Genomic DNA, 72,089 nt, shown 5'->3' on the forward strand with positions numbered 1-72,089 from the left:
GCTCTCCACAGTGCGGCACCCCCTACATCTCCTCTCTCATTTCTGTCTATCGGCCTAACTGACCGCTGCGCTCTGCAAAAGACTTTCGACTAACCTCTGCACTAATCCGCACCTCCCACTCCCGTCTCCAAGACTTCTCCCGTGCTGCTCCTATCCTCTAGAATGCTCTACCCCAAGAAATTAGGACTATCCACAATTTGCATAGTTTTAGGCGCTCCCTCAAAATACATTTGTTCAGAGCGGCCTATCACGTTCACTAATCAAAGTCATTCTATGTGTAAGTGTGCGTGTGTAGCCCATTCACTATCTCCATCCATCCCTCACTCCCTCAAGATGGCTGGACCTTCATTGTAAATACACCCCTGTACTCTGTATCTCCCCCACCTCAATGTAGATTGTAAGCTCTCACCAGCAGGGGCGGCTTATTTCGTCTTATTTCGCTTTAATTATTGTATTGTTAACGTTGTTACTTATGACTTGTGTTTTGAAACTGTTAAACTGTAAAGCGCTGCGGAATATGTTGGCGCTATATAAATAAAGATTATTATTATTATTATGCTCCCCAAAAAAAAGTAAACTTTATCCATCTAAAATCAACTTCTGGCTCAGATTATAAATCACTTATAATAAAGTTTTTTTTAAAGTATTTTAATTGTGCAAAACTAGAAAACATAGAACAGCCAATCTAAATCTGGCATCTGCACTCTGAGTTATCGCCTCACTTGTGCCCATAAAGTGGCAGAATTTGCTGTAATATTCTCCTCCCTCACACAATAAAAAATACAACTTTGTAACAGTTTTTCAATACTTTGTCCTCCAGAAAGGTTCCACTAAAAAACTAGGATTAGAACTATGTAAAGTCATTAGTTTCCTGAAGGTGGTGACATTGCCTGATACATTTCTGATTCTGGCGAGTCGGGAGCCACCTGGTCGTGGGCTCAGGAATCAGGGAAAGTTGGGTATTTAAGGCGCAATTTGTGGTTAAAGACTGGGACTGCACATAATCCATCCTCTTGTTGACAAACTTCTGGTCTCTTGGCCCTTTGTAACCTCCGCTGTCATAATATATTATTGCGAAATGTATTGTTTATAACTGATTAGTGGCAATTAACGCTTTAGCTGCTGTCTATACCAGCATTTGCACAATCACCAGTGATAGTTATCCCGCGTGACATCCTCAGGTCATATAGACCAGGAGGGTAATGATGAATTTTACATTTGCAATGATTGCAAGTGAGATGTCCTTATTTTTACCTTTTAACCAGTGAAACTCTGGCAGTATCATCAATACATAGCTGGAGAGGCGGGATGTGCTGCCACATAGTGGCCAAATATCAAACTGCACTTTTGAATCAGACTTGATCACTGGAAGAGGGATACCTTTGTCTTCTCTCCAATTTAAAACTGGCGGCATCATCACATGGCTGGAGAATTAAAGGGGTTGTCTTGTGACAACCTGCTGATCATTGGGTGCCCGACTGCTCAGTCCCTCAGTCCTGTTCCTACATATCTGCTCCTGGGAAAGCTGAGTGTCTACAGATTATCACTTAGTGGTGACACCGCCCAACCCAACGGTGCGGCCATTCAGCTGCTGACAACCTTTGTGAGGTATGACCATGTGGTTGTCACTCAGCTTTCCATAGTATAGATATGGCGGCAGATCACAGAGGCTGGAATTATTTATGATTATTTGTTTCTCTGCGACCCTGATAACCAAGACGTTAATTTGTTAATGATTAATCTGATAATATTAATTAAAAAGAACTTTGTCCGCTGCTAAGGAAGTCAATCAATGCATACTGCACGAAAGATGTAAATATGTTTACTCCTCTAGTAAAGTCTGACGTAAACACAGCAAGATAGGAAAATGTACAGCTGGTATAACCTGGGTATATCCTGTATATAATTATATATGTACAGATGGTATAACCTGGACATCTCCTGTATATAACTATGTGTATACAGCTGGCATAACCTGGGCATCTCCTGTATATAATTATATATATACAGCTGGTATAACCTGGGCATCTCCTGTATATAATTATATATGTACAGATGGGATAACCTGGGCATCTCCTGTATATAATTATATATGTACAGATGGTATAACCTGGACTTCTCCTGTATATAATTATATATGTACAGCTGGTATAACCTGGGCATCTCCTGTATATAATTATATATGTACAGCTGGTATAACCTGGACATCTCCTGTATATAATTATGTATGTACAGCTGGTATAACCTGGGCATCTCCTGTATATAATTATATATGTACAGCCGGTATAACCTGGACATCTCCTGTATATAATTATATATGTACAGCTGGTATAACCTGGGCATCCCCTGTATATAATTATATATGTGCAGCTGGTATAACCTGGGCACCTCCTGTATATAATTATATATGTACAGCTGGTGTAACCTGGGCTTCTCCTGTATATAATTATATATGTACAGCCGGTATAACCTGGGCATCTCGTGTATATAATTATATATGTACAGCTGGTATAACCTGGGTATCACCTGTATATAATTATATATGTACAGCTGGTATAACCTGGGCATCTCCTGTGTATAATTGTATATGTACAGCTGGTATAACCTGGGCATCTCCTGTATATAATAATAATAATTGTTATTTATATAGCACCATTGATTCCATGGTGCTGTACATGAGAAGGGGTTACATACAAATTACAGATATCACTTACAGTAAACAAACTAACAATCACAGACTGATACAGAGGGGAGAGAGGACCCTGTCCTTTCGGGCTTACATGCTACAGGATGGTGGGGAAGGAGACAGTAGGTTGGGGGGTTGCAGCTGCTCCGGTGTTGGTTGAGGTGATATCTCCAGTAGTGGTGAGGAGGTAGCGGGGTCATTGCAGGCTGTAGACTTTCTTGAAGAGGTCGGCTTTCAGGTTCCGTCTGAAGGATCCGAGTGTGGTTGATAGCCGAACGTGTTGGGCAAACAATTCTAGAGAATATGGGCTATTCGGGAGAAGTCTTGGAGGTGGTTGGGTGAGGAGCGAACAAATGTGGAGGAGAGAAGGAGGTCTTGGGAGGACCGGAGATTACGTGAGGGAAGGTATCGGGAGATTAGGTCAGAGACATATGGGGGAGACAGGTTATAGATGGCCTTGTGGGTCAGTATTAGTAATTTGTATTAGATACGCTGAGGGAATGGGAGCCAGTGAAGAGATCTGCAGAGGGGAGTAGCGAGGAGAGAGATGAATTAGTCGGGCAGCAGAGTTAAGGATAGACTGGAGAGGTGCGAGGGTGTTAGCAGGGAGACCACAGAAAAGGATGTTGCAGTAGTCGAGGCGGGAGATGATGAGGGCATGCACAAGCATTTTAGTAGATTGAGGGTTGAGGAAAGGACGGATTCTTGAAATATTTTTGAGCTGGAGGCAACAGGAGGTGGAAAGAATTTGGATGTGCGGTTTGAAGGACAGGGCAGAGTCAAGGGTTACTCCGAGGCAGCGGACTTCCGGTACTGGGGAAAGCGTGATGTCATTAATTGTTATAGCTAGGTCGGGTAAAGAAGATCTGTGATATGGAGGAAAGATGATGAGTTCAGATTTGTCCACATTGAGCTTGAGGAAGCGAGAGGAGAAGGAGGATATGGCTGATAGACACTCATATATGTACAGCCGGTATAAGCTGGGCATCTCCTGTATATAATTATATATGTACAGCCGGTATAACCTGGGCATCTCCTGTATATAATTATATATCTACAGCTGGTATAACCTGGGCATCTCCTGTATATAATTATGTATGTACAGCTGGTATAACCTGGGCATCTCCTGTATATAATTATATATGTACAGCTGGTATAACCTGGGCATCTCCTGTATATAATTATATATGTACGGCCGGTATAACCTGGGCATCTCCTGTATATAATTATATATGTACAGCTGGTATAACCTGGGCATCTCCTGTATATAATTATATATCTACAGCTGGTATAACCTGGGCATCTCCTGTATATAATTATGTATGTACAGCTGGTATAACCTGGGCATCTCCTGTATATAATTATATATGTACAGCTGGTATAACCTGGGCATCTCCTGTATATAATTATATATGTACAGCTGGTATAACCTGGGCATCTCCTGTATATAATTATATACGTACAGCTGGTATAACCTGGGCATCTCCTGTATATAATTATATATGTACAGCTGGTATAACCTGGGCAACTCCTGTATATAATTATATACGTACAGCTGGTATAACCTGGGCATCTCCTGTATATAATTATGTATGTACAGCTGGTATAACCTGGGCATCTCCTGTATATAATTATATATGTACAGCCGGTATAACCTGGGTATCTCCTGTATATAATATTATATATATATATATGTACAGCTGGTATAAGTTATATCTTGTATGAAGTGCTATGGACCACGTTGCTATAACCTGGGCATTTCCTCTACATAACTGTAAGTAGGTAAAGCGGTAAATAGATTTGTTCTTACAGTAAATTATTATATAATGAGCCATAAATGTAATCAGGACCCATAAGTAAAACAAGTGAGATATGATATCAGAGGAACATGACAATAACCAGACTAATGACAAAAGGATAATATTAGGTGACAAATTGTTACAACCTTGAACCGTGTGATATAAATCTGGTGACGGCGCTGTCATGCGAGGAACTGAACATACGTTATATCTCGTGGAAAGTGGCTTGTCATCCTTACTGTGGTGGAATCATGGACTGATATCCGGTAGATGAGAGGGGATGAATGATCTGTAGGTTTGGAAGAAGATGCGGCTCTGGGAGCTTCACCCAGATAGGAGACACAAAATCACAGCAGAGACATTAGCAGGTGTGAACTGAGCCCATAGAGACTAATTGGAATTGCTGCAGGGGGCTGTGATGGTTAATAAGTGGCATTATATGGTAGTAAGTAGTGTATATGTTGATTGAGATAGAAAGCAGAACAACAGGGATGCCAGCGAGTACTAGTGACATCAGCTAAAAGGTACATGGAGCTTTATGGATTATACCAGGGTTTGTTATATTACTTGTAAATATCGTCATGTTGCATTATCACTTGGTTTGTTCTAAAATATGTTTTTCTCCGCAGTATGAGGTTATGATGTATACACCTTTTTATCGGCTGTTCGTAGTTTCCTTTGTCTAACCATATATAAGAAGCCCTTATACTGTTGTCTGGGGCCAGAAAATCGCCAGATCGTCCACCGTTGTGTTACTTGCCTAGACACCTGCACGTGTCTGTGTGCATGATGCTTCCCACAGATGCAGTGTACCCTGAGGGTGAACAGAATGATCAGTGGGGTGCATGTTGGGGTGCACAGGATGATCAGTGGGGTGTATGTTGAGTTTGGACAGGATGATCAGTGGGGTGTATGCTGGGGTGCATAGGATGATCAGTGGGGTGTATGTTGAGTTTGGACAGGATGATCAGTGGGGTGTATGTTGAGTTTGGACAGGATGATCGGTGGGGTGTATGCTGGGGTGCACAGGATGATCAGTGGGGTGTATGTTGGGGTGCACAGGATGATCAGTGGGGTGTATGTTGGGGTGCACAGGATGATCAGTGGGGTGTATGCTTGGGTGCACAGGATGATCAGTGGGGTGTATGTTGGGGTGCACAGGATGATCAGTGGGGTGTATGTTGGGGTGCACAGGATGATCAGTGGGGTGTATGTTGGGGTGCACAGGATGATCAGTGGGGTGTATGTTGGGGTGCACAGGATGATCAGTGGGGTGTATGTTGAGTTTGGACAGGATGATCAGTGGGGTGTATGTTGAGTTTGGACAGGATGATCAGTGGGGTGTATGCTTGGGTGCACAGGATGATCAGTGGGGTGTATGTTGGGGTGCACAGGATGATCAGTGGGGTGTATGTTGGGGTGCACAGGATGATCAGTGGGGTGTATGTTTGGGTTCACAGGATGATCAGTGGGGTGTATGTTGGGGTGCATGATCAGTGGGGTGTATGTTGGGGTGCATAGGATGATCAGTGGGGTGTATGTTGGGGTACATAGGATGATCAGTGGGGTGTATGTTGGGAGTACACAGCATGACCAGTGGGGTGTATGTTGCAGTGCACAGGATGATCAGTGGGGGGTGTTTGTTGGGGTTTGTACTGGATTGAAGTAGAAGATCCCTTTAATGCCACATCCCCTTTAAGGAGTTCTTATATTAATATCTTGTAAATGTTGTGTAGATATGATTATGTTCAGTACTGCGACACTATTGTGTATTACCGCCGTTTTCATTGGTACTGCCACATTATATGTGTTACCATTTTGTACATATTGTATTGTATTAGGTTTGCATATTGATGTATAAGTTTAGGGTAAGTCAGTGCATCCTTCGGGTTCAATAGTGGAAGGCACTATTAGTATAGAGTTCATAGATATGGGTAAGCGTAGTTCTGTTGCGGGCCACTAGATGGAGGTATATTAGTGGGCCTTGTTTGGTATAGCTGATAGGATTTTCACATAGGGGTTAATGGTAGGAGGAGCTACTATGGGGTAAGTGAGTATAGGCTATAGGAATAAGGCAGAAGGGCAAGCACGCCCAACAAGTCCACAAGGGCTCTAAGTCCCGGATGCCATAGCAGCTATGCAACGTTGTAGAAAAGAAACAGAGCACGGGCACAGTCAGACGGGTGCTGGATAAGACCGGAGCACCCGGGGAAATTGCAGTTTATAACAGCAGCAGGAATGGAAAGGAAGAAGTGATCCAAAAGTTGTGTAGGGCGCAGAATATTCACCATGTGACTGATCTTAAATAGGGCTGAAGCCTGCAAGTCTGAGGCGAAGCGGATGAACGGGTTCCCCTATGTCCTGAGGTCCTACAGGAGTGATGCTGTGGTACCACCAAGGGCGCTACTACCCTGGAATGTGTGTGAGGGTACAGAAAGTAAGAAAGGGAAAGTGCAGGAGGAATGCTGTGTGGACTGTGATGTAACTGATGTGTTCAGGATTGTTGAAGAACAAAGAAAATTCGTTGAGTTGATTTCTGAACCTGTATCGGTGTCCGTTATTTCAACCTTAACCCCTTTCTGACATCAGACGTACTATCCCGTCCATGGGACCCGGGCCCCTATGCCCATGGACGGGATAGTACGTCTACCGCGATCAGCGGCGCCCACGTGGTGAGCGCCGCTGATCGCGGCCGGGTGTCAGCTGATTATCACAGCTGACACCCGGCACAATGTGTCAGGGGCGGTCACGGACCGCCCCCGACACGTTAACCCCTTGCACACCGCGATCAAACACGATCGCGGTGTACCGGGGGTTAAAGGGAAGCATCGGCAGGGAGGGGGCTCCCTCCGTGCTTCCCTGAGCCCCCCACGGCAGCGCAATGTGCAGTGCTGCTGCGGGAGGCTCCTTTCCTGCAGGCCCCCGAAACCAAGATGGCGACGGGGGCCTTCGGGGGCCTGCAGGAAGCTGGCTTCCTCAGTGCCTGCAAAGCGCAGGCATGAGGAAGCCTTCGGCACTGCCTGTGACAGATCGCTGATCTGTCACAGGACAGTGATGTCCCACCTGGGACTATTTAATAAAGTTAAAAAAAAAAATAAAAAAAAGTGTTAAAATAATTAAAAAAAATCGCCAAATAAATTAAAAAAAAAAAAAATATTCCCCCAAATAATAAAAAAAAAACAATAAAAGTACACATATTAGGTATCACCGTGTCCGTAACGACCCACCCTATAAAACTGTCCCATTAGTTAACCCCTTTAGCGAACCCCTTAAAAAATAAAAATAAAAAACGAAGCAAAAAATAATGATTTATTATCATACCGCCAAACAAAAAGTGTAATAACGCGCGATCAAAAAGACGCATATAAATATCCATGGTATCACTGAAAACATCATCTTGTCCCGCAAAAAACGAGCAGTGACACAGCATCATCAGCGAAAAAATAAAAAAGTTATAGCTCGCAGAATAAAGCGATGCAAAAATAATTATTTTTTATATAAAATAGTTTTCATTGCATAAAACCGACAAAACATAAAAAAACGACCTAAATGAGGTATCGCTGTAACCGTACTGACGTGAAGAATAAAACCGCTTTATCAATTTTACCCCACGTGGAACGGTGTAAACGCACTCCCCCAAAAGAAATTCATGAAACGCTGGTTTTTGTTCATTCTGCGTCCCAAAAATCGGAATAAAAAGCGATCAAAAAATGTCACGTGCCCAAAAATGGTACCAATAAAAACGTCAACTCGTCCCGCAAAAAATAAGACCTCACATGACTCGGTGGGTCACAATACGGAAAAATTATAGCTCTCAATATGTGGTGATGCAAAAACTATTTTTACAATAAAAAGCGTCTTTTAGCGTGCGACAGCTGCCAAACATAAAAACCGCCATAAATAGTAAATCAAACCCCCGTTATCACCCCCTTAGTTAGGGAAAAATAATAAAATTAAAAGAAAATGTATTTATTTCCATTTTTCCATTAGGGTTAGGGCTAGGGTTAGGGCTGAGATTAGGGTTAGGGGTGTGTTGGGGGTTAGGGTTGGAGTTAGAATTGGGGGTTTCCACTGTTTGGGCACATCAGGGGCTCTCCAAATGCAACATTGCGTCTGATCTCAATTCCAGCCAATTCTGAGTTGAAAAAGTCAAATGGTGCTCCTTCCCTTCCAAGCTCTGCCATGCGCCCAAACAGTGTTTTACCCCCACATGTAGGGTATCAGCCTACTCAGGACAAATTGCAAAACAATTTTTGGGGTCCAATTTCTCCGGTTACCCTTAGGAAAATAAAAAATTGGGGGCAAAAATATCATTTTTGTGGAAAAAAATGTTTTTTTTATTTTCACGTCCGAGCGTTATAAACTTCTGTGAAGCACTTGGGGGTTCAAAGTGCTCACCACACATCTAGATAAGTTCCGTGGGGGGTCTAGTGTCCAAAATGGGGTCACTTGTGGGGAGTTTCAATAGTTTAGGTACATTAGGGGCTCTCCAAAGGCAACATGACACCCGCAGAACATTCCCTCAAAGTCTGCATTCCAAAACGTCACTGCTTCCCTTCCGAGCCCCGACGTGTGTCCATACAGTAGTTTTCTCCCACATATGGGGCGTCAGCGTACTCAGGACAAATTGGACAACAACTTTTGGGGTTCAATTTCTCCTGTTACCCTTGGGAAAATAAAAAATTGGGGACTAATTGATCATGTTTGTGGAAAAAATACGATTTTTTTATTTTCATGCCCGGGCATTATAAACTTATGTGAAGCCCTTGGGGGTTCAAAGTGCTCACCACACATCTAGATAAGTTCCTTATGGGGTCTAGTTTCCAAAATGGGGTCATTTGTGGGGGTTTCCACTGTTTAGGTACATTAGGGACTCTCCAAAGGCAACATGACACCCGCAGACCATTCCATCAATGTCTGCATTCCAAAACATCACTACTTCCCTTCCGAGCCCTGACGTGTGCCATACAGTAGTTTTCTCCCACATATGGGGTGTCAGCCTACTCAGGACAAATTGGACAACAACTTTTGGGGTTCAATTTCTCCTGTTACCCTTAGGAAAATAAAAAAATTGGGGACTAATTGATCATGTTTGTGGAAAAAATACGAATTTTTTATTTTCACGCCCGGACGTTATAAACTTCTGTGAAGCACTGGGGGGTTCAAAGTGCTCACCACACATCTAGATAAGTTCCTTGGGGGGTCTAGTTTCCAAAATGGTGTCATTTGTCGGGGGTTTCCACTGTTTAGGTACATCAGGGGTTTTCCAATCGCGACATGGTGTCCGATCTCAATTCCAGCCAAAAACGTCAAATGGCGCTGCTTCCCTTCCGAGCTCTGCCATGCTCCCAAATAGTGGTTTACCCCCACATGTGGGGTATCAGCGTACTCAGGACAAATTGCACAATAACTTTTAGGGTCCTGTTACCCTTGGAAAAATAAGAATTGAGGGTGAAAAGATCATTTTTGTGGAAAAAATATGATTTTTCAATTGTACGGCTGTACGTTATAAACTTCTGTAAAGCCCTTGTGGGTTCAAAGTTCTCACCACATATCTAGATAAGTTCCTTGGGGGGTCTAGTTTCCAAAATGGGGTCACTTGTGGGGTGGTGTCCACTGTTTAGGTACATCAGGGACTCTCCAAACGTGACATGGCGTCCGATCTGAATTCCAGCCAATTTTGCATTGAAAAAGTCAAACGGCGCTCCTTCCATTCTGAGCTCTGCCATGCGCCGAAACAGTCGTTCCCCCCCATAAATCAGGTATCAGCGTACTCAGGACAAATTGCACAATAACTTTTGCAGTCCAATTTCTCCTGTTACCCTTGGTAAAATAAAAAAAATTGAACCTGAAGTATTTTTTTTGTGAAAAAAAGTTAGATGTTCATTTATTTTTAAATATTCAAAAAAATTCCTGTGACGCACCTAAAGAGTTAATAAACTTCTTGAATGTGGTTTTGAGCACCTTAAGGGGTGCAGTTTTTAGAATGGTGTCACTTTGGGTATTTTCTATCATATAGACCCCTCAAAGTGGCTTCAAATGTGATGTGGTCCTAAAAATAAAATGGTGTTGTAAAAATGAGAAATCGCTGGTCAACTTTTAACCCTTATAACTTCCTAACAAAAAAAAAAATTTTGGTTCCAAAATTGTGCTGATGTAAAGTAAACATGTGGGAAATGTTAGTTATCAAGTTTTTTGTGTGCCGTATCTCTGTGATTTAAGGGCATAAAAATTCAAAGTTGGAAAATTGAGAAATTTTCAACATTTTTGCCAAATTTCCGTTTTTTTCACAAATAAACGCAAGTTATTTGAATGAAATTTTACCACTAACATGAAGTACAATATGTCACGAGAAAACAATGTCAGAATCACCAGGATCCATGGAAGCGTTCCAGAGTTATGACCTCATAAAGGTACAGTGGTCAGAATTGTAAAAATTGGCCCGGTCATGAACGTGCAAACCACCCTTGGGGTGAAGGGGTTAAACACTGAAACCAAGTGTACAGCAGCTGGTTCGCACCTCAGTGGAATCCCTGACCATGGACCAGCACCCCAAACAGGTATGCTGGTAGAAGTTGATAGTTTTCCTGTGGGAGGAGGCCAGGACACCAGAGCCATGGTGTCCTCAGCTACGACTACCGTCCTGGACCCCTCTTACAGGTGTACAGGATGATCAGTGGGGTGCATGTTGGGGTGCACAGGATGACCACCAGATGTGAGGACACAGAATTTAATCTTACCCAGACGTCTATTTTCAGTAGGCCAGGAGGCATAGATTATTAGCTATTTTTTTACTTTGAAATTTATATGTTTTGGTTTTGTTGGTTAAGAAAACACAGACAACAGTATTGTTGGTATGAACTTGTAATATTGACTTTTAAGTATATTTTAAGTCAATATTACCGAGGGGAAGCTGAGACCCCGGAGAACTTGAATTGGGTCGTTTTTTTACCGTCCTCGGTGTTGTGATTGCCATTACTTACCGAATAATTGCGACCACAAAAAAAAACCAGTCTGATTTCCCATTTATTACTCTCTCCACTGATATGATCTAGCACATCAGAGGAGAGAGAAATGGGGTCCCCCGATCCCCCCCCAGGTACCTCCGGTATCCCCCGATCCCTCCGGCTGTGTCCCGCGGCTCTCGGAGTCTTCTTCCGGGAAGAAAATGGCGGGCGCATGCGCAGTGCTGGCCGGCACCAGGCAACAATAGGAGAGGTTTCCTATTGGTTCATTTTGATCACTGTGATAGACCCTATCACAGTGATCAATATAAAAAAGTAGCTCAAACCCCCTTTATCACCCCATTAGTTAGATAAAAATAATAAATTAAAAAAAATATTTTTTTTTTACATTCTTCCATTAGTGTAAGGGTTGGGGCTAGGGTTAGAGGTAAGGTTATGGTTGGGCTAGGGTTAGGATTGGGGCGAGGGTTAGAGTTAGGGTTGGGCTAGGGTTAGAGTTAGGGTTGGGCTAGGGTTGCGGTTGGGGTTACCGTTGGGGTTATAGCTAGGGTTAGGGCTATGTTTAGAGAGAGGGTTGGGCTAGGGTTGAGCTGAAGTAAGGGTTGGGAAGGGTTGAGCTGGGGTTAGAGTTGTGTTCGGGTTAGGGTTGTGGTTTTCGGGTTAGGATGCTGTTAAGGTTAGGGTTATGGTTGGGATTAGGGTTAGGGGTGTGTTGGGGTTAGGGCTGTGTCAGGGTTGGAGTTAGAATTGGGGGGTTTCCACTGCTTAGGTACATCAGGGGGTCTCCAAACGCTACATGGCACCACCATTGATTCCAATTTTGCGGTCAAAAAGTCAAACGATGCTCCCTCCCTTCTGAGCCCTGCCATGTGCCCAAACAGTAGATATCCCCCACAGACGGGATATCGGCGTAACATAACATAGTAACATAGTTTTGAAGGCTGAAGGAAGACCTTATGTCCATCTAGTTCAGCCTATTTTTAGTGCAGCTGTTCTGCATTGTTGATCCTGGGGAAGGCAAAAAATCAATATTATGTTATTCGTAACCTTCTATACTGTTACTCACAAGAAAAGCCTCCATTCCTTTCTTACATTCATTCAGTGAGTTGGCCATCACCACTTCCTCAGGAAGAGAATTCCAGAGCCTCACTGCTCTTACCGTGAAGAACCCTCTTCTATGCTGGTGCAGAAATTGTCTTTCCTCCAAACGAAGAGAATGCCCCCTTGTTCTTGTCACAGTCCTTGGTACAAACAGTTCATTGAAGAGATCTCTGTATTGCCCTCTGATATACTTGCACATATATATTAGGTCTCCCCTAAGTCTTCTCTTTTCTAGAGTAAATAGACCTAATTTTGATAACCTTTCTGGGTATTGTAGTGAACCAACTCCATTTATCATTTTAGTAGAACTCAGGAGAAACTGCACAAAAAGTTTGGTTCCAAAGTAAATTTTTTGTGAAAAAAGTTAAATGTTAATTTTTTCCTTCCACATTGCTTTAGTTCTCGTGAAGCACCTGAAGAGTTAATAAACTTCTTGAATGTGGTTTTGAGCACCTTTAGGGGTGCAGTTTTTAGAATGGTGTCACTTTTGGGTAATTTCTGTCATATAGACCCTTCAAAGGGACTTCAAATGTGAGGTGGTCCCTAAAAAAATGGTTTCATAAATTTTGTTGGAAAAATGAGAACTTTTAACCCTTATAACGTCCCTAACAAAAAAAAAAGTATGCTTCCAAAATTGTGCTGATGTAAAGCAGACACGAGGGAAATGTCATTTATTACGGTAACTATTTTGTGTGATATGTGTCTGATTTAAGGGCACAAAGGTTAAACTACCCACTCACCGGTGGTTCCTGGGTTCCCGTAGTCCAGGTGCATTCCCCGGCCTTAGTTGTGCGGCATGCTCCAATGTCACCAAATCTGAAACCGTGACGCACCCATGGACTGGTAAGTCATACCCCAAAAAAGGCTTCTACACATGTGACTCCAATTTTGTGGGCTCCTATACATCGGTGAGGTGAGACCACCCAACATGTCAGAGATCGCATCGCTAGCCACAAATCCACTATTTGCTGTGGTAAAACCTTTCCGCCTCTACCGGACCATTTCGCTAGTGCCAGACACTCCGTGTCCCAGTTACGGTTCCACATTATTGAACAAGTCCCCCAGATCCCGGCACGGTGGCAATCGTGTCCAATTACTCAAAAGCAGAGAGACGATGGATACCCACCCTACAAACCTTCGCCCCTAAGGGCCTCAATAAAGAAATGGATTGGTTTGCCTAACTCTTGCCTTTGTTCCCCACAGACCCATTGTTTCGACACCATCCCCTCGGTAGTTGCACCCGGACATACTGATGATCCAGCCCCACGACTCATTCACAGGGGACACCTTACACGATCCATCCCGCCAGTAACCATCCCCACAAACTTACCCTAATTTTTATATAATTCTAAGTGACACCATCTTCTGTATATTCCCCCCTCCATCCCCTACTCCTGGGTCACCACACACACAATATCCGTGCGTCTTAGCACTGGACATTAATCTCGGTATGTCGCGCCTTTCCTCCTAGTGCTACTATTCTTTACATTTCTGCACAATGGGGATTTCACCTCCTCACTAATTATGACACCTTTATTATTCATTTATTGTCCATTTATTTTACCCAGCCCTTTGACATAGGAGTGCCCATGCTGCTTTCATTATAATCACTCTTCAATACATGATTAACCACGCTCATTGATCATAGCTGCACTTAAATCCAGCAAGCCCCTTCTTTACTCCTGCCGCAGTCACTAGGCAAACACACATGTGCAATCCTCATGGCCGCCAACCTAGGGGAGCGTCCTAGCACCCATGGCAATGACCGCACACATGCGGACCCAAGACCTGCTTGCCGCATCACCGCAGGTGATTTCACTTCCAATGGGCGTTACCACCTCGACGCACGTCTAGTCTGGCGGTACACCTAACCTCAGTAGAGCCACAGCCTGACAGCCATGCAGGTGCAGGAGCGCCGAATCCACAACATCGGTAACTGCACTGGTCCACCAATGTATCATCTGTAATGCTGAGTTTCCTTGCTATTAATGACATATTGTCCTTCCATTACAGCACCTTACCGCACATGTCCTGCACAGTATCCCACTACTGAGAAGCTTCTTTTGCTCCAACGACAGGTGCTTCTCACTAAATTAGAATATCATCAAAAAGTGAATTTACTTCAGTTCTTCATTGCAAAAAGTGCTTCTCCTCTATTCTATAGAGTCATTACACACAGAGTGATCTATTCCACGGGTTTATTTCTGTTCATGTTGATGATTATGGCTTACAGCCAATGAAAACCCAAAAGTCATTATCTCAGTAAATTAGAATAACTAACAAAAATCACCTGTAAAGGCTCCTAAGTGTTTATAAAGGTCTCTTAGTCTGTTTCAGTAGCTCCACAATCATGGGGAAGACTGCTGACCTGACAGATGTCCAGAAGGCCGTCACTGACACACTCCACAAGGGAAGTCACAAAAGGTCATTGCTACAGAAGCCGGCTGTTCACAGAGTGCTGTATCCAAGCAGATTAATGGAAAGTGGAGTGGAAGGAAAAAGTGTGGTAGAAAAAGGTGCACAAGCCACCGGGATAACCGCAGCCGCGAAAGGATTGTTAAGAAAAGGCCAATCAATAATTAGGGGAGATTCACAAGGAGTGGACTGCTGCTGGAGTCATTGCCTCAAGAGCCACCACACACAGACGTATCCAGGACATGAGCTACAAGTGTCACATTCTTTGTTTCAAGTCACTCATGACCAATAGACAACTCCAGAAGCGTCTTACCTGAGCCAAGGAGAAGAACCGGACTGCTGTCAGTGGTCCAAGGTGTTGTTTTCAGATGAAAGTAAATTTTGCATTTGATTTGGGAATCGCGGTCCCAGAGTCTGAAGGAAGAGTGGAGAGGCCACAATCCAAGCTGCTGGAGGTCTTGTGTGAAGTCTCCACCATCAGTGATGGTTTGGGGAGCCATATCATCTGCTGGTGTAGGTCCACTGTGTTTTATCAAGACCAAAGTCAGCGCAGTCATCTACCAGGACATATTAGAGCTCTTCATGTTTCCCTCTGCCGACAAGCTTTATGGAGATGGAAATGTCATTCTCCAGCAGGACTTGGCCCCTGTCCACACGGCCAAAAGTACCAATACCTGGTGTACACACAACAGTATCACTGCGCTTGATTGGCAGCAAACTCGCCTGACCTTAACCCCATAGAGAATCTATGGAGTATTGTCAAGAGGAAGATGAGAGACACCAGACCCAACAATGCAGACGAGCTGAAGACTGCTATCAAAGCAACCTGGGCTTCCATAACCCCTCAGCAGCGCCACAGGCTGATCGCCTCCATGCCACGCCGCATTGATGCAGTAATTTATGCAAAAGGAGCCCCGACCAAGTATTGAGCGCATTTACTGAACAGACATTTCAGGAGGACAACATTTCAGATTTTACAATCATTTTTCAAGCTGGTGTTATAAAGTATTCTAATTTACTGAGATAATGACTTTTGGGTTCTCATTGGCTGTAAGCCATAATCATCAACACTAACAGAAAGAAACCCGTGGAATAGATCCCTCTGTGTGTAATGACTATAGAATAGAGGACAGTCACTTTTTGTACTGAAGAACTGAAATAACTTTTTGATGATATTCTAATTTTGTGAGAAGCAGCTGTACATGCTATAAACCCACTGTTATGCAATCTCGGCTTTCTGCATCCTGTCCTGATGTGTTGCCTTTATATTGTTTTATTACGCTATTGTTATTATACAGGACCACAGCACAGCACCTTGTGCTTCCCTCTATTTCAACTATCAGGCTGGTGACCTGATTGCAATTTCCTTGTTTTTTTTTTTGCTTCGGTTTAGGTTTTATTTAATATACCGTATATACTCAAGTATAAGCCGAGATTTTCAGCCCATTTTTTTGGGCTGACAGTTCCCCTCTTGGCTTATACACGAGTCATATACGCCAGGGGGTCAGCGGGGGAGCAGGGGTGTGAGATCATACTGACCTCCCCCGGCGCGGTCTCTGCAGCCCCCCCCCCACTTCTCCCACAGTCTCCCTTCCTTCCTTCAGCGGTCACGTGGTGCCACTCATTAGTCATGAATATGCACATATTTATGACTTTAACGAGCTGCACTACGTGACCACTGTTGGAAGGAAGTGAGACCGTGGGAGAAGGGGGGGGGGGCTGCAGAGACGCGCCGGGGGGGTAAGTATATGCAATATTCACCTGTCCCCACTCCAGCGCTGTTCGCCGCGTCCTCTGTCAGTGTTCAGACAGCAGAGGTCGCGGTGACATAGTTAGTGTATGCTGCGCCCTCAGCTGCCTGAACAGTCACTGACAGAGGGACCCAGCGGGCAGACAGCGGCGAGCAGCAATGGACCCGGGACAGGCGAATATCTCAGGTGCTGGGTCCTGAGCCAGCGGTGACACCGGCACCTGGCCCCCAGCTACAGGTATGTCATTTTTTTTTTACTTGCAGCAGCATATGGAGCATCTTATGGGGCCATAACCTTTAAGGAGCATCATATGGGGCATATTATTCTATGGAGCATCTTATTGGGCCATTATTAACCTTTGTGCAGCATTATATGGGGTGTATTTTGTATGGAGCATTACATAGGGCTTATTTTGTGTGGAGCATCTTATGGGGCCATCATGAACTGAATGGAGCATTATATGAGGCTCCTGATTCAATATGGATATTCAAAAACATTTAACCTACTGATGTCTCAATTAATTTTACTTTTATTGGCATCTATATTTATCTTTGAAAATTACCAGTAGCTGCTGCATTTTCCACCCTAGGCTTATACGCGAGTCAATAAGTTTTCCTATTTTCTTGTTTCAAAATTAGGGGGGGTCGGCTTATACACGAGTATATACAGGTATATAGAATTTGTACAGCACGTGTCCTGAATATATATTGCATATACCATTTGGGTTATCATAACACATCGCTATATTCTGCTCATTATGTTTTACATTTACAATGTATATGTTAACTTACCGTATCGTGCGGATTATAAAATACTTTGGATTATAAGATGCACCCCAAATTTTGAGGAGAAAAATAGGAATTTTTTTTTTTAATAAAATGGTGGTGCTTCTTAAAATCCATGCATCTTATTGCTTACAGGGGGTAGTGGCTGCAGTGAAGCGGTGTCCCAGGGTTGCTGCTGGACGAAGCAGGAGTGATGTGATGCTGCAGGCCGCGATGAGGGGGTGTTCAATGTGCAGCTGTGGTGTGGTTGCTGTGGTGGGTGTCCGGCGGTGCTGCCCGTTGCTGCTGCTGCACTGAGATCTCATCTCCTGTGATCTTGATACCTGTCTCCATCTGTGCATCCCGGATTCCACCGCACATGAAACCATGGAACTGCGGGGGGATCTGGCCTTTCACAAAATGTCGCCAGAGCCACCCGCAGCACTGGACCCACCCGCAGCAGCATCGGACAGCAGCGCCGGACACCCCTGTAGCACCGCCGAGCACCAGCAGCACCACCAGACACCCCCTCATCCCAGCCTGCAGAAATGGTATCGGTAAGGTAAATACGCATTATAAGAAGCACCCCCATTTCCCCCAAAAAAAATTCTGGGGAAAAAAAGTGAGTCTTATAATCCAAAAAACACGGTATATTATCCTCTACTTTTTGCAGCGACTTAGTGAAAAAGACCCTGGTGGGGTCGAAACGTCTAACTTTGTCTCTCAACCCAGATCCATATTTTTGTCTTTATCTGTTCCCACAAATAAACTTTTTGCACCACTGAAAGTCCAAACCCACCATTCCTGCCTCGGGAAGAGGACCAGAGTAGATGTATAACCGCAACAAGAATCGCCAACTACACGAGCTTTGTTAGCTTTGACGGATTGAATACCAGGCCACGGACACTCGAGCGGATTTAATTGAGGAACCACGGGGCGTTGAGGAGTCCATGTGTGGACGGAATGGATACGAGTAGTGTTGAGCATTCCGATACCGCAAGTATCGGGTATCGGCCGATACTTGCTGTATCGGAATTCCGATACCGACTTCCGATATTTTTTCAATATCGGAATTCGGCATCGGAATCGGAAGTTCAGTTGATTGACGGCCTGACGTCATCATGATGCGCGGTGTGTGCGCATCATGATGCGCCGTCATTTCGGGCCTTCCGGGGGTCTCTGCCGGCCTGCCGGGGGGCTGTGCCGGCCTGCCGGGGGGCTGTGTGGACTGCCCGGGGTCTCTGCCGGCCTGCCGGGGGGCTGTGCCGGCCTGCCGGTGGTCTGTGCACCCTGTGGGGGTCTGTACCGGCCTGCCGGGGGGCTGTGCCGGCCTGCCGGGGGGCTGTGCCGGCCTGCCGGGGGGCTGTGCAAGCATCGTCCGATGGGACTACAAGTCCCATCGGGCGATGCCTGCTACCATGACAGTGATTGACACATTAGCCAATGATGGGACAGTAGTAGTCCCATCATCCGGCTAATGTGTTAAATGTTAAAAAAAAAAAAAAAAAAAAAAAAAAAAAATACTACATACATACTACATGCTACATATATACTACATACATACTACATACATGCTACATACATACTACATGCATGCTACATACATGCTACATGCTACATACATACTACATGCATACTACATGCATGCTACATACATGCTACATACATACTACATGCATGCTACTACATATATACTACATACATGCTACATACATACTGCATGCTACATACATACTACATACATACTACATACATACTACATGCATGCTGCATACATACTACATATATACTACATGCATGCTACATACATACTACATGCTACATACATACTACATGCTACATACATACTACATATATACTACATACATGCTACATACATACTGCATGCTACATACATACTACATACATGCTACATACATACTACATGCATGCTACATACATACTACATGCTACATACATACCACATACATACTACATACATACTACATACTACATATATACTACATGCATGCTACATACATACTACATGCTACATACATACCACATACATACTACATACATGCTACATATATACTACATGCATGCTACATACATACTACATATATACTACATACATGCTACATACATACTACATGCTACATACATACTACATACATACTACATACATACTACATGCATGCTACATACATACTACATACCACATATATACTACATACATACAATACATTCATACAATACATACATAGACATACAGTACATATAACATAGAGTAACATACTTACCAATACTTGTCACATTGTTCCCCGAAGCCATTGTCTTTCCGGAATAAATATTAACATAACAAACCACAAAAATACTCACCCACGATCCGAAGCAGTCCACGAGTGTGTCCCACGACGATCTTGGGTAGAGAACGGCAGCATCAGATGATGCTGCCGTTCTCTACGGGCTGCAGGAATCCAATGACGGAAGGTAGGTATCCTTCCGCACTGTATTCCTCCGCCACTTAAAAAAAAAAAAGTCCCTAGTCTCACTTTATGCCATTGCTGCGTGGGAATTTCCCACACAGCAATGGCATAAAGTGAGACTAGGGACTTTTTTTTTTTTTAAGTGGCGGAGGAATACAGTGCGGAAGGATACCTACCTTCCGTCATTGGATTCCTGCAGCCCGTAGAGAACGGCAGCATCATCTGATGCTGCCGTTCTCTACCCAAGATCGTCGTGGGACACACTCGTGGACTGCTTCGGATCGTGGGTGAGTATTTTTGTGGTTTGTTATGTTAATATTTATTCCGGAAAGACAATGGCTTCGGGGAACAATGTGACAAGTATTGGTAAGTATGTTACTCTATGTTATATGTACTGTATGTCTATGTATGTATTGTATGAATGTATTGTATGTATGTAGTATATATGTGGTATGTAGCATGCATGTAGCATGCATGTAGCATGCATGTAGCATGCATGTAGCATGCATGTAGCATGTAGTATGTATGTAGCATGCATGTAGTATATATGTAGTATGTATGTAGCATGCATGTAGTATATATGTGTTATGTATGTAGCATGCATGTAGCATGCATGTAGTATGTATGTAGTATATATGTGGTATGTATGTAGCATGCAGTATGTATGTAGCATGCATGTAGTATATATAGTATGTATGTTGCATGTAGTATGAATGTAGCATGTATGTAGTATGTAGTATGAATGTAGCATGTATGTAGTATGCATGTTGTATGTATGTAGCATGTAATTTTTTTTTTTTTTTTTTACATTTAACACATTAGCCGGATGATGGGACTACTACTGTCCCATCATTGGCTAATGTGTCAATCACTGTCATGGTAGCAGGCATCGCCCGATGGGACTTGTAGTCCCATCGGACGATGCCTGCACAGACCCCCGGAGCCTGCACAGCCCCCCGGCAGGCCGGCACAGCCCCCCGGCAGGCCGGCACAGCCCCCCGGCAGGCCGGCACAGCCCCCCGGAGCCTGCACAGCCCCCCGGCAGGCCGGCACAGCCCCCCGGAGCCTGCACAGACCACCGGCAGGCCGGCACAGACCACCGGAGCCTGCACAGACCCCCTGGCAGGCCGGCACAGCCCCCCGAAAGGCCCGTACAGACCCCAGAGAGGCTGTACAAGGGCAGGAAAGGGTTTTTCTTATTCCGATACCGGAAGTCCCATAGACTTGAATGGGACTTCCGGTATCGGAATCGGCGATACCGATACTTTTTTTAAAGATCGGCCGATACCATCCGATACGATACTTTGAAGTATCGGACGGTATCGCTCAACTCTAGATACGAGTCATTTCTCGTCAATTACGTGTGGAGTCTGTTCGCAAGGAAGACATGGAATATGCGCTGAGGATACTGGATGATACAAAGTTTTGTTCTCATGAAGGTGAGACCTCTTACATTCATGTCTGTGCTTAAAGACATGCTGATGGACTGTCCCCGATAAGTGGAGGATGATAGGTTTCCAATCACGTCTTGCTTTTTAAAATGAAGGAGCAATGTAACGACACAGCATTTTATCTTAATTATCCAGACATCTATTTTCAGTAGGCCAGGAGGCATAGACTGTTATCTATATGTTGACTTTTAAATTTGTGTTTTGCTTTGGTTGGTCAAGAAAACATAGACTATTGTTCATATGAGCCCGTAATATTGACTTTTAAGTTGACGTTTGTTGTAACATATTGTGCTGTTATCCTGGATGACAGAGACGCAGGGAAATTGAGCAATATATGTTTGTTAATATGTTGATTAGTCGTTGTCCAGGCAAGCTAGTTTGTTGACCTGCAAAACAGAAAAAAAATGAAATATGCAAATTGATTAAATAGTTAAACAATGCAAGTTTATCTCATCACACCTTCCTGTTGACCTCTGGATGATGGCCTGAAGGACAACAGCTGTAAACTATATAAAGGGGATATTCCTCTGTAATAAGTGATCCAGAGACTCTTTACAAAACCATAGTCAGGAACACTCTACAAGACCGCAGCCAGGATATCATGGCTCCATCACGAGCGACACAGGTTTGAGATTGGACAGGACACCAGCTTAGGGGACCACGGCCTTGTCTGAAAGATTACATATACGATACAATACACTTTATTGATCCCGAGGGAAATTATAGTATTACAGCAGTGTTACAAACATAATTCCAAACATTACAAACAGCATTACATAAAGTAATTCCTAGACACAGATCTTCCACATGACTAACCACATTATGTAACAAACAAATTTGTGTCAGTGCAGGTACTTAAATCTGTGATCATTGCTATTAGTGCACCAGCCATAGGTCATTGTCGTCTTTCACCCTTAGGAAATTGTTATATATCCCCATAGCAGTAGGTACAAACGATTTCCTGAATTTCTCCTTCTTGCACCTTAGTAGGATTAGCCGGCTGCTGAATGTGCTCTTCTGATTCCAGAACAGCCCGTATAGTGGGTGTGCATTATTGTTCATTATAGCCCTGAACTTCTTCTGAATCCTATCCTCCGCTACCTCCTCAAATGAGTCACTATGGAGGCCAACAGCTGCACTTGCCTTCTTGATAAGTTTGTTGAGCTTATCAGCATCAGCTACTCGCACACTGCTGCCCCAGCAAATGACAGGAAAAAGATGGCGCTTGTCACAACGGACTGGTAGAACATTTCCAGCATTTTACTGCACACATTGAACGACCTGAGCTTCCGCAGAAAGAACAGTCTGCTCAATCCCTCATTGTAAACCTTCTGAGCTTGTCGTTAGCTCCTCTCTGTGCATGCCACAAGTGGGAGTAGTTTGCCATGGAAGTCGCAGCTAGTCAGAAGAAGGGTGAGACTGTAATTTTGCACCATCTTGGGTGATTTGCTGGGACTGTTCTTAGCATTATGCTCACGGTAAAAGGAGAGCCGACGTTCGGTGGGATGTGCCCTGGTCCATGCAGTCTTGAGCCAGTGGACTAGAACACCTGTTGACCCCCGTATCTCCACAGTACGGTGTATGTTGTAGGTGGACGGGATGAACAGTGGGGTGTATGTGGTGGGTGGACAGGAGGATCAGTGGGGTGTATGTTAGGGGGGACGGGATGATCAGTGGGGTGTATGTGGTGAGTGGACAGGAGGATCAGTGGGGTGTATGTTAGGGGGGACGGGATGATCAGTGGGGTGTATGTGGTGGGTGGACAGGAGGATTAGTGGGGTGTATGTTAGGGGGGATGGGATGATCAGTGGGGTGTATGTTGGGGGTTGCAGGATGATCAGTGGGGTGTATGTTAGGGGGGGACAGAATGATCAGTGGGGTGTATGTTAGGGGGGACGGGATGATCAGTGGGGTGTATGTTAGGGGGGACGGGATGATCAGTGGGGTGTATGTTAGGGGGGACGGGATGATCAGTGGGGTGTATGTTAGGGGGGACGGGATGATCAGTGGGGTGTATGTTAGGGGGGACAGGGTGATCAGTGGGGTGTATGTTAGGGGGGACGGGATGATCAGTGGGGTGTATGTTAGGGGGGACGGGATGATTAGTGGGGTGTATGTTAGGGGGGACAGGGTGATCAGTGTGGTGTATGTTAGTTGGAGGGATGGGATGATCAGTGGGGTGTATGTTGGGGGGGCAGGATGATCAGTGGGATGTATGTTAGTGGGAGGGATGGGATGATCAGTGGGGGGGATGGGATGAACAGTGGGGTGTATGTTGGGGGGCAGGATGATCAGTGGGGTGTATGTTGGGGGGGCAGGATGATCAGTGGGGTGTATGTTGGGGGGGCAGGATGATCAGTGGGGTGTATGTTGGGGGGATGGGATGATCAGTGGGGGGGATGGGATGAACGGTGGGGTGTATGTTGGGGGGGCAGGATGATCAGTGGGGTGTATGTTGGGGGGATGGGATGATCAGTGGGGTGTATGTTGGGGGGATGGGATGATCAGTGGGGTGTATGTTAGTGGGGGGGACGGGATGATCAGTGGGGTGTATATTGGGGGGATGGGATGAACAGTGGGGTGTATGTTGGGGGGGACAGGATGATCTGTGCTGTGGGTATACACTGCAGATAAGTGTGTTACCTTGTTGCATTTGCAGGATCTCCAGTGTTGCTGGTGCGGATACAATGTATCTATGTGAAGCCCCGCCCCCCGCACTCTCTAGCCCCGCCCACTGGCTGTGCTTCCTTTGTATCAGCAGCAGGGAGATCTCACTGCTCCCGGATGATCGGCTCCTGGCTGTACGGGCATCAAGTGCTCGGGCCCCCGGGGCAGCGGAGGAAGGGCCACACCGCGACACGGCTGCATCATCCTGCCAGACTTCCCTCCCTGAGATTTCCTGCATCCAGCACCTCCCTGCTGTGTCCCTGGGTGAGTCCCTTCACTGCAGGCAAACCCCTCCCCAATCTATTAACCCTTCCATGAGAGAAGGACCAGTGTACACAATGTGTGTCCATAGAAATATGTGGAATGTATATAGCATGAGGCCTCTGTGAGATATGAGAATCACATGGAGATCTAACATTGTATGGGAGAGAGGAAAGTATCAAACAAGCTGAATGTCTAATTGCATCAGAATAGTATTTATTATATTCCTTGGAATATTATATCTATTTACTATTATCTATTTTTTATCTATTATATATCTACGTATCTATCTATCGTATCTCTGGGATACTAATTTGTTGGTTTTTCTTATCTGTCTTCTTTTACAGTAAGAATTGACTATTATCTATCGATCTTTCTATTATCTATGTATCTATCGTATCTGGGATACTTATTTGTGGATTCTTCTTATCTGTCTTCCTTTACAGTAAGGGTACCGTTACACCTAGCGACTCACCAGCGATCCCGACTAGTGATATGATGTGGTCAGGATCGCTGGTGAATCGCTGGGTGGTCGCTAGTGAGCTGCCACACAGGCAGATCTCACCAGCGACATCGCTGGGGTCAGGGGTCGCTACTTACCTGTCAGACGCGGCGATCCTGACGTCCTCCCGCCCGGCTCCACGCGTCGCTCGTCGTCACAGCAGGAAGCAACCGACGAGGAACGGTCCAGGACGATCTCGCGCGATCAGCGATAACCAGCGGGGGAGCCGGTCGGAGGTAAGTATCAGACACAGAGATATCGCTAGTAATATCTCTGCAACGTCACAAAATCGGTGACTTTACAGCGCTATTGCTAGCGATATCGCAGTGTGTAATGGGGGCTTAAGACTTGAGGATATCAGGATGTGGCCCCGTGTCTTTGTGGCCCCTGAAGGTTGCACCGGTGATAAGATCCTCGCAGCCTCCGTGTCTCTACATTATATCTATATTCTGGTTTTTCAGGTGGTTCGCCATCATGCAGATGTTATCTCAGACACACTCGTATCTCAGCAGGATCAGAGCAGCGCAGGGCTTCATCAGCATCGACCCCAACTTGTTACGTGAGTGTACGGAGCGCTTCACCAATTCCTGTATATACAGGAGCTTCTCCCAAAATGAGAATATCATCAAAAAGTGAATTTATTTCAGTTCTTTAATACAAAAAGTGACTCTCCTATATTCTAGAGTCATTACACACAGAGTGATCTATTCCACGGGTTTATTTCTGTTAATGATGATTACGGCTTACAGCCAATGAGAACCCAAAAGTCATTATCTCAGGAAATTAGAATACTTTATAACACCAGCTTGAAAAATGATTGTAAAATCTGAAATGTTGTCCTCCTGAAATGTATGATCAGTAAATGCTCTCAATACTTGGTCGGGGCTCCTTTGGCATCAATGCGGCGTGGAGAGTAGAGGAGAGTCACTGTTTGTATTGAAGAACTGAAATAAATTCACTTTTTGATGATATTCTAATTTTGTGAGAAGCTCCTGTACATGGCAGTAGTGTGAGCAGATGTAGCAGAGCTTATAAATATACACAGAATACTATCAAGGTGATGTTTGTCTTGCTGAGCAGAGTTTATGACCAGTGGTGTTTCATTACTGGAAATCATTCTGTAATCTTTCTAGTGCTGTATGCAAATGACTCCAGAAGTGTCAGCTGGGCGGTCCTTGATCTGTGGAGTGTCATCTTAGCTTTTCTTGATCTGTGAAGTGTCCTCTGGGAGGTCCTTCATCTGTGAAATATCCTCTGGGAGGTCCTTCATCTGTGAAGTGTCCTCTGGGAGGTCCTTCATCTGTGAAGTGTCCTCTGGGAGGTCCTTCATCTGTGAAGTGTCCTCTGGGAGGTCCTTCATCTGTGAAGTGTCCTCTGGGAGGTCCTTCATCTGTGAAGTGTCCTCTGGGAGGTCCTTCATCTGTGAAGTGTCCTCTGGGAGGTCCTTCATCTGTGAAGTGTCCTCTGGGAGGTCCTTCATCTGTGAAGTGTCCTCTGGGAGGTCCTTCATCTGTGAAGTGTCCTCTGGGAGGTCCTTCATCTGTGAAGTGTCCTCTGGGAGGTCCTTTTTCTGTGAAGTGTCCTCTGGGTGGTCCTTTAGCTGTGAAGCATCTGCAGCTTGGTCCTTCATCTGTGAAGTGTCCTCTGGGAGGTCCTTCATCTGTGAAGTGTCCTCTGGGAGGTCCTTCATCTGTGAAGTGTCCTCTGGGAGGTCCTTCATCTGTGAAATATCCTCTGGGAGGTCCTTCATCTGTGAAGTGTCCTCTGGGAGGTCCTTCATCTGTGAAGTGTCCTCTGGGAGGTCCTTCATCTGTGAAGTGTCCTCTGGGAGGTCCTTCATCTGTGAAGTGTCCTCTGGGAGGTCCTTCATCTGTGAAGTGTCCTCTGGGAGGTCCTTCATCTGTGAAGTGTCCTCTGGGAGGTCCTTTTTCTGTGAAGTGTCCTCTGGGTGGTCCTTTAGCTGTGAAGCATCTGCAGCTTGGTCCTTCATCTGTGAAGTGTGCTTTGTTACCTGCAATAACCCCTCGCTAAACCATCTTATGTGGTCAGAAAATCTCCTGCAGAAGACATCATATCACACAGAAGACAGCAGATGTGAGCAGAGGGAGGGGGTGCTGACATTATCACAGGACTCTTAATAGATGAAGGACCGCCCACTGGACACGTCACAATTTCCTTGCATACAGGTTCATTTCTATGCTATGTCCTGACGCTATTTTTCACTCAAGTCCAATTCTGTAATGACAGCAGTTTAGGAGGAAACATGGTGACACTTTCCCCTTAAATGACATAGTCAGCTCTGCTTCATCTGCTTCTGTGTTTATGAAAGGTCACAATTCACTGTTCACATATTGTAGGAATCCCCGAGGTCGTATTGGAGAGAATTGAGATCAAGATAGAGGACGACCCCCCGATTAAAACAGTAGGTGAGTGACTGACCTGTAATATGGGGGGAGACATGGTGACCCAGGGGCAGAGACATCATTGGGGGTACAAGATGGAAGGGGGTCACTATCATCACCTCTAAAGCAGGTGGAACTGGGCATAGTGATGACATACTGGACGGCAAAGAGGTCTGACCTGTAATAGAGAGGGGCTGGTCTGTAATAGAGAGGGGCTGGTCTGTAATAGAGAGGGAATGGTCTGTAATAGAGAGGGGCTGGTCTGTAATAGAGAGGGGCTGGTCTGTAATAGAGAGGGGCTGGTCTGTAATAGAGAGGCGCTGGTCTGTAATAGAGAGGCGCTGGTCTGTAATAGAGAGGGGCTGGTCTGTAATAGAGAGGCGCTGGTCTGTAATAGAGAGGGGCTGGTCTGTAATAGAGAGGGACTGGTCTGTAATAGAGAGGGACTGGTCTGTAATAGAGAGGGACTGGTCTGTAATAGAGAGGGACTGGTCTGTAATAGAGAGGGACTGGTCTGTAATAGAGAGGGGCTGACCTGTAATAGAGAGGGACTGACCTGTAATAGAGAGGGACTGACCTGTAATAGAGAGGGGCTGACCTGTAATAGAGAGGGGCTGACCTGTAATAGAGAGGGGCTGACCTGTAATAGAGAGGGGCTGGTCTGTAATAGAGAGGGGCTGGTCTGTAATAGAGAGGGGCTGATCTAATAGGGACTGATCTGTAATAGAGAGGGGCTGGTCTGTAATAGAGAGGGACTGATCTGTAATAGAGAGGGACTGGTAATAATAATAATAATAATAAATTTTATTTTTATAGCGCCGACATATTCCGCAGCACTTTACATTTCAGAGGGGATTTGTACAGACAATAGACATTACAGCATAACAATAATCACATACAGTAGATTATAACAAATAACAAGAGGAGTGAGGGCCCTGCTCGCAAGCTTACAGTCTATGTGGAAATAGGGAGACACGAAAGGTGGGTGGTAACAGTTGCCCTGATTGTATGGACCAGCCATAATGTTAAGTGTGTAACAGTACAGACACAGAGGGCTAATGGATGCATAAAGCATGTGGGAACATGATGCGGGGAACCTGGTTATGGTAAAACTTTTGGCTGTGCCACACAGGGATAGATTAGGTTAATGTGTTGAGGCGATAGGCCAGTCTGAATAAATGCTTTTTCAGGACACGCTTAAAATTGTGGGGATTGGGGGCTAATCGTATTGACCTGGGAAGTACATTCCAAAGAATTGGCGCGGCACGTGTAAAGTCTTGGAGACGGGAGTGGGAGGTTCTGACTATTGAGGATGCTAACCTCAGGTCATCAGCAGAACGGAGGGCGTGGGTAGGGTGGTATACTGAAATAAGGGAGGAGATGTAGGGTGGTGCTGAGCCATGGAGGGCTTTGTGGGTGAGGGTAATAAGTTTATACTGGATTCTGGAGTGGATGGGTAGCCAGTGTAATGACTGGCACAAGGTAGAGGCATCAGTGTAACGATTGGTGAGGAATATGATCCTGGCTGCAGCACTCAGGACAGATTGGAGAGGGGAGAGTTTGGTAAGAGGGAGACCGATTAGAAGAGAGTTACAATAGTCGAGACGAGAATGAATAAGAGAAACAGTAAGAGTTTTTGCAGAGTCAAAAGTAAGAAAAGGTCGAATTCTAGAAATGTTTTTGAGGTGCAGATGACAAGAGCGAGCCAGTGATCGAATGTGGGGGGCAAAGGAAAGCTCGGAGTCAAGTATGACCCCAAGACAGCGGGCATGTTGCTGGGGAGTAATAGTGGAACCACACACAGAAATGGCAATGTCGGGTGTAGGTACATTAGTAGAGGGAGGAAACACCAGGAGTTCAGTCTTTGACAGGTTCAGTTTCAGATATAGTGAGGACATGATGTTGGACACAGCGTTTAGACAATCGCCGGTGTTTTCTAGAAAGGCTGGCGTCAGGAGAAGAAGCGTATAATTGGGTGTCATCAGCATAGAGATGGTACTGGAAACCAAATCTACTGATTGTTTGACCAATAGGGGCAGTGTACAAGGAGAAGAGGAGGGGGCCTAGAACCGATCCTTGAGGAACCCCAACAGTAAGGGGAAGGTGAGAGGAGGAGGAACCGGCAAAAGAAACAGTAAAGGAGCGGTCGGAGAGATAGGAGGAGAACCAGGAGAGAACGGTGTCCTTGAGGCCAATGGAATGGAGCATAGTGAGGAGGAGCTGATGATCCACAGTGTCGAATGCTGCAGAGAGATCCAAGAGAATTAGCATGGAGTAATGACCATTTGATTTAGCTGTTAGCAGATCATTAGAGACTTTAGTGAGGACAGTTTCAGTGGAGTGTAAAGAGCGGAAACCGGATTGGAGAGGGTCGAGAACAGAGTTTTCTGAGAGATAGCGGATAAGACGGGAGTGGACCAGGCGTTCCAGGAGTTTAGAGATGAAGGGAAGATTAGAGACAGGTCTATAGTTAGCGGCACAGTTTTGGTCGAGGGATGGTTTTTTAAGTAGTGGATGTATGATGGCATGCTTAAATGAGGAAGGAAAAATACCAGAAGAGAGAGAGAGGTTAAATATTTTAGTTAGGTGAGGGGTGACAGCAGGGGAAAGGGACTGGAGGAGATGTGACGGAAATGGGTCACTGGTGCAAGTAGTTGGGCGAGAAGATGCAAGGAGCCTGCTTACTTCTTCTTCTGTGACTGGTTCAAAATCAGAGAGTGAGTTAGATGCAGTGGGGGAGGGAGGACAGTGCATGGTATGAGGGGATTTGGAGATAATTTCCAGTCGGATCTGGTCAATTTTTTCTTTGAAGTAATTGGCCAGATCGTCAGCTCGGAGCTCCGTGGTTGGGGCCTGTACTCTTGGATTGAGTAGAGAATGAAAAGTGTCAAAGAGACGTTTCGGGTTATTGGACAGTGAGGTGATGAGGGTGTTGAAATAGGTTTGTTTGGAGAGGTGAAGGGCAGTGTTGTATGTTCTAAGCATAAACTTAAAATGGATGAAATCTTCGTGTAGATTGGATTTTCTCCACAGACGTTCGGCGCACCTGGAGCACCGCTGCAGGAAACGTGTTTGCACCGTGTGCCAGGGTTGTCGCCGTCTGTGTTGTGGTGTTCTATTTATAGGGGGTGCAAATTCATCCAGGGCACTTTGAAGTGTTTCATTGTAATGCTTCAATGCAGAATCCGGACATGAGAGGGAGGAGATAGGGGCCAATGAAGACTGCAAGTTCTTCATAAGTTTCTGGGTGTTAATGGCCTGTATGTTTCTATAAGTCTGAACAGTGGGGGTGACCTGAGCAGCCTGGCAGTTCTTTATAGAGAATGAAAGAAGATTGTGGTCAGAGAGCGGGAGAGGGGAGTTTGCAAAATCATCCACTTCACAAAGCCGAGAGAAGACCAAGTCGAGGGAGTTTCCGTCTTCATGCGTTGGAGAATTAGTGAGCTGCGAAAGGCCAAATGAGGAGGTTAGAGATAAAAGGTGAGTAGCAGATGGGGAGAGGGGAAGAGCAATGGGGATGTTGAAATCTCCCATGATGAGGGTAGGGATGTCACAGGAGAGAAAATGTGGAAGCCAAGTGGCAAAATGATCCAGGAACTGATGGGAGGGCCCGGGAGGACGATACACCACCGCCACTCGCATGGAGAAGGGGGTGTAGAGTCTGACGGCATGGACCTCAAAAGAAGGGAAGACAAGTGAGGGTACTTGAGGGATAACCTGAAAGGTACATTTTGATGATAGGAGCAGACCAACGCCTCCACCAGCTCTATTGTCTGATCTTGGGGTATGAGAGAAGTGTAGCCCCCCGTATGAAAGAGCAGCAGCAGCGGTAGTGTCTGACTGCTGGATCCAGGTTTCAGTAAGAGCCAGGAGGTTAAGAGAATTAGAAAGGAAGAAGTCATGAATGAAGGAGAGTTTGTTACACACTGAGCGAGAATTCCAAAGTGCACAATTAAGAGAGACAGATGGCATGCAGGGAATATTAATAAGATTAGAGGGGTTTCTGAGTGTAGCAGTGGGGGGGTTTGACTTTCTATAACATGGGGGACCAGGGTTGGGAGCAATGTCTCCTGCGACTAGGAGAAGGAGGATAGAAAGAGTGAGCAGATGGATAAGTGATTTGTGAGAGCGTCTCTGGTGTTGAATGGTGGGACTGCCTGGATCTGTGCAATTTAACAATGTGAAAAGAGCGTGAGTGCTATACATAGGAGAGGAAAGAAGCGAGGGGCCAATATGGATGGAGTGTGGAGAGTTAATGCCAGGGCGGTGGATGTGTGTGAATGCAGCAGCCAGGATATAAATTACACAAATGCATATGGTATATATTTGTTGTACTCCAAATGTACAGGGAGTAGATGTATATAAATGTCTTACCTGTCTCACTGCCATGTTATAACTGCCATAACTGCCAGAAGTACTTTGATACATGTACTTCGATTACATGTGCATAAATGCCACCCCTGCATAAATGCTCCCCCTAGCTATGTCTGAATATATAGGAGTTTAAGGCTGTTTTTTTTTTTTATTTTTTTTTTTGGCTCTCTCTTCTCGTTAATCAATCACACTAAATTGAGACACCAGGACCCAATAAAATGTTGTGGTCAAATAAACACATGTCCAGCACTACATGGATCATAAAGCACTTTGAAAAGTTTCTTGACCTCACAACATAAGGGGACAAGCAGAGTAAATTGAAAAAAAACTATATACCAGATCTAAGTTGCAGAGTTGAAAACACAGAGATAGCATTCAGGATTAACTGCTTGCTGACATTGAATGGAGACACAGGAGTGGATTCAGAGCAGAGATTGGAAAAGCTGGTTACCTGTATGAAGAGAATAGAGATGCGTGTCACATTCATCCATGTTATAACTGCCAGAAGTACTTTGATACATGTACTTCGATTACATGTGCATAAATGCCACGCCTGCATAGTCTGTATGACTGGTCTGTAATAGAGAGGGGCTGACCTGTAATAGAGAGGGGCTGACCTGTAATAGAGAGGGGCTGACCTGTAATAGAGAGGGGCTGACCTGTAATAGAGAGGGACTGATCTGTAATAGAGAGGGGCTGGTCTGTAATAGAGAGGGGCTCATCTGTAATAGAGAGGGACTGATCTGTAATAGAGAGGGGCTGGTCTGTAATAGAGAGGGACTGATCCGTAATAGAGAGGGACTGATCCGTAATAGAGAGGGACTGGTCTGTAATAGTGAGGGACTGGTCTGTAATAGAGAGGGGCTGATCTGTAATAGAGAGGGGCTGATCTGTAATAGAGAGGGGCTGATCTGTAATAGAGAGGGACTGGTCTGTAATAGAGAGGAGCTGATCCGTAATAGAGAGGGGCTGATCAGTAATAGAGAGGGGCTGACCTGTAATAGAGAGGGGCTGACCTGTAATAGAGAGGGACTGATCTGTAATAGAGAGGGGCTGACCTGTAATAGAGAGGGACTGATCTGTAATAGAGAGGGACTGATCTGTAATAGAGAGGGGCTGATCCGTAATAGAGAGGGACTGATCAGTAATAGAGAGGGACTGATCAGTAATAGAGAGAGACTGATCTGTAATAGAGAGGGGCTGATCAGTAATAGAGAGGGATTGATCAGTAATAGAGAGGGATTGATCAGTAATAGAGAGGGACTGACCTGTAATAGAGAGGGGCTGACCTGTAATAGAGAGGGGCTGATCTGTAATAGAGAGGGGCTGATCTGTAATAGAGAGGGGCTGACCTGTAATAGAGAGGGGCTGACCTGTAATAGAGAGGGACTGATCTGTAATAGAGTGGGGCTGACCTGTAATAGAGTGGGGCTGACCTGTAATAGAGTGGGGCTGATCCGTAATAGAGAGGGACTGATCTGTAATAGAGAGGGACTGACCTGTAATAGAGAGGGGCTGATCCGTAATAGAGAGGGATTGATCAGTAATAGAGAGGGACTGACCTGTAATAGAGAGGGACTGACCTGTAATAGAGAGGGACTGATCTGTAATAGAGAGGGGCTGACCTGTAATAGAGAGGGACTGACCTGTAATAGAGTGGGGCTGACCTGTAATAGAGAGGGGCTGATCCGTAATAGAGAGGGATTGATCAGTAATAGAGAGGGACTGATCTGTAATAGAGAGGGGCTGATCTGTAATAGAGAGGGGCTGACCTGTAATAGAGTGGGGCTGACCTGTAATAGAGTGGGACTGATCTGTAATAGAGTGGGGCTGACCTGTAATAGAGAGGGACTGATCTGTAATACAGAGGGACTGACCTGTAATAGAGAGGGGCTGATCCGTAATAGAGAGGGATTGATCTGTAATAGAGAGGGACTGATCAGTAATAGAGAGGGGCTGATCTGTAATAGAGAGGGGCTGATCTGTAATAGAGAGGGGCTGATCTGTAATAGAGAGGGGCTGATCTGTAATAGAGAGGGGCTGACCTGTAATGAAGAGGGACTGATCTTTAATATAGAGGGACTGGTCTGTAATATAAAGGGACTGATCTGTAATAGAGAGGGACTGATCTGTAATAGAGAGGGACTGATCTGTAATAGAGAGGGACTGATCTGTAATAGAGAGGGACTGATCTGTAATAGAGAGGGACTGATCTGTAATAGAGAGGGAGTGACCCGTTCTATACTTTCTACTTCCAGCAGGAAAGGAGGCGCCAATTCTAGGGGAACTTCAGGTTAAATCTGAGAAGCAGTGGAAGACAGAGAAGCGTGATCCCCCGGAGGAGAGTGTCGCTGCTCCCTGCTGCAGCCCGGGTGAGTGTCTACTTATGATTATGTGGATAGGAAATGTATGGCCGTCGCCCCGACCGCCCACAATGGCTGTTGCTCCAGTGTCAGTAATTATGTGAAGTTTTCGGTACTCAAAAATCAGGAAATAGATGCTTTTATGTATAAGAAAATTTAAACAATAGTAGCATTTCGGCCCTGTAACATGGGCGCGTCTCACACTTGGATTGCAGAGAAAAGCGTGAGTTCCGTTGGGTAACAGCGCTGTGTATGGCGACAGTCGCGCAGTGCTGTGCCCCATTATCGGGGCGTTACCAGTCACTTACATTCTCACTGTCGGGTATAAGGTTTTAAGGTTTCTTACAATACGTCCAATCTTCTTAACAGGTACGAGCCTCTTGTGCAAGTGGAGATCTTGACATTTTTCCTAAAAAAGGCAAAGGAAGCAAAATAGTGGACAGCTCTGGGGCCCAGGTAGATCTGGGGCCTTTTGCTGCCTCTTGGGTCCCGGTTGTTATGACAGGTCCTCATGCAGCGCTCCTGACCCCTAATCCCTAAAAACTGATTTATTTGGTAAATATAATAACCATTTTGTGTTTTTCTTCTCTCTTCCATTCTTCCTGTACGATTCCTGTGGGCATTTGCCGTGTATTCAGCTGGCACAGACGGTGGCACCGGATACCAGGGGGCAGAAGACAGTACAGAATACAATCGGGAGACGGCACCTGCGAAGCCCGGAGGTAACGGGCAGCCGGGGAAAGCGACCTCCAGATCTGGGTGTAATGGGCTCTCCAGGCAGATTGGGAGGAACCCAGGACGGAGGAAGAGGGGCGGCTGGCGCCAGTATGTGTTTAGGGATCGGCAACAATTTGACCGAAAGATGAAGAAGATACACAATGCCGCCTATGTGGAAGAGGAGCGGCAGCGGGGACAGAGGTTCAGTGAAGAAGAGAACCGGGTGCTGGTCGAGAGCGTGCTGAGCCACTACAAGGAGCTCTGTGGGTACTCCGCCCTGAAAGGCAGCGCCTCCAGGAAGAAACGTCTCTGGCAGGAAGTGGTTAATAAGGTCAACAGTATTGGGGCCACTTACAGGACTATCGAGGTGTGTAAGAAGCGCTACGGGGACTGCAAGCGAGCTGTGAAAGTCAAGATGGCAGCTCTGGAACATCAGGCCATGGGAGGGATCGGCCCACCAGAGCAGATCAGGTTCAATCACTGGGAGGAAAAATTACGGCAGAAGATCGTCTCTGTAACCATGAATGCAGCACAACGTGTACTGGACACGTGTAAACCCTCCAGCCTGGAGGACCCCAGTGAGTGCAACGATGGGGGGGGGAACTAATGGTCACAGCATGGAATATAGGAAAATACGCTACGACACAGCATTATTCTACAAAACAAACCATTGTAGTGTGCTCTTCTTCCACCAAAAGTATCAGCAGCCCCACCCTCTTTCCCCAGTAGTCACGGCAGACTCTTCCTTTCCCCAATAGTCACAGCATACCCCTACTTCCCCCTGTAGTCACAGAATACCCATCCTTTCCCCAGTAGTCACAGCAAACTCTTCCTTTCCACAGTTGTCACAGAAGACTCTTCCTTCCCCCTGTAGTCACAGAAGACCCACCCTTTCCCCAGTAGTCACAGCAGAATCTTTCTTCCCCCAGAAGTCACAGCAGACTCTTCCTGTACCCAGTAGTCACAGCAGACTTTTCCTTCTCCAGCAGTCACTGCAGACCCCACCTTCTCCCCAGTAGTCAAAGGAGACTCATTATTCCAAAGGCGTCACAGCAGACCCCTTTTTCTCTCCAATAGTCATAGAAGACTCTTTCTTCCCCAGTATTCAAAGGAGACTCTTTCTCCCCACAGTAGTCTTAGCAGACTCATCCTTTCCCCAGTAGTCACAGCAGACTCTTTCTATCCCCAGTAGTCCCAACAGACTTTTCCTTTCCCCAGTAGTCATAGCAGACTTTCCTTCCCCCAGTAGTCACCGCAGTCCCCTCCTTCTCCCCAGTAGTCACAAAAGACTTTTCCTTCCCCCAGGAGTCACAGCAGGCCCCTCTTTCTCCCCTGTAGTCCAAGTAGGCTCTTCCCCAATAGTCACAGCAGACTCTTTTCCCAGTAGTCCCAGCTGACTCATCCTTTCTCCAGTAGTCACAGCAGACTCTTCCTGTCCTCAGTAGTCACAACAGACTTTTCCTTCCCCCAGTAGTCATAGCACACTTTTCTTCCCTCAGTAGTCACAGCAGGCCCTCCCTTTATTTTATCCAATAGTCATAGCTCTCCTTTCTTTTGACTAGTAGTCACAGCAGATTCTCCCTTCCTTTTCCAGTAGCCACAGCAGGCCCTCGCTTTCCTTTCCCCATGAACAAGCCATCATTTTTTCTCCAAATCAGACCCCCATTATTTCATCCTGTAATGACAACAGACCCTCCTTTTCCTTCCCCGGAAGTCTTTCCCCCAGTAGTCACAGCAAGCCTTCCGTTTTTTATTCCAGTAGATTCAGCCATTCATTTCTTTCCTTCCCCAGCTGCCACAACAGGCGTTTCATTTAGTACTCCCAGTAATTACCACAGTCCCCCCCTTTCTTTTCCCCTAGTAGTCACAGCTGACGTCTGCCCATTCCCTATTCTTCACAACATTCACCATTTCTTCAGTCTTCACCACATACTTAACCAGTAATCAGTGTTGGGTTCCTCTTGTACTTGTTCGTACCGTCCCTCCCTCTGTCTGCCAGCAGGACTTACTCCCCTTATTGCCCCACTCCCCCCAGTATACAGTGCAGTACCCCCTCTCCACTACTACCCCAGGTCCTATACTTCTAGCAGTCATAGGTGATCGCAGCATGCCTGACACTTCTCACATAAGTACCCCGGTAGTTATAGCAGTGCTCCTTTTCCCCATGATGCTCAGCAATGCCCCGATTCTTCATGTAGTCACATTACAGCCCCCCGTCCTGCAGTGATCACAGTGGGGGCTTCACCCTAAAAATAACAATATCATTTTTTTCAGATTCCATTGCTCCGTCAACACCTCAGCAGTGTTCATCCTGGGCCCCCATCATCGATACTTCAGGTGAGACCCTCATTATAACATCATATGTTTTGGACTGATTCCACAGGTAAAGCACTGTGCAAAAGTCTTAGGCAGGTGTGGAAAATGTATAGAAATGTTAATAATATATTTTTATCAATTAACAAAATGCAAAGTGAATGAAGGAAAGAGAAATGTAAATCCTATCATTATCTGGTGACCGCTCGTAGCTTCCGTAGTCCGCATGTGATGACCGTCCTTCGTCATTATGGAATGACCACCCTTTACCTCTGTCGACAACATTGATGACCGTTTGTCATCAGTTTTTGGTGACTGCCTATCGCCTCCATAGTCAATATCTGGTGACTGCCCGTCACTTCCATCGTCAGTATCTGGTCCACCCCTCGCCTCCATCATCAGTAACTGGTGACCGCCCGTCGCCTCCATCATCAGTATCTGGTCCACCCCTTCGCCTCCATCATCAGTATCTGGTGACTGCCTGTCTCCTCCATCATCAGTATCTGGTGACCGCCCGTCACCTCCATCATCAGTATCTGGTGACCGCCCGTCTCCTCCATCATCAGTATCTGGTGACTGCCCGTCTCCTCCATCATCAGTAACTGGTGACCGCCTGTCACCTCCATCATCAGTATCTGGTGACTGCCCGTCTCCTCCATCATCAGTGTCTCGTGACCACCCATCACTTCCATCATCAGTATCTGGTGACCGCCCGTCACCTCCATCATCAGTATCTGGTGACTGCCCGTCTCCTCCATCATCAGTATCTGGTGACCGCCCGTTGCCTCCATCATCAGTAACTGGTGACCGCCCGTCGCCTCCATCATCAGTATCTGGTGACCGCCCGTCGCCTCCATCATCAGTATCTGGTGACCGCCCGTCGCCTCCATCATCAGTATCTGGTGACCGCCCGTCGCCTCCATCATCAGTAACTGGTGACCGCCTGTCGCCTCCATCATCAGTATCTGGTGACCGCCCGTCGCCTCCATCATCAGTATCTGGTGACCGCCTGTCGCCTCCATCATCAGTATCTGGTGACCGCCTGTCGCCTCCATCATCAGTATCTGGTGACCGCCTGTCGCCTCCATCATCAGTATCTGGTGACCGCCTGTCGCCTCCATCATCAGTATCTGGTGACCGCCTGTCGCCTCCATCATCAGTATCTGGTGACCGCCTGTCGCCTCCATCATCAGTATCTGGTGACCGCCTGTCGCCTCCATCATCAGTATCTGGTGACCGCCTGTCGCCTCCATCATCAGTATCTGGTGACCGCCTGTCGCCTCCATCATCAGTATCTGGTGACCGCCTGTCGCCTCCATCATCAGTATCTGGTGACTGCCCGTCGCCTCCATCATCAGTATCTGGTGACTGCCCGTCGCTTCCATCATCAGTATCTGGTGACTGCCCGTCACCTCCGTCATTTCTTTTCACTTGTACACAGGATCTGAGCAGGAGATTGTCCCAAACATCTTGGAAACCCGACCCCAGATCTTCTGTGTATGAGGCTTATGCGGATCCTTCTGTCTCTTCATCTGATCCCTGACAGACGGGATGATGTGAGATCAGGGCTCCAGGGTCGGATCATCACCCCCAGGACTCCTCATTCTCGGTGATATTTGCTGGATGTTGGGGGTCGTTGTCCGGCTGCAAAATAAATTTGGGGCCGATCTGACGCCTCCTGATGATATCAGATGATGGAGAAGTGTCTGCCGGGATTTCTCATTAATCCTCACCAAACCCCAGCTCCATTTGCTGAAATGCAGCCACAATCCTTCAGGACCCTCCTCCGCGTCCCTTCTGCTGCAGACCTTCATGTCTGTGCCGCTCTCCAGCCCCTTAGGGAACAGACTGCTTCTGCTGCAGCCGAATTTGTCACAGATTGACACCTCGGTCCAGAGATCCTGCCTGCCGTCCTCTGCACCCCAAATCCTGTGTTTTCGTGTGGAGTTGAGTCTCTTGGTCTTGTTTCCCTATGGAAGGTCTGGATTTTTTGATCCATTTCTTCCATGGAGACCTCTTCTGGCCAAGACTTCAGACGAGCGGAGTACCGCTGGTTGATCACAGTTCTGGGTTGATGATGCGGCTGGACATCATCCGATTTTGAAGAGTAGTAACATGATGTATCTTGCTGTTCCTCGCCCACTTCTCAGCCTCCTACACAGCTGTTTCGGTTTCAGTTAATGACTGTTTTTACCTACATATTAAAATGCTGATCACTATCACCTGTTTGGGTATAACCGGTTACTCATACACCTGACTATGAGGCTATGTGCACACGCTGCAGATTCACATGCGGGTTTTTTCCCGCGGAACCGCAGGTAAAACCGCAGGTAAAGTGACCTGCGGTTTTGCTGCGGTTTCACACCTCTGCTGTGTTAAAGGTGTGAAACCGCAGCGGAATCTGCAGAAACAATTGACATGCTGCGGAAAAAAAACCGCGCGGAAAAAAACGCAGCGTGAGCACAGCGGTTTTGAAAACCCATAGGGTTACATGGTACTGTACACTGTCTGAGGAACTGCTGCGGTTCCGCAGGGCCAAAACCGCTGCGGAACCGCAGCAAAAACCGCAGCGTGTGCACATAGCCTAAAAAATCCTGGACTTTGTGGAGAGGAGTTATTGCTGTTCTGAAGTCAAACAATGGTCAACGGATACTGATGATGGAGGTGACGGGCGGTCACCAGATACTGACGATGGAGGCGACGGGCGGTCAACGGATACTGACGATCGAGTCGACAGGCGGTCACCAGATACTGACGATGAAAGCGACGGGCGGTCACCAGATACTGACGATGAAAGCGACGGGCGGTCACCAGATACTGACGATGGAGGGAACGGGCGGTCACCAGATACTGACAATCGAGGCGACGGGCGGTCACCAGATACTGACGATGGAGGCGACGGGTTGTCACTAGATACTGACAATGGAGGAGACGAGCAGTCACCAGATACTGATGATGGAGGCAACAGGTTGTCACTAGATACTGATGATGGAAGTGACGGGCGGTCACCAGATATTGATGATGGAGGTGACGGGCGGACCAGATACTGATGATGGAGGTGACGGGCGGTCACCAGATACTGACGATGGAGGCAACAGGTTGTCACTAGATACTGATGATGGAAGTGACGGGCGGTCACCAGATATTGATGATGGAGGTGACGGGCAGACCAGATACTGACGATGGAGGTGACGGGCGGTCACCAGATACTGACGATGGAGGTGACGGGCGGTCACCAGATACTGATGATGGAGGTGACGGGCAGTCACCAGATACTTACCATAGTGACGTCAGGTGGTCACCAGTTACTGTTGATGGAGGTGACGGGCGGTCACCAGATATTGATGATGGAGGTGATAGGCAGTCACCAGATACTTACTATAGAGATGACGGGCGGTCACCAGATACTGATGATGGAGGCAACGGGTTGTCACTAGATACTGATGATGGAGGTGACGAGCAGTCACCTGATACTGACTATGGAGGTGACAGGCGGTCACCAGATATTGATGATGGAGGCGACAGGCAGTCACCAGACTTTTGATGATGGAGGTGACGGGCAGACCAGGTGACGGGCAGACCAGATACTGACGATGAAGGTGACGGGCAGTCACCAGATACTTACCATAGTGACGACAGGCGGTTACCAGATACTGGTGATGGAGGTGACGGGCGGTCATCAGATACTTACCATAGAGACGATGGGCAGTCACCAGATACTGATGATGGAGGTGATGGGCGGTCATCAGATACTGATGATGGAGGTGACGGCGGTCATCAGATACTTACCATAGGGACAACAGGCAGTCATCAGATATAGATGATGGAGGCAACGGGTGGTCACCAGATACTGATGATGGAGGCGACGGGCGGTCACCAGATACTGATGATGGAGGTGATGGGCGGTCATCAGATACTGATGATGGAGGTGACGGCGGTCATCAGATACTTACCATAGGGACAACAGGCAGTCACCAGATATAGATGATGGAGGCAACGGGTGGTCACCAGATACTGATGATGGAGGCGACGGGCGGTCACCAGATACTGATGATGGAGGTGATGGGCGGTCATCAGATACTGATGATGGAGGTGACGGCGGTCATCAGATACTTACCATAGGGACAACAGGCAGTCACCAGATATAGATGATGGAGGCGACGGGTGGTCACCAGATACTGATGATGGAGGCGACGGGCGGTCACCAGATACTGATGATGGAGGCGACGGGCGGTCACCAGATACTGATGATGGAGGAGACGGGCGGTCACCAGATACTGATGGGATTTACATTTATCTTTTCTTCATTTATTTTGCATTTTTTAATTGATAAAAATAAATTATTAACCCTTCTATGTATGAAAACATTCTTACTGAGCAGCATTTTTTTTACACACCTTATAACCTATAATCTAACAAAAAATGTAATACATGATTGATGAAATATTGTCCTTTTGTAAATAATTTTATGATTATTAAATACCAAGAAAACCTCAATGTAGAACAAAAAACAACATAGAAACAAAAAGAGGAAAGGCGGAGAATGACCCAACCAAAAATACATAAGTCGTGTCCAATAGAAATAGTCATATCAAATGCAAACTAGTAATAATAAATAAATATAATATGGTATATTATAGGGTTATAGCCTGTTTTTAATAATAATAATAATAATAATAATAATAATTAACATCTTCATAATCATTTACACACCTGCCTAAAACTTTTGCATAGAATTGTATATACCGTACTTAAAGAATATGGACACCGTCAAGCAAATACTGTTTTCCCACTTAAATTAATGTATTTGGGGCTAAAAATATGTTCTGCCTTTGGGTTCAATGAATTATTTTGCAGTACTTGCTTTCTATAGCCTCTTTCTTGCAGTATCTATCACTGGCTGAGTTAACTGGTAATTCTTCAGTGAGCTTAGGCTAATGAAAAGTTTGTAACACTTTTATCTGCCTTTCCCTGTGCTCCTCTCCACTGATTTGTAACCGCACCAAAGGAAAATTCAGCTTTCATGTGGCCATTGTAGGGATTCAATTCGCTCAGGAGCCACGGGAGTCAATCATGAGGCACGTTCCTTTAAAAGTTCACAGGGTTTATTGCTCCATAACCCATAAACCAGCACATAACACAAGGAATAGCCTTTAGCTCAGGCAAAAGCAAGCATAAATGTCCATGATGTCAGGCTCAGTCCTGGAGCCTCAGCAAACACAGGAGGCTTATCCGTCCTCACATACAGCTAATATCCACAGGCCTCACCGGGTCAGCAGCCTCAGCACGTGGTCTTCAGGAGGGTAGCAAACCTTCCTCCACATAGGCCTGCCGGGACCTTCCACACGGCCCAATCAGATCCATGCGCTCTCTCTATGTGACCTACCATGGCCACATTATATGGTCCATAGCCACGCCCACCGGGTCACGTGACTATGACCTCATCACAGGTCCTTCACACACTCACAGTCTCTTACTACAAGCGTTAAACACACCCCCTGGGTGGATTTGTAGGTAACCAGGTCCGCCCAACTCTCTAGTTACCTGGAGACTTCTCCCTGACATATTAAAGCAGCACCTCAGCAGTATGACTGCTGATCAAGACACATACATAAGTCTCCATCTCAAGGCCACCCACCTTGAGATACATAACGGTCCTTCCATATTCTGCCACTCATCCTCTCTCTTGGAACATCCACACAGCGCCCCCTAGCGGACACAGTGGTCATTACACCATACCATTAAGCCGCACAGAGGCGCTCAGTGAAAGACAAACAAAAATGTTACAAACTATCCACCAGAATGATCTCACTGACCGATTTTCAGATGACTCATTCTGCAGCTAGCAAGTAAAAAAAAAAATAGTTGTACCTTGATGGAGCAGAGAACTTACACATTTGGAAATCCATTTTAATAGGTTGGGATTCACTAAAGACAATCACCAAGTAATGGGGGTAATCTGCATTTTGGGCAGGCATTGATTTAGTCAAATCTTTTCCTCGTTGTCTGCAGCTCCGCAGATGACCCACGCCCTGACGTGTGAGCCTGTCTCTGACTATGACGAGGCGTCCTCCCCGGCTGACATCCACCTTATCGGTGAATGGTCGGAAGAAGAAGCCCCTTGTACCCCAGCCGCCCATGAGGCAATGAATGGTGCTGACCTGCAGGCCGAGTACAAATTACCCGCCCCCCTGGACATCACAATCGGCCCCGAGCCATCAGTCAGTGAGCAGCATTATCAGCTGCAGGAAGACCGTGCCCGCATCCTCCACCACCTGAAACAGGCCGGCAATGCCGAACTGCACAAGTTACGAGAAAACGTGGTGGAAGGAAACGCCAGGATGGTGCAGCAGCTGGAGGGGCTGGCGTCGGAGGTGCGGGAGCTAAACGCACACGTGCAGCAGATACACATGAACCAAACGCATTTCAACCACATGTTCCAGAACTACATGAGCGACACCAAACAGTTCTACGGGGCCATCGTGCAAGCCATAAAAGCCCTGCAGCCGGCCCCGACTGTAAGCCCTATGGTGTCGCCTCCATCATCACCCAAATACCCAGCAGCCCAATCCAACCCCAGCCAGGTATTAGAGACGGCAGCCATGTTTGACTCCACATCGATGTCTCCGGCAGGTTCTGCAGAACCAGCATCTGCATCGTCCACCGCCTCGGAGTTCAATCCAAGCAGCCAAAGACGGACAGCGGCCATGGCTTTCCAATCCCGGCCTCGGAAAAAACATTGATCCGGACGTTGCTTATTATGGCAGCTCCGCTCTCCCTGCGGTGGAGTTGATGGTATTTTATATGCAGCTCTCCATGCCCTGACTTCAGCAGCCAGTCTGGAAAAGCAGAGCTGCAGTGTAAAGTATGTGTGCGGGACAAAGCAACAAGCTGATCATGTGATGAAAAATCGGGTGGATTTCAGACTACCTCAGACTCCAGCAGGCAACGCAGCCGAGCCGGAGTCAGTAATGTCCAAATGTAGCAGAACTGGAGACAAGACGACGCCGGCTATCGATACCCAAAGGTGGTGACAGTGTCACGTCGGAGGAACGGCGGTATCTTTATGTTTTTATTATCACCGGGTCATTTTTATGGCACAAGGAAGAACCGGACTTGAAAATGTTCTCGTGCTTTTTGTGTACGTTATATGGTAAAATAAATGGTGCCATAAAAAACTACAACTCGTTCTGTAAAAAAAAACAGATATGGGGATAGAGAAATAAAGAAGTTATGGAAAATACTGAAAAATGAAAAATTGCCTGGTCAATACGGGGTTAACACCAACTGCATCCTCATGGCCCATACAATACATTTATATAGTGGGGAAAATAAGTATTTAGTCAGCCCCCAATTGTACAAGTTCTCCCGCTTATAAAGATGAGAGGCCTGTAATTGACATCATAGGTGACCACAACTATGAGAGTCACAATGAGAAAACAAATCCAGAAAATCTCCTTGTCTGATTTGGGAAGATTTATTTTGCAAATTATGGTGGAAAATAAGTATTTGGCCACCTAAAAACATGCAAGATTTCTGGCTCTCACAGACCTGTAACTTCTTCTTTAAGAGGCTCCTCTGTCCTCCACTCATTACCTGTAGGAATGGCTCCTGTTTGAACTTGTTATCGGTATAAAGACACCTGTCCACAACCTCAAACAGTCACACTCCAAACTCCACTATGGTGAAGACCAAAGAGCTGTCGAAGGACACCAGAAACAAAATTGTAGCCCTGCACCAGGCTGGGAAGACTGAATCTGCAATAGGCAAGCAGCTTGGTGTGATGAAATCAACTGTGGAGCAATAATAAGAAAATGAAAAACATACAGGACCACTGACAATCTCCCTCGATCTGGGGCTCCATGGAAGATCTCTCCCCGTGGGGTCAAAATAATCACAAGAACGGTGAGCAAAAATCCCAGAACCACACGTGGGGACCTAGTGAATGACCTGCATAGAGCTGGGACCACTGTAACAAAGGCTACCATCAGTAACACACTACGCCGCCAGGGACTCAGATCCTGCAGTGCCAGACGTGTCCCCTTGCTTAAGCCTGTACATGTCCAGGCCCGTCTGAAGTTTGCTAGAGAGCATTGGGATTATCCAGAAGAGTATTGGGAGAATGTCATATGGTCTGATGAACCCAAAGTAGAACTGTTTGGTAGAAACAAAACTCGTCGTGTTTGGAGGAGACAGAATGCTGAGCTGCATTCAAAGAACACCATACCTACTGTGAAGCATGGGAGTGGCAACATCATGCTTTGGGGCTGTATCTCTGCAAAGGGACCAGAACGACTGATCCGTGTGCATGAAAGAATGAATGGGGCCATGTATCGTGAGATTTTGAGTGCAAACCTCCTTCCTTCAGCAAGGGCATTGAAGATGAAACGTGGATGGGTCTTTCAGCATGATAATGATCCCAAGCACACCCCAGGGCAACGGAGTGGCTTCGTAAGAAGCATATGAAGGTCCTGGAGTGGCCTAGCCAGTCTCCAGATCTTCACCCCATAGGAAACATTTGGAGGGATTTAAAAGTCTGTGTTGCCCAGCGACAGGCCCAATGTCATGGGGCAGTAGGGAAAAACAGGAGACCTGGGCCCCTGAACTGCCCCTCAGGCTAAGGGGGTGCCCTGACTTTCCTTAACTTGGGGGTACACTTGATGGTAGTGAGGCCCAAATCTCCGACCTGTCCCTATCTCCTGTTAAGCCCTGCGCTAAACCCCCAACCCCCTCCCCAGGAGATGAGACAGGGAATAAAGTGAACTGCACCGCAAACCAAAGAAAAGATAAAACAGACACCACGGGGTTAAAACAACTAAAAAACAAAACTTAGCTTTGTCTGCTGCTAATGCTCCAAGCAGCAGAGTAAGGCTCTGAACTCAGCTTTCAGCAGTAACACCACTACTCCCGATAGCTCCTCTCTTCAGCAGCAACACCACTGCTCGAGAAAAGCTGAACCCCCTCTCCACCAGGTAGGTCCAGTCTTCACCAAGGATGGTTAGCAAATGACCAGTATTACCAACAGTGATCTGCAGATCTGCAGCACCAGGTGGCCTTATAAAGGGAAGTGGGAGAGGTCACCACCTGCTGACTAACTAAACGTAGTAACACCAGTGGCCACCGGGGGGGGGGGGGAACCCAGCAGCCGACCAACTACAGTTGTAGTAACACCAGCGGCCACCTGGGGGCAAAAACCCATATTAACCCCCGAGGGCCAGAAAGGAAAAAGGTTTATATAAGAGAGTCCAGACTATGACACAGATCCAAAAATGGATCATGACACCCAAAACATCACTGCTCTAGAGGAGATCTGCATGGAGGAATGGGCCAACATACCACCAACAGTGTGTGCCAACCTTGTGAAGACTTACAGAAAACGTTTGACCTCTGTCATTGCCAACAAAAGATATATAACAAAATAATGAGATGAACTTTTGTTAATGACCAAATACTTATTTTCCACTATAATTTGCAAAATAAATCTTACCAGATCAGACAAGGTGATTTTCTGGATTTGTTTTCTCATTGTGACTCTCATAGTTGTGGGCTACCTATGATGTCAATTACAGGCCGCTCTCATCTTTTTGGCTATATACAGCTTCTAGAGCCTCCATACGGTCCATAAAGTACATATATACACACAGCCCATAGAGCCTCTATACAGTACGTATATACATATACAGCCCACACATGGTCCATACAGTACATATATACATACACAGCCTATAGAGCCCCACACGTTCCATACAGTACATATATACACACACAGCCTATAGAGCCTCCACACGTTCCATACAGTACATATATACACACACAGCCTATAGAGCCTCCATACGGTCCATACAGTACATATATACATATACAGCCCCCACACACTATATACAGTACAATATACATATACAGCCTATAGAGCCCCCACACAGTGCATACAATACATATATACATATACAGCCCAAAGAGCCCCCACACACTATATACAGTACATATATACATATACAGCCTATAGAGCCCCCACGCAGTCCATACAATACATAAATACATATACAGCCTATAGAGCCCCCACACACTATATACAGTACATATACAGCCTATAGAGCCCCCCCACACTATATACAGTACATATATACATATACAGCCTATAGAGCCCCCACACACTATATACAGTACATATACAGCCTATAGAGCCCCCCCACACTATATACAGTACATATATACATATACAGCCTATAGAGCCCCCACACACTATATACAGTACATATATACATATACAGCCTATAGAGCCCCCACACACTATATACAGTACATATATACGTATACAGCCTATAGAGCACCACACACTATATACAGTACATATATACATATACAGCCTATAGAGCCCCCACATGCTATATACAGTACAATATACATATACAGCCTATAGAGCCCCACACACTATATACAGTACATATATACATATACAGCCTATAGAGCCCCACATGCTATATACAGTACAATATACATATACAGCCTATAGAGCCCCCACACATTATATACAGTACATATATACATATACAGCCTATAGAGCCCCCACATGCTATATACAGTACAATATACATATACAGCCTATAGAGCCCCCACACGCTATATACAGTACATATATACATATACAGCCTATAGAGCCCCCACATGCTATATACAGTACAATATACATATACAGCCTATAGAGCCCCACACACTATATACAGTACTTATATACATATACAGCCTATAGAGCCCCCACATGCTATATACAGTACAATATACATATACAGCTTATAGAGCCCCCACACACTATATACAGTACATATATACATACAGTATACAGCCTATAGAGCCCCACACACTATATACAGTACTTATATACATATACAGCCTATAGAGCCCCCACACACTATATACAGTACAGTATATACATATACAGCCTATAGAGCCCCACACACTATATACAGTACTTATATACATATACAGCCTATAGAGCCCCCACGCAGTCCATACAATACATATATATGTATACAGCCTATAGAGCCCCCCCACTATATACAGTACATATATACATATACAGCCTATAGAGCCCCCACACACTATAAACAGTACATATATACATATACAGCCTATAGAGCCCCCACACACTATATACAGTACATATATACATATACAGCCCCCACACACTATATACAATACATATATACATATACAGCCTATAGAGTCCCCACATACTATATACAGTACATATATATATATATATACACAACCTATAGAGCCCCCATATGTCCATACAGTACATATACACATATACAGCCCACACATAGTCCATACAGTACATATATACTTATACAGCCTATAGAGCCTCCACATGGTCCATACAATACATATATATGTAACACAGGTAATGGGGTGCAGTGGCACAAAGACACAGAGCAGGGGTAAACAACTACTTGTTTAATGGATACAGGGGTAACCTCCTCGCAGGGAGCAACAGGGAAAAAACATGTAAAATAGTAGAAAAAGACAGCAGGATGGCACTCACCATTCTCTTGAAATAATTCACTTTATTTCATATTAATAAAGCACAGGCAATGGCACGGGAGAAATGCAAAAAGACGGACGACAGCCGTTTCGTGCACAATGCGCTTCAACAGGTCCCAACATGAAATAAAGTGAATCATTTCAAGAAAGCGGTGAGTGCCATCCTGCTGTCTTTTTCTACTATGATATTTCAGGTTTTTTCTTCACATGGATAGAGCCCCCGTTCAGCAAGGGTCACAGGTGTCACACTGATAGCGGTTATAAGTGACTTTGCGGGTATTTCTTTCTCAGGGACAGTGCCGGATGTTTCTTTTTTCTTTGACTGACTATTGATAAACATGTAAAAGCTGAGGGGTACAGAGGGAAAGATTAACTAAAAAAAATGGCAGTTTTATATCGATATGTCAACTCCACTTAGCGTGCCTGGGTTGGATGGTTGGTCGCTCACTGAGGCCGGTGCTAGGCTCTTCCAGCTTCCCCGCTTGACAAATTGGTCTCACTTCTGGCGGCAGCGGGCGGTCACCGCTCTTACCCGCTGAGCCCCCAGTGCATTATGCTGCAGCGCAGCAAAGAATTCACTGCATTCCTCCACTCGGCGTACGTTCCTGCGCACGACCGATGAGGTCTGAGAGTCCTTGCCACACCCGGCCGTGAATGCTGCTTTGCGGCCTAGCTCAGCGCCGGTCCTCTCTGACTCCTCTCTCTAGTGGGAAGCCACTCCCTTTTCCTGGGCAAACCCTTTAATACCTCCCTGGCTCGCCATGCCCCTTCTACACAGGTCAATGGTCTGCTCCGTCTCCAATCTCCTTTTCCCCCGCAACAGTAGGTTCGGCCCCAGCCATTTTCCGGTGCCCCATCAGCATCCACAGCCCGGTCTTCACGTCTACATTTACATATATAGAGCCCCCACACCACATACTACCCTAACAGACAGGACATCACAGTCTTTATAAAGGGTTCACCCTGAGTATCCATTATAGCGCTGTCCGGTCTCATGTGCTCAGCGGAGCCATAGGATGGATCATTCCCAGCTCCTGTACAGCGCACCCCTCCAGCGATCCTTTGCTGTCCCTCTCCTAGCAGTGCCCGGGTCGCTTGTCGGTCTCATGGCCGCTTCCGGCTGATGTTGGCACCTGACTGATGCATCCAGGCAATGTCAGCAGCTGTCTCATGGCCAGAAAAGAACCCCGCAAACATAAGGTCACATAATTGTCAAGTGTCATCCACCACAGGAAAAGGAAGCAACGAGGCCGGCGGTGGCGATGGCCGCTGCTACATCGGGCTGTATTTGTTTTACACCATGCCTGGCAATCTTACAACCTAAAATTGGGGTGAAGACGATGGGGATTTTTTTAAATTTACACAATATAATCATTTTTGCAATTCGGTTTATTGCAAATTTTGGATCTTTTTTCTTTTCCATCCTTTGCATGTCACTGTGCATAGCAGACTGCAGGATGGGTTACCAGTGTGTTGCACTAGACACAATGTAATAGGCTGCAGAGCAGACGGAAACGGGTTTGTTTGTTTTTTGTTTTTAATTTTACCTCTCCATTGTGTCTATATTAGCAAGCAATGAGTTAACTTTTTTTTTTTTTAAGTCTAAGTGGTTGTCATCATCGTTTTAAGCAGGGGAGTGTACTTCTTCTCCCTGTATGATGCTGACCAATCATAAGAAGGCAGCAACGCTCAAGGAAAAGGAAAACGTGTGCACAGAGTGGCTGTGAGCAGCGGCTGTAAGCATGACCTGGCACTGGGATTGACAGCGCGCTCTGCACACATGCACTGCACCACGAGCTGTCAATCAAATTGACAGAACCTGCTCACAGTATAGTGAATGGTGACTGTAGGACTCCCCAACTCTGAGACATCTCAAATTGTTCTAAGTCTACAGAGGGCGCAGCTCACAAAATCAGCACCACAGAGACATTGCCAAGGTGAGATCAAGCCCGACCACTACTGACCAAGACACAGAAGTACAAGCTGATCAGTGCTCAGAGACGCGGCCGAGGTGAGGAGGCCGAGCCCGTCCACCACTGAGCAAGACACAGAAGTACAAGGTGCTCAGAGACAGGGCCTAGGTGAGGAGGCCGAGCCCGGCCACCACTGAGCAAGACACCGAAGTACAAGCTGATCAGTGCTCAGAGACATAGCCAAGGTGAGATCAAGCCCGACCACTACTGAGCAAGACACAGAAGTACAAGCTGATCAGTGCTCAGAGACATGGCCGAGGTGAGGAGGCCGAGCCCGGCCAGCACTGAGCAAGACACAGAAGTACAAGGTGCTCAGAGACAGGGCCTAGGTGAGGAGGCCGAGCCCGTCCACCACTGAGCAAGACACAGAAGTACAAGGTGCTCAGAGACACAGCCGAAGTGAGGAGGCCGAGCCCGTCCACCACTGAGCAAGACACAGAAGTACAAGGTGCTCAGAGACATGGCCTAGGTGAGGAGTCTAAACCTGACCACCACTGAGCAAGACACAGAAGTACAAGGTGCTCAGAGACACAGCCGAGGTGAGGAGGCTGAGCCCGTCCACCACTGAGCAAGACACAGAAGTACAAGGTGCTCAGAGACATGGCCGAGGTGAGGAGTCTGAGCCCGACCACTACTGAGCAAGACAAAGAAGTACAAGGTGCTCAGTGCTCAGAGACACAGCCGGGGTGAGGACGTTGACCCCGACCACCACTGAGCATGATACAGAAGTACAAGGTGTTCAGAGACATGGCCAAGGTGAGGAGGCCGAGCCCGACCACCACTGAGCAAGACACAGAAGTGGAAATGTCAAGACTGCACCAAGAAATAACTGATACAGATTGTTCCCAGGTTTTATGAATTTATGAGATGAGATGACTCTGGATGGAGCAGATGGACGGGCCGGGGCTGGATCAGTACCGGGTACAGACCTTGTTAGGCGTTGGGTTCCTGTCTCTGCACAGCAGGAATCCGGAGCCTTGCCGACTGCAGTCTCCCATTCCTCTCCGGCCGCAGTGGAGCCTGCTGAGCAAAGATGTCGTTCTCGGCGTCTTGCTCATCATGGTTCAGCTATTGTAACCTGCAATAGCCAGCAGTGAGCAGCTCCTGGGACTAAGTCCTTCTTTCGGTCCACTGAGCATGCCCGTGGGAGGTCCTCTCATTGGAGGTCTGAGGTCACATGCTCAGGTCCTATTGCTGCTCCCATTGGACCACTAGGAAGGTCCCGGAAGGACGCTGCTATAAAAGAGACTCATAATGTTGTTGATATGTGTGATGATGGATGCATGAATCTGGTGAATGACTCATTAAATTACTCCCTCCTTTGGTACGCATGAGTTAGGGTATTTGAGTCAGCGCCAACAGGTGGCTATGCTTCCGCCACCGTGCTCCTAGCACTCGCACACTAGCGTCCGATGGTGTAGCCCACTGCTGGGCACTATCAAACCGCAGCAAGTGATAGCGGCACTGTGCACACTTGCACGTGTTAGCTATTAGTGACTCTTGCTGGCACCGCAGTTGCGGCGCAGAGCGCTATCGGTCTAGAGGTACTCCAGTCCTGCGGTCTAAAGGCCGAGTCCTGTGACCTTACGCTATGCGCTCCTTCTGCCAAGTCCTGTGTTGTTAACAGGCTCTGGCGTTTCTATCAGCGGCTCTGTGGAGTAAACAGAGTTCGCCCCAGTGCACACTGGGTCAGTGGTTAACCCGCCGGTGTCCACTTACTACTCCGCCATTACTAAGCAGCAGTTTTCCATCTCTGCACGGTGGACCCCAGGTTGCGATCGCACTTCCTTATATTTTATATTTAGTGCGATCCACAACCCTAACAGACCTCCACTTCCCCTCAGCCACCATCGAGGTGGAGGTGGGTGCTGCTTTAGGCTGGGATTATTACAGAGGAGCTCAATAGACCTTTTCGGATTGAAGATGGATCACAATCAGCCCCCAAACCTCCTGCCGGTAATTAGAAGACACTTTTCTCCAGCAGCGGAGCAGAAAAAGGTCTGCAGGTGTAAGAAGATGAGCCGAGACAGAGTCAGTGGTTTGCGGTGCACTTTGGGGCCGGAACTATCGGGACTGTCACCACTGTTGCTGGGGGACGGTTCTACTGGGAGGGGAGGACCTTCGCACTGGACAGCAGAGGGCGTGGGGGAGATAAAAGGGACTGAGCGCCGGAGCGGGGGAGACTTGGCGGGAAAGCGACAGGAGAACAAGGAGAAGGTTGACTCCCTCCCCACTGCTCCGACTGCTAACGCCCCATCATCCATCCCCCAGCGTTCTGACTTTCCAATTGACTGTGTCACTACCGAGCTGTGTTCAAACCTTGTCTATTTGGATGGCTCCTTCCCGTCTGCAGTTGCAGATAATCTGACTTGCTCCGTTCCTATAGACTACTCTAGAGGACCGCACTCTGCCGCGGTCTGCGAGCGTGCCCACGGTTCGTGTTCGGCACCATTCCCGAGGAATCTATATAAAGGACTGTTTCTACGTTCCAGCGCACCCAAGCCAAGCGAGATCGGATACATCAGCACCGTCAGGAGACAGTGCTTTTCATTCCTCCGTAATAGAGCCAGAGACATTGTCCACAATCTGCGACGCCATCGGGAGATATTCCAGCCTTTCCCCAACAAGAACTGCAAGTGAGAAGTTACCTTTTTTGTATACCTTTTTCTCAAACATTGTGTTTGTGTGCAATTCACGTTGTTGCCATTACTGGTCTCGTCTCCCTGCGTGGAGTATTTCTTGTATAATTACCCATTCTAGTAAGATATGTTAACCCCTTCTCTGCCCCCGGCTCTTCACTGCATCCAACAAATCTCTCCCCTTTACACGTGTCAAGAAGGCCAGGATTGTTCTGCAGGGCATGAGGCTCCATGGCAGCATTGAGGTCTCCAGAGAAGGTCGCAAATATGGTGAATGATGACCCAGCCCTGTCCTCAACTCTAGGGAGAACTTGTGGTCCCTCTTACATACACAGAGATTTCCAGTGAAGGGGAACAGTCGTCTCTCTGATCAGTGACCCTTTGTCTCATCCTTATGTTATTGGATTCTTATTTCCAGTTTGTCATTTCAATCATTGATTTCTCTGAGTCTTTAATTGAAATGCAGACACCTCCATGTAAGATGTCTACACACTGCCCTCACCTGAATTGTGCAGTGGCTTCTGCAGGAGCGCCATCCAGTGCTGGAAGTTGGTATTGCAGTGTCCTATGCTGTTCACTGATATGAATGAGTTGGTGAATTGCTTCATTTTTAATGTGGTGGCGCTACAGGCAAGTGAAAAACGCACAGGACTGCAAGGCTTCTCACAAATTAGGAAAACTCAGTAAAACTATATCAGATATTCATCAATAAACATTTTACAGTTGATCTAAAGAACTACAGGATACACTGCACACCAGCTGCCGTCACATTAGCAGTGATTTATAAGAAGCAGCAAGCATGTGGCCATGGAGCTCTGCTTCCCCAAATTGGGGAAAATTAGTTATTGCTACATAAGTAAACACTTGACCCCTGATGAAGGAAAGGTTCCAAAACGCGCGTCGGGGTGTGCCCTACATGGTGACCACATTACACTCAGGTAATCTATTGCTCCTCTGCCTATGGATTCAGCTTAATATTCTTTGTTTGTGCCTGTTTGATGTCCTTTTTATAATAGCCATTATTCCCTTCCTCATCTATTATATATTGTATATGGGATTTGCAGCACCTTTTTGCCCAATTAACGCATTGCACATTTTGTGAATATATTATTTTTGTGACCAGTCCTTATTCTCCTTATCCCCTTCTCCCTCCCCCTCCTCCGCTCATTCGTTTGCACATGTACCTTATTTGTGATGTTTCTAGTGTTGCTTCATTATCTATTAATTAATTTTTTTATCACCATGATTTTTGAATGTATAAATTTCTAGTTATTATATTTTTGCAGTTAGTCTCTGTTGTCACTTAGCACTTGCAGTTTATTGTGTGACATATATTATTTATTTTTGATTTTAGTGATTGCTGAGTTTTGCACACATACAATATATTTATTGTTATCAATATTAGTATTCTTTGACAAATTATAAGTATATCATTGGTCCTCGTGTCCCCTTCCCCTCCTTCTTTTCTTCCCTTTGCTCATCACTTATGTGCAATGTATATATTAATTTGTGTATTATTTTTTAATTGATCAATTTTTAACATTAATTTTTTATTTATTTGAAAAAGTGATCATTCAATCTAAATTATTATTACCATTTGGTGTAATTATGTGTTATTTTGTGGTCCATCCTGGCACCTCCTTTTGTTTGTAGTGCTACATTTTACCCTAATAAAGGTATCTTAGCCTTAATTTTTATTGTCCTATCATTTCATGATCCTTGCTCAGTGTCTTTCTTTGGTCCTACACTATTTCTGAATGGTCTGCCATCCCTTCTGATACAGCAGATATACAAGTATATCACCTATTGACTGTCTATCTGTCGCTAATAGTGACATACATCTATTTCTGTGTCCTATAAGCGTTTTATCAGTACACACTTCCTAAAATGTAACAAACCAGAGCATGCGATGCCCAGGTGCTGAAGAAGCCAGGAGATCTTACCTTCAAAGCCTGCAGAATAGTGAGTGCAGCTCTGGTGTATAATACAGGAGGTAACTCAGGATCAGTAATGTAATGTATGTACACAGTGACTGCACCAGCAGAATAGTGAGTGCAGCTCTGGAGTATAATACAGGATGTAAGTCAGGATCAGTAATGTAATGTATGTACACAGTGACTGCACCAGCAGAATAGTGAGTGCAGCTCTGGAGTATAATACAGGATGTAAGTCAGGATCAGTAATGTATGTACACAGTGACTGCACCAGCAGAATAGTGAGTGCAGCTCTGGTGTATAATACAGGAGGTAACTCAGGATCAGTAATGTAATGTATGTACACAGTGACTGTACCAGCAGAATAGTGAGTGCAGCTCTGGAGTATAATACAGGATGTAAGTCAGGATCAGTAATGTAATGTATGTACACAGTGACTGCACCAGCAGAATAGTGAGTGCAGCTCTGGAGTATAATACAGGATGTAAGTCAGGATCAGTAATGTAATGTATGTACACAGTGACTGCACCAGCAGAATAGTGAGTGCAACTCTGGAGTATAATACAGGATGTAAGTCAGGATCAGTAATATAATGTATGTACACAGTGACTGCACCAGCAGAATCGTGAGTGCAGCTCTGGAGTATAATACAGGATGTAACTCAAGATCAGTAATGTAATGTATGTACACAGTGACTGCACCAGCAGAATAGTGAGTGCAGCTCTGGAGTATAATACAGGATGTAACTCAGGATCAGTAATATAATGTATGTACACAGTGACTGCACCAGCAGAATAGTGAGTGCAGCTCTGGAGTATAATACAGGATGTAAGTCAGGATCAGTAATGTAATGTATGTACACAGTGACTGCACCAGCAGAATAGTCAGTGCAACTCTGGAGTATAATACAGGATGTAACTCAGGATCAGTAATGTATGTACACAGTGACTGCACCAGCAGAATAGTGAGTGCAGCTCTGGAGTGTAATGCAGGATGTAACTCAGGATCAGTAATGTAATGTATGTACACAGTGACTGCACCAGCAGAATAGTGAGTGCAGCTCTGGGGTATAATACAGGCTGTAACTCAGGATCAGTAATATAATGTATGTACACAGTGACTGCACCAGCAGAATAGTGAGTGCAGCTCTGGAGTATAATACAGGATGTAACTCAAGATCAGTAATGTAATGTATGTACACAGTGACTGCACCAGCAGAATAGTCAGTGCAACTCTGGAGTATAATACAGGATGTAACTCAGGATCAGTAATGTATGTACACAGTGACTGCACCAGCAGAATAGTGAGTGCAGCTCTGGAGTGTAATGCAGGATGTAACTCAGGATCAGTAATGTAATGTATGTACACAGTGACTGCACCAGCAGAATAGTGAGTGCAGCTCTGGGGTATAATACAGGCTGTAACTCAGGATCAGTAATATAATGTATGTACACAGTGACTGCACCAGCAGAATAGTGAGTGCAGCTCTGGGGTATAATACAGGATGTAAGTCAGGATCAGTAATGTATGTACACAGTGACTGCACCAGCAGAATAGTGAGTGCAGCTCTGGAGTATAATACAAGATGTAACTCAGGATCGGTAATGTAATGTATGTACACAGTGACTGCACCAGCAGAATAGTGAGTGCAGCTCTGGAGTATAATACAGGATGTAACTCAGGATCAGTAATGTAATGTATGTACACAGTGACTGCACCAGCAGATTAGTGAGTGCAGCTCTGGAGTATAATACAGGATGTAACTCAGGATCAGTAATGTAATGTATGTACACAGTGACTGCACTTTTTTTTTGCTACCTTGGACAATGCTGTAGTGCGCATGTAATGTGACTCCCCGCCACCAGTCGCCATGACACATTGTCATTGTCAGTAATGATTATGAATTGTCAGGAGCTGTATTGTCGGACTGATGAATAATTCGTGGGATGAGACAGTCGTGGATACTTTGGTTAAATGCTTCATTAATACATGACAGAAGAGTTTCCATCTCACGGCCCCAGAGAAGCTGAAGTTGCTTATAATTGTAAATGGGATGACACAATCTTGGAGATCGTGCAGTGTATACAGGAGACCGTGCAGTGTATACAGGAGACCGTGCAGTGTATACAGGAGACCGTGCAGTGTATACAGGAGACCGTGCAGTGTATACAGGAGACCGCGCAGGGTATACAGGAGACCGTGCAGCATAAACCAGAGACAGCGCAGCATATACAGGAGTCCGCGCAGCGTACACTGGTGACCGTGCAGTGTATACAGGAGACCGTGCAAGCGTATACAGGAGACTGCACAGTGTATACAGGAGACCGTGCAGTGTATACAGGAGACCGTGCAGTGTATACAGGAGACCGTGCAGTGTATACAGGAGACCGCGCAGGGTATACAGGAGACCGTGCAGCATAAACCAGAGACAGCGCAGCATATACAGGAGTCCGCGCAGCGTACACTGGTGACCGTGCAGTGTATACAGGAGACCGTGCAAGCGTATACAGGAGACTGCACAGTGTATACAGGAGACCGTGCAGTGTATACAGGAGACCGTGCAGTGTATACAGGAGACCGTGCAGTTTATACAGGAGACCGCGCAGTGTATACAGGAGACCGCGCAGTGTATACAGGAGACCGCGCAGCGTATACAGGAGACCGCGCAGTGTGTACAGGAGACCGCGCAGTGTGTACAGGAGACCGCGCAGTGTGTACAGGAGACCGCGCAGTGTGTACAGGAGACCGCGCAGTGTGTACAGGAGACCGCGCAGTGTATACAGGAGACCGCACAGTGTATACAGGAGACTGCGCAGTGTATACAGGAGACTGCGCAGTGTATACAGGAGACCGTGCAGTGTATACAGGAGACCACGCAGCGTATACCAGGAATCGTGCAGCGCATACAAGAGACTGCGCAGTGCATACAGGAGACCGTGCAGTGTATACAGGAGACCGTGCAGTGTATACAGGAGACCGTGCAGTGTATACAGGAGACCGCGCAGGGTATACAGGAGACCGTGCAGCATAAACCAGAGACAGCGCAGCATATACAGGAGTCCGCACAGCGTACACTGGTGACCGTGCAGTGTATACAGGAGACCGTGCAAGCGTATACAGGAGACTGCACAGTGTATACAGGAGACCGTGCAGTGTATACAGGAGACCGTGCAGTGTATACAGGAGACCGTGCAGTTTATACAGGAGACCGCGCAGTGTATACAGGAGACCGCGCAGTGTATACAGGAGACCGCGCAGTGTATACAGGAGACCGCGCAGGGTATACAGGAGACCGCGCAGTGTGTACAGGAGACCGCGCAGTGTGTACAGGAGACCGCGCAGTGTGTACAGGAGACCGCGCAGTGTGTACAGGAGACCGCGCAGTGTATACAGGAGACCGCGCAGTGTATACAGGAGACTGCACAGTGTATACAGGAGACTGCACAGTGTATACAGGAGACTGCACAGTGTATACAGGAGACTGCGCAGTGTATACAGGAGACCGTGCAGTGTATACAGGAGACCACGCAGCGTATACCAGGAATCGTGCAGCGCATACAAGAGACTGCGCAGTGCATACAGGAGACCGTGCAGTGCATACAGGAGACCGTGCAGTGTATACAGGAGACCGTGCAGTGTATACAGGAGACCGCGCAGGGTATACAGGAGACCGTGCAGCATAAACCAGAGACAGCGCAGCATATACAGGAGTCCGCGCAGCGTACACTGGTGACCGTGCAGTGTATACAGGAGACCGTGCAAGCGTATACAGGAGACTGCACAGTGTATACAGGAGACCGTGCAGTGTATACAGGAGACCGTGCAGTGTATACAGGAGACCGTGCAGTTTATACAGGAGACCGCGCAGTGTATACAGGAGACCGCGCAGTGTATACAGGAGACCGCGCAGGGTATACAGGAGACCGCGCAGGGTATACAGGAGACCGCGCAGTGTGTACAGGAGACCGCGCAGTGTGTACAGGAGACCGCGCAGTGTATACAGGAGACCGCGCAGTGTGTACAGGAGACCGCGCAGTGTGTACAGGAGACCGCGCAGTGTGTACAGGAGACCGCGCAGTGTGTACAGGAGACCGCGCAGTGTATACAGGAGACCGCGCAGTGTATACAGGAGACCGCGCAGTGTATACAGGAGACCGCGCAGTGTATACAGGAGACCGCGCAGTGTATACAGGAGACTGCGCAGTGTATACAAGAGACTGCGCAGTGTATACAAGAGACCGTGCAGTGTATACAGGAGACCGTGCAGTGTATACAGGAGACCACGCAGCGTATACCAGGAATCGTGCAGCGCATACAAGAGACTGCGCAGTGTATACAGGAGACCGTGCAGTGTATACAGGAGACCGTGCAGTGTATACAGGAGACCGTGCAGTGTATACAGGAGACCGCGCAGGGTATACAGGAGACCGTGCAGCATAAACCAGAGACAGCGCAGCATATACAGGAGTCCGCGCAGCGTACACTGGTGACCGTGCAGTGTATACAGGAGACCGTGCAAGCGTATACAGGAGACTGCACAGTGTATACAGGAGACCGTGCAGTGTATACAGGAGACCGTGCAGTTTATACAGGAGACCGCGCAGTGTATACAGGAGACCGCGCAGTGTATACAGGAGACCGTGCAGTTTATACAGGAGACCGTGCAGTGTATACAGGAGACCGCGCAGGGTATACAGGAGACCGTGCAGCATAAACCAGAGACAGCGCAGCATATACAGGAGTCCGCGCAGCGTACACTGGTGACCGTGCAGTGTATACAGGAGACCGTGCAAGCGTATACAGGAGACTGCACAGTGTATACAGGAGACCGTGCAGTGTATACAGGAGACCGTGCAGTGTATACAGGAGACCGTGCAGTGTATACAGGAGACCGTGCAGTTTATACAGGAGACCGCGCAGTGTATACAGGAGACCGCGCAGTGTATACAGGAGACCGCGCAGTGTATACAGGAGACCGCGCAGGGTATACAGGAGACCGCGCAGGGTATACAGGAGACCGCGCAGTGTGTACAGGAGACCGCGCAGTGTGTACAGGAGACCGCGCAGTGTGTACAGGAGACCGCGCAGTGTGTACAGGAGACCGCGCAGTGTGTACAGGAGACCGCGCAGTGTGTACAGGAGACCGCGCAGTGTATACAGGAGACCGCGCAGTGTATACAGGAGACCGTGCAGTTTATACAGGAGACCGCGCAGTGTATACAGGAGACCGCGCAGTGTATACAGGAGACCGCGCAGGGTATACAGGAGACCGCGCAGTGTGTACAGGAGACCGCGCAGTGTGTACAGGAGACCGCGCAGTGTGTACAGGAGACCGCGCAGTGTGTACAGGAGACCGCGCAGTGTATACAGGAGACCGCGCAGTGTATACAGGAGACCGTGCAGTGTATACAGGAGACCGCGCAGTGTATACAGGAGACCGCGCAGTGTATACAGGAGACTGCGCAGTGTATACAGGAGACTGCGCAGTGTATACAAGAGACTGCGCAGTGTATACAAGAGACCGTGCAGTGTATACAGGAGACCGTGCAGTGTATACAGGAGACCACGCAGCGTATACCAGGAATCGTGCAGCGCATACAAGAGACTGCGCAGTGTATACAGGAGACCGTGCAGTGTATACAGGAGACCGTGCAGTGTATACAGGAGACCGCGCAGGGTATACAGGAGACCGTGCAGCATAAACCAGAGACAGCGCAGCATATACAGGAGTCCGCGCAGCGTACACTGGTGACCGTGCAGTGTATACAGGAGACCGTGCAAGCGTATACAGGAGACTGCACAGTGTATACAGGAGACCGTGCAGTGTATACAGGAGACCGTGCAGTTTATACAGGAGACCGCGCAGTGTATACAGGAGACCGCGCAGTGTATACAGGAGACCGTGCAGTTTATACAGGAGACCGCGCAGTGTATACAGGAGACCGTGCAGTGTATACAGGAGACCGCGCAGGGTATACAGGAGACCGTGCAGTGTATACAGGAGACCGCGCAGTGTATACAGGAGACCGTGCAGTGTGTACAGGAGACCGTGCAGTGTGTACAGGAGACTGCACAGTGTATACAAGAGACCGTGCAGTGTATACAGGAGACCACGCAGTGTATACAGGAGACCACGCAGTGTATACAGGAGACCACGCAGTGTATACAGGAGACCACGCAGCGTATACCAGGAATCGTGCAGCGCATACAAGAGACTGCACAGTGCATACAGGAGACCGTGCAGTGTATACAGGAGACCGTGCAGCGCATAAAAGAGACTGCACAGTGTATACAGGAGACCGTGCAGTGCATACAGGAGACCACGCAGTGTATACAGGAGACCGTGCAGTGTATACAGGAGACCGTGCAGTGTATACAGGAGACCGTGCAGTGTATACAGGAGACCACGTAGTGTATACAGGAGACCACGCAGCGTATACCAGGAATCGTGCAGCGCATACAGGAGACTGCACAGTGCATACAGGAGACCGTGCAGTGTATACAGGAGACCACGCAGTGTATACAGGAGACCGTGCAGTGTACATAGGAGACCGTGCAGTGTATACAGGAGACCACACAGTGTATACAGGAGACCACGCAGCGTATACCAGGAATCGTGCAATGTATACAGGAGACTGCACAGTGCATACAGGAGACCGTGCAGTGTATTCAGGAGACCACGCAGTGCATACAGGAGACTGCACAGTGTATACAAGAGACCATGCAGTGTATAAAGGAGACCACGCAGTGTATACAGGAGACTGCACAGTGTATACAAGAGACCGTGCAGTGTATACAGGAGACCACGCAGTGTATACAGGAGACCACGCAGCGTATACCAGGAATCGTGCAGCGCATACAAGAGACTGCACAGTGCATACAGAAGACCGTGCAGTGTATACAGGAGACCGTGCAGCGCATACAAGAGACTGCACAGTGTATACAGGAGACCGTGCAGTGTATACAGGAGACCGTGCACTGTATACAGGAGACCACGCAGTGTATACAGGAGACCGTGCAGTGTATACAGGAGACCACGTAGTGTATACAGGAGACCACGCAGTGTATACAGGAGACCACGCAGCGTATACCAGGAATCGTGCAGCGCATACAGGAGACCGCACAGTGCATACAGGAGACCGTGCAGTGTATACAGGAGACCACGCAGTGTATACAGGAGACCGTGCAGTGTATACAGGAGACCACGCAGTGTATACAGGAGACCGTGCAGTGTATACAGGAGACCGTGCAGTGTATACAGGAGACCGTGCAGTGTATACAGGAGACCGCGCAGTGTATACAGGAGACCGCGCAGTGTATACAGGAGACCGTGCAGTGTATACAGGAGACCACGCAGTGTATACAGGAGACCACGCAGCGTATACCAGGAATCGTGCAGCGCATACAAGAGACTGCACAGTGCATACAGGAGACCGTGCAGTGTATACAGGAGACCGTGCAGCGCATACAAGAGACTGCACAGTGTATACAGGAGACCGTGCAGTGTATACAGGAGACCACGCAGTGTATACAGGAGACCGTGCACTGTATACAGGAGACCGTGCAGTGTATACAGGAGACCGTGCAGTGTATACAGGAGACCACGCAGTGTATACAGGAGACCACGCAGCGTATACCAGGAATCGTGCAGCGCATACAGGAGACTGCACAGTGCATACAGGAGACCGTGCAGTGTATACAGGAGACCACGCAGTGTATACAGGAGACCGTGCAGTGTATACAGGAGACCACGCAGTGTATACAGGAGACCGTGCAGTGTATACAGGAGACCGTGCAGTGTATACAGGAGACCGTGCAGTGTATACAGGAGACCACGCAGTGTATACAGGAGACCGTGCAGTGTATACAGGAGACCGTGCAGTGTATACAGGAGACCGCGCAGTGTATACAGGAGACCGCGCAGTGTATACAGGAGACCGTGCAGTGTATACAGGAGACTGCACAGTGTATACAGGAGTCCGCGCAGCGTACACTGGTGACTGTGCAGTGTATTCAGGAGACCGTGCAAGCGTATACAGGAGACCGTGCAGTGTATACAGGAGACCGTGCAGCGTATACAGGAGACTGCACAGTGTATGCAGGAGACCGTGCAGTGTATACAGGAGACCGCGCAGTGTTTACAGGAGACCGCGCAGTGTGTACAGGAGACCGCGCAGTGTGTACAGGAGACCGCGCAGTGTATACAGGAGACTGCGCAGTGTATACAGGAGACCGTGCAGTGTATACAGGAGACCACGCAGTGTATACAGGAGACCGTGCAGCGTATACCAGGAATCGTGCAGCGCATACAAGAGACCGCACAGTGTATACAGGAGACCGTGCAGTGTATACAGGAGACCGTGCAGCGTATACAGGAGACTGCACAGTGTATGCAGGAGGCCGTGCAGTGTATACATGAGACCGCGCAGTGTTTACAGGAGACCGCACAGTGTTTACAGGAGACCGCGCAGTGTATACAGGAGACCGCGCAGTGTGTACAGGAGACCGCGCAGTGTATACAGGAGACCGTGCAGTGTATACAGGAGACCGCGCAGTGTTTACAGGAGACCGCGCAGTGTTTACAGGAGACCGCGCAGTGTATACAGGAGACCGCGCAGTGTGTACAGGAGACCGCGCAGTGTATACAGGAGACCGCGCAGTGTATACAGGAGACCACGCAGTGTATACAGGAGACTGCGCAGTGTATACAGGAGACCGTGCAGTGTATACAGGAGACCACGCAGTGTATACAGGAGACCGTGCAGCGTATACCAGGAATCGTGCAGCGCATACAAGAGACCGCACAGTGTATACAGGAGACTGCGCAGTGTATACAGGAGACCGTGCAGCGTATACAGGAGACTGCACAGTGTATGCAGGAGACCGTGCAGTGTATACAGGAGACCGCGCAGTGTTTACAGGAGACCGCGCAGTGTATACAGGAGACCGCGCAGTGTGTACAGGAGACCGCGCAGTGTATACAGGAGACCGCGCAGTGTATACAGGAGACCGCGCAGTGTATACAGGAGACCGTGCAGCGTATACCAGGAATCGTGCAGCGCATACAAGAGACCGCACAGTGTATACAGGAGACCGTGCAGTGTATACAGGAGACCACGCAGTGTATACAGGAGACCGCGCAGTGTATACAGGAGACCGTGCAGTGTATACAGGAGACTGCACAGTGTATACAGGAGACCGTGCAGTGTATACAGGAGACTGCACAGTGTATACAGGAGACCGTGCAGTGTATACAGGAGACCACGCAGTGTATACAGGAGACCGTGCAGCGTATACCAGGAATCGTGCAGCGCATACAAGAGACCGCACAGTGTATACAGGAGACCGTGCAGTGTATACAGGAGACCGTGCAGTGTATACAGGAGACTGCACAGTGTATACAGGAGACTGCACAGTGTATACAGGAGACCGTGCAGTGTATACAGGAGACCACGCAGTGTATACAGGAGACCGTGCAGCGTATACCAGGAATCGTGCAGCGCATACAAGAGACCGCACAGTGTATACAGGAGACCGTGCAGTGTATACAGGAGACCGTGCAGTGTATACAGGAGACTGCACAGTGTATACAGGAGACTGCACAGTGTATACAGGAGACCGTGCAGTGTATACAGGAGACCACGCAGTGTATACAGGAGACCGCTCAGTGTATACAGGAGACCGTGCAGTGTATAAAGGAGACCACGCAGTGTATACAGGAGACCCTGCAGTGTATACAGAAGACCGTGCAGTGTATACAGGAGACCTCGCAGTGTATACAGGAGACCGCGCAGTGTGTACAGGAGACCGTGCAGTGTATACAGGAGACCACGCAGTGTATACAGGAGACCGTGCAGTGTATACAGGAGACCGTGCAGTGTATACAGGAGACCACGCAGTGTATACAGGAGACCACGCAGTGTATACAGGAGACCACGCAGCGTATACCAGGAATCGTGCAATGTATACAGGAGACTGCACAGTGCATACAGGAGACCGTGCAGTGTATTCAGTAGACCACGCAGTGGATACAAGAGACCATGCAGTGTATAAAGGAGACCACGCAGTGTATACAGGAGACTGCACAGTGTATACAAGAGACCGTGCAGTGTATACAGGAGACCGTGCAGTGTATACAGGAGACCACGCAGTGTATACAGGAGACCACGCAGCGTATACCAGGAATCGTGCAGCGCATACAAGAGACTGCACAGTGCATACAGGAGACCGTGCAGTGTATACAGGAGACCGTGCAGCGCATACAAGAGACTGCACAGTGTATACAGGAGACCGTGCAGTGTATACAGGAGACCACGCAGTGTATACTGGAGACCGTGCAGTGTATACAGGAGACCGTGCAGTGTATACAGGAGACCGTGCAGTGTATACAGGAGACCACGCAGTGTATACAGGAGACCACGCAGCGTATACCAGGAATCGTGCAGCGCATACAGGAGACTGCACAGTGCATACAGGAGACCGTGCAGTGTATACAGGAGACAACGCAGTGTATACAGGAGACCGTGCAGTGTATACAGGAGACCGTGCAGTGTATACAGGAGACCACACAGTGTATACAGGAGAATGTGCAGTGTATACAAGAGACCACGCAGTGTATACAGGAGACCGTGCACTGTATACAGGAGACTGTGCAGTGTATACAGGAGACCGTGCAGTGTATACAGGAGACCACTCAGTGTATACAGGAGACCACGCAGCGTATACCAGGAATCGTGCAGCGCATACAAGAGACTGCACAGTGCATACAGGAGACAGTGTAGTGTATACAGGAGACCGTGCAGTGTATACAGGAGACCGTGCAGCGCATACAAGAGACTGCACAGTGTATACAGGAGACCGTGCAGTGTATACAGGAGACCACGCAGTGTAAACAGGAGACCGTGCACTGTATACAGGAGACCGTGCACTGTATACAGGAGACCGTGCAGTGTATACAGGAGACCACGCAGTGTATACAGGAGACCGTGCACTGTATACAGGAGACCGTGCACTGTATACAGGAGACCGTGCAGTGTATACCAGGAATCGTGCAGTGTATACAGGAGACTGCACAGTGTATACAGGAGACCTTGCAGCGCATACAAGAGACTGCACAGTGCATACAGGAATCGTACAGTGTATACAGGAGACTGCACAGTGTATACAAGAGACCGTGCAGTGTATACAGGAGACCGTGCAGTGTATACAGGAGACCGTGCAATGTATACAGGAGACTGCACAGTGTATACAGGAGACCGTGCAGTGTATACAGGAGACCGCACTGTGTATACAGGAGACCGTGCAGTGTATACAAGAGACCGTGCAGTGTATACAGGAGACCGTGCAGTGTATACAGGAGACTGCGCAGTGTATACAGGAGACCGTGCAGTGTATACAGGAGACTGCACAGTGTATACAGGAGACCGTGCAGTGTATACAGGAGACCACGCAGTGTAAACAGGAGACCGTGCACTGTATACAGGAGACCGTGCACTGTATACAGGAGACCGTGCAGTGTATACAGGAGACCACGCAGTGTATACAGGAGACCGTGCACTGTATACAGGAGACCGTGCACTGTATACAGGAGACCGTGCAGTGTATACCAGGAATCGTGCAGTGTATACAGGAGACTGCACAGTGTATACAGGAGACCTTGCAGCGCATACAAGAGACTGCACAGTGCATACAGGAATCGTACAGTGTATACAGGAGACTGCACAGTGTATACAAGAGACCGTGCAGTGTATACAGGAGACCGTGCAGTGTATACAGGAGACCGTGCAATGTATACAGGAGACTGCACAGTGTATACAGGAGACCGTGCAGTGTATACAGGAGACCGCACAGTGTATACAGGAGACCGTGCAGTGTATACAAGAGACCGTGCAGTGTATACAGGAGACCGTGCAGTGTATACAGGAGACTGCGCAGTGTATACAGGAGACCGTGCAGTGTATACAGGAGACTGCACAGTGTATACAGGAGACCATGCAGTGTATACAGGAGACCGTGCAGTGTATACAGGAGACCGTGCAGTGTATACAGGAGACTGCACAGTGTATACAGGAGACTGTGCAGTGTATACAGGAGACTGCACAGTGTATACAGGAGACCGTGCAGTGTATACAGGAGACCGTGCAGTGTATACAGGAGACCGCGCAGTGTATACAGGAGACCGTGCAGTGTATACAAGAGACCGTGCAGTGTATACAGGAGACCGTGCAGTGTATACAGGAGACCGTGCAGTGTATATCAGAGGTTGCGCACTGTGTACCAGAAGGTGAAGAGTGCCCCCTTCAGGGTGCGGAGCGGTGCCGTTTGGTAGTTCACCTCTGGCTGCTGCGGCTTCAGGCATCGGATGAGCAGTGGGACGCACAGGTGTTCGGATCCCTGCTAATCTGATATTGATGAGTTATTGTATGGATCAGTCCGGTACATAAATTTCTAGGAATTTGGGGTTGACATCAGATAATATCCCCCTCCAATCACCTGGCCGCTGCAATCAATCACCGACCGCATTGGTCAGGTGACTGAAATAAAATGGGACCTCATCACGTCTTGGACCTGTAGAGACCCCCGGTGGGCCCGCACTGCGTTACAGCCTGCGAGTGTCGTCTAATATTTTATAATTTTCTCTGTGTCTTCAAAAGTCGTTTTTTAGAAGTCAAAAGGATTCCTTACCAGCTCTATAGTTCTTTAGTCCTTCCTGTGCTGCAGCTGCACGAGGTTTGTTCTTTGAGCTGCGGTTTTAATTGATACCATTTTATCACTTTTTATTGTATTTTTGGGAGATTTACAGCAACACAAAAACAGCTATTCTGCAATTTTGATTTCTTCTTTATGACGTTTTCCTTATGTGTTAATTGATTGTATATTTTCATAGATTGATGTTTTATAGAGACAGCGATACTAAATATATATATACTAGAGGGAGGCCGGATGCTATCGCATCGGGAGGGCGGTAATGTCACGATGGGGGCAGGCTTTGCAGTGTTAAGGATCTCTCCCCCCATGTGCTCACCCACCTATCCACTCTCTCTTTCCCCATGTGCTGACTTCTCCCGTCTGTGCTCTCTTCTGTGACCTGTCTACCCCATGTGCTCTCCCCCTTGTCTGCTGTCTCCCTCCTTCCTGTGCCGTGTTCTCCCCTCATGTGCTGTCCCGTCTGAGCTGTCTACCCCCTGTGTCTGACCGTGTACGGAGCATACTACAGCTCCTGGGCAGGGGAGGAAGCAAAAGACAATACTGACATTACAGCAGGAGATCGCAGAGGATACATTTTTGAGGTAAAGTATTGTTTAAAAACAGTCAGTGAAATATTTTACCTCACAAAATGTATCCTCTGCGATCTCCTGCTGTAATGTCAGTATTGTCTTTTGCTTCCTCCCCTGCCCAGGAGATGTGGTATGCTCCATACACGGTCAGACACAGACAATTTTTAAAATAAACTTTCATTCGAGGGAAAACCCTGTTAATGTGACCGGCTTCCTCTGCCTGTAGACACGTCGCGTGTCTGCCACCGGGATCAGCCGAATGATTCACTGCGCCCGCGTGGAATTTCTGACTATGAAAAATCCCCCTAGAGCTTTTTTCTATCATCGTCCTAAGATTCATAAGGATCAAAACCACCCCCCAGGGAGGCCCATAATTTCTGGCATAGGTTCTCTCACGTCAGGATTGGCAGCGTATGTAGATAATATTATGTATTTCCATGTGATGTCTGTGAAAAGTTTTCTTAGGGATTCTGCCCAGCTGATTCATTTGATGAAGGATATAGTGTGGAAAGATTCATACATGTTTCTGACTATAGATGTTGCATCCCTCTATTCAAATATTAGACATGATCTAGGATTGTATTGTTTTGGGAGATATGTGAAAGAAGATGCCCGTTTACCATTGAATCAGAAAGCCTTTTTAATGGATAGCATGAAGTTTATACTGCACAATAACTTTTTTGACTTTCAGGGAAAACTATATCACCAACAAGTCGGTACCGCAATGGGTTCGAAAGTAGCGCCAACTTTCGCTAACCTATTTATGGCCATTTTTTAATTCATTTATATAGAAAATTCCATTTTTTCAGAGCATATTATATTTTTTAAACGGTACATAGATGACCTTATGATAGTCTTTGATAATAAATGTAATAACATAGAACAATTTCTGGAGAGCATTCAGAGGAATGATTGGGGTCTCACCTTTTCATGGGTATATAATATGGAGAGTATAGATTATTTGGATCTGACCATTTTCCATTCAGAAGGGAAGATTTTTACTAAAACTTTTTTTAAGAAGTGTGATGCAAATAGTCTGTTAGATTTTAATAGTGGCCATTATTATAAATGGTTAATCAATGTCCCGAAGAACCAGTATAAAAGGATTAAGAAAAATTGTAGTTTAGAGTCAGATTTTGTATTACAAGCCAAGGAATTGAAAAATAGGTTTATTGAGAAAAACTACCCAAAAAAACTGCTACAAAAAGCATATAATGAGTGCGCAGGTTTGGAACAGATGGACCTAGTAAATCCTAAGAAAAAAGAAAAAGAGAATGATAGTTTCTCCTTAAACTTTTTAACTAATTTTACTAAACAAAATAAAAAAATTAGGAATATTTTACAGGATCATTGGTCTGTTCTTCTTAATGATCCAGTGTTGGGGAGTATGCTACCAAATAAACCAGGACTAACCTTTAAAAGATCCTCTACTCTTAGAAATATACTGGCCCCCAGTCGCCTGAAAAAAGAAAAAATTAGGGATGAACAGTGCAAAAAACCAGGAGTCTTTACATGTAATACCGCTCGGTGTCTGTGTTGTGGCATGATTATGCATAATATGACCACATTCAGATCAATTCAGAATAATAAGGTGTTTGATATAAAGTTTTCCCTGAATTGTAAAAGTAGTTTTGTGATATATCTGATAGAATGCGAATGTGGTTTACAGTATGTGGGTAAAACCACACAAGAACTGCATAACCGCATGAATTCGCACAGACACAATATAATTGAAGGTTTTATGTTCCATGGAGTATCAAAACATTGCACTATAAAACATGGGAAGAAACCATGTATTAAAGTGGCCCCAATTGATTATGTTTCAGAAGACTCTGTGAACAGGAGTGTCATTCTGATGAGAAAGGAAATTTACTGGATTCACAGGTTGCAGACTCTGCAACCATACGGTTTAAATGAAATATCTGACATCTTTAAATAATTTTGGTGCTCTGCATATTTGTCTGCTAAGGATTAGCGTAGTATTGGCATCTGATAATTGTGTGATGTCCATGCTATAACATTACAGCAAGGGAATGATCATAGCGCTAACATATAAAGAGATACAATCGGCGGCATTTTACTATGATTGGAATAGTTGGCTGGTGCCTTGAAAAGGAACTGACAGCTCTGGAGATGAGGAGGCTTTGTCTGAGAGAACAGAAAAGTTTCTTGAGTGCAGAGCATGGGTCTGCTGTGCAGGATCGAATCCGCATAGGAGCACATACATTAATTAATATATGAGCATCTGCCTGAAATATAAGGAAAGTATAATATGTTGAATGAAGGGTTAATACTGAAAGGAAAATATAAGTGCAGTTATATAAGAGATTTGTGAATGTTGTTCTGCTAATTGATATGATGTACCAAGAATTTTAGACTTTTATTGAGTATAATCACAATTTTATTATAATGTTTTACATTTTTTCTAGTGTGAAGTTTTACATATGTGTGTTTTTATATAAGTGTGTTTTATAGATGAATTTTAGTGATTTTTGTGATTTTACATTATGTTGATAGTTATGTGTGAATTTTTTTTTTAAGTGCAATGAACACCTACCTCACTTCCTTGGGGAGTTAGTATATAAGGAGAATGGAATGTGATGCCAGTGTAACTTTGCTCCTGAGGAAGTGTACAGTGTGTACACGAAACGCGTAGAGTTTATGGAATAAAAAGAAAGTTATAATCACTGCTTGGTCCTTGGATTAACTCCTTGTGAACTTTGGACTGGAACAGCGCGATCCTGAAAGCCGGACTTCTCTCCTTCCTATATATGCAATTCTAGTGACAGGCTGACTGCTGCAGTTCATCGGATCCTACCCATTTGTGCTTATGGTTGTTGTGTTTCACACAACTGAACCAGGTGAGTGGATCCATATCTGTTGAAACGTTTATATCATTGGATAAGACCCTATTGTGCGCTTCTGTCTCCCCCTTTTTTAAGCTTTTCTAAATGAAATCTCCGGCCTTTTGCTGATTGCCATCAAGCTCAGAGAATCATGAGATGCGTGATTTACATCAATGTCATTTGCAATAAATTGATTGGAGAATTAAGTTTCTCCATCAGAACTTTGTGCCCCCCCCCGCGCTCCTCATCAGCAGATGGCTCCAAGATAACATTACTACAATCCCTGGAGACATCAGAGGCGTCAGTTCTATGTATATGTAATATGATGTTATACGAGACCCCGGCGCACAGTTTATGCTCACAGTGGGACGTGTTGGGAGTAAAACATTGAAAAACATGATCTCGCCATATGCTGCGATACATTGCTTACAACTTTAATAAAAACATGATGGAGCGCGGCGCGTCTTGTTATATGGTCATGTGACGCGGGCGACATGTTTATACATGCAGTGGGTGTTTATAGAGAAGAGGCCTCAGTGCATCGGACACTGGAGGCCCCATGAACCAAACAACATGAACTCACTTGGGGGGCTCTAATAAAGATTTTACATTGGGACCCAAGTACCTTATATTAAATGAGGACATTTTCCCTTTAAATTCTTAAGTGTCTCCAGTACAAAAAAATCCCCAAATTCTGTCGGACTGGAGCGACTTTTCAACATTTCTCAAATTTATTGCACCTTATTTATGATCTTTGTTTCGTGCAGATAACAGATGGTGGCGCTGTTGCACTGGAATTAATGATAAGTACAAGTTATCTACACGGTGGTGAACAGTGGTACTGCAGGCGAAAAAAATAATTTGAAGTCTCAATATT

The 72,089-nt window shown here is 46.7% G+C and overlaps 1 protein-coding gene across 3 annotated transcripts; it reads left to right on the plus strand.

Moving 5' to 3' along the window:
- The first annotated feature begins 21,862 nt into the window (after positions 1-21,862).
- Positions 21,863-54,846, plus strand: LOC141095841 (uncharacterized). Of its 3 annotated transcripts, none has more exons than XM_073582194.1 (7): positions 21,863-22,813; positions 25,292-25,389; positions 27,188-27,256; positions 33,865-33,978; positions 34,608-35,264; positions 36,961-37,023; positions 43,012-54,846. In XM_073582194.1, exons 2-7 carry the CDS (start codon positions 25,305-25,307, stop codon positions 43,740-43,742), a joined length of 1,719 nt encoding a protein of 572 aa, XP_073438295.1. In that variant the 5' UTR covers positions 21,863-22,813; positions 25,292-25,304; the 3' UTR covers positions 43,743-54,846. The 3 variants fall into 3 exon arrangements, with proteins under 3 accessions (XP_073438295.1, XP_073438297.1, XP_073438294.1); XM_073582196.1 differs by lacking the exon at positions 21,863-22,813 and adding an exon at positions 24,162-24,331 and having other exon boundaries at positions 33,868-33,978; XM_073582193.1 differs by lacking the exon at positions 21,863-22,813 and adding an exon at positions 24,164-24,331.
- The last annotated feature ends 17,243 nt before the right edge of the window (positions 54,847-72,089 follow it).

Source organism: Dendrobates tinctorius, unplaced genomic scaffold (genome assembly GCF_039654945.1).
Source record: "Dendrobates tinctorius isolate UK_male_01 unplaced genomic scaffold, ASM3965494v1 ptg000070l, whole genome shotgun sequence".
Classification (NCBI taxonomy): Eukaryota; Metazoa; Chordata; class Amphibia; order Anura; family Dendrobatidae; genus Dendrobates; species Dendrobates tinctorius.

Excerpts from the sequence above, each read along its gene's own strand:
- LOC141095841 (XM_073582194.1), top strand. The coding sequence starts at position 25,305 with ATGCAGATGTTATCTCAGACACACTCGTATCTCAGCAGGATCAGAGCA. Across the intron at positions 27,257-33,864 it reads CCCCCCGATTAAAACAGTAG|CAGGAAAGGAGGCGCCAATT; the intron begins GTGAGTGACTGA and ends TTCTACTTCCAG. Across the intron at positions 35,265-36,960 it reads CTCCAGCCTGGAGGACCCCA|ATTCCATTGCTCCGTCAACA; the intron begins GTGAGTGCAACG and ends CATTTTTTTCAG.